Genomic DNA, 72,089 nt, shown 5'->3' with positions numbered 1-72,089 from the left:
AAAATGAATAATGTTAAAAATCTTAAAAAAAGAGAGAGAAAGAGAGAGAGAGAGAGAGAGAGGTGGTCTGTGAATGGTCTAAGACACGGGTCTGGTTTTATTCTTTTACATGTGAATATCCAATTACCCCAGCACCATTTGGTTGGCGCCCTTGTCAAATAATAGTTGACCATATATACTTGGTCTGATCTTGGGGCTTTTGAATCTGTTACATTGATCTATGTGTCTGTATTTTTTAATTTTTTTTTTTTTGGTAAAGATTTTATTGGAGAGAGAGAGAGATAAGAGAGAGATCCAAGTAGGGGAAGGAGTAGAGAGACAAGCAGACTCATTGCTGAGCCTGATGCCTGACAAAGCTCCATCCCAGGACTTGAACTGAGGGCAGATGCTTAACCCACTGAGCCACCCAGGTGTCCCTATGTGTGTTTTTATACCAGTATCACATGTTTTGACGAGTAGCTTTATCATACACCTTAAAGACAGGAAGTGTGATGCCTCTGCTTTGTTCTTTTTTCTTAGAGTTTTGTTTTATTTTTGTTTTTCTATTTGAGGTCTTTTGAAGTTCCACATAAATTTTAGGAGTGTTTTTTCTTCTGTAAAAAGTGCTCTTGGAAACTTCATAGAGTGCAGTGAATCCATAGATGGCTTTTGGTAGTATTGACATTTTAACAATATTATGGCTTCTATTCATTGTGTGTTCAATTTCTTTCATCAACGTCTTGTAATTTTCACTATAACGATCTTTCATCTCTTTACTTAAGTTTATTCCTATTCTACTGTTAATGATGCCATGATAAATGGGATTTCTTTTTCAGAAATTTCATTGTTAGTGTATAGAAACACTACTGGTTTTGTATATTAATTTTGTATTCCGCAACTTTCCTGAATTCATTGCCAGATTACTTTTTTCTTCAAATCAAATTGTTGACTTGCTTAGACAATTAACTCAGCTCCTTACTTTCCTTTGAATATAAAGTTACATTCTAACAGAATCTACATGTTGAAAATAACTACAAACTCAAATATTCTTGGTATATAAGTTGCTTCTACTAAAGCTGTTTTATTAGTTACAAACTGATATTTTTTGATATTCAAGAATAGTTAACACACAGTGTTATACAAGCCGATTTTTATTGAAAGAAGACAAGCATTAAGAAACAAATGATATGGAAACAAGTGCTCTAAAATTTTCTGATATGTATATATCCCTTCATTGCCCTTAAAAGTACACAAAGTAAGAAAGATCCTTCAAACATTCGCTTTTTTACATTAACCCTATCCTTCTTAGAACATGCTATTATTTTGATACTTTTATATATTTTCAGCTTACTCTGATCAGCTTATACATTCTAGTGGCTTCCCCAATACTGGTGAAGATTCACAACTATTTTGAGTGTTATGATGGTTAATATGGTAGTAGAGTGAGAGTCAAAAGGGTAGATAATAAGTAGTCAGGTATCATTTCCCTGATGTTGTATCATTAGCCTATGCATAATGTTCAAGTATGTCCCTATGTAGAAATGAAAATATCGTGTCTATCTAGGTTTCCTTTTTCATGGAGGAAAAACTATTTTATAACATAGTTTATTCCTTTCCTCCATTTTGTAAATTCTGAAATACAGACTACTCTTTCTCTGCTGGATAAATACAATATGCTGCTTATAAGAGCATAGACTAAAGACTAAGATCCTTAGGTGCTGTCTCTCTCATCCTTTCTATTTCTATGCCCTATATTTTCTCTTTCAATTCATACAATTAATCAAGAAAATATTGTAAAACACAATACCCAGTAAGTGTGTGCAACTAATCTTATAGCTTGGCTTCTTTAAGTTTATAATTTTAGGTCAATATCTTTATCTTTCTATATACTATATTTAGGTGCTATCAATCAAGGTGCTTTGGTGCTAAACAAGGGTTTATCTTATTTATCTCCAGATTCGATGCAAAGCCCCTTTCTCTTTTTAAAAATCTGTTTTTTTTTTTTTACATCTGGTATTTTCATTGCTTTTAAAATCCTTTATGTTTCTATTTTAAAAGTAATAAATGCATTTTGGAAATATATAACATTTTTAACTTAAAAAAATCGTTAATAATACAATCACTCTACGATGGCCACTATTATCGATGTACATGCCTTAAGCCTTCATTTTTACCCACATGTACAAACTGTGATTACAAAAGAGTTTTCGATTTTCATCTGAGCTTCAACAATCCTTAACAGTTTGCCAATTTGTTTCATCTATTATTCTACTTGGTTGGTGGGGGGGAGAAGAAACTTGCACTAGAGTATTTGAAAACAAATCCTAGGTATCTTCTCAGTTTATCCATAAATATTTACAAACACAGTTCTAAGAGTTAAGCGATTTTTAAAACCTAACTATTATCTTATTCACATTTTACCAAAGTTAATACATAATCAACACATTATAATCTCTTACTATCAACTAAAATGTAGCCCATTGATCAATGTAGCCTGTGGTCTCCAAATGTCTTTTATTCAAATAAAGATCTAAACAAGATACACAAATTTCAGTTTTTTGATGTGCGTCTCATGGTTCTTTAGTATATAACAGTGCTTCCTTCTTTGTTTTTCTCCCTGACATTTATTTGTTGGAAAAATGAGTTATTCTGTAGAATTTTTCAAATGCTATGTGTTGGTAATTGCCTCTTCAAAGTGCCATATAACTTGTTTGTCCCCTGTATTTCCTTTAAAGTGTTAATTGAATTTGGAGCAAGATTTCCCCCCAAAATTTCTACACGGATGAAAATTTTCTGTCTATGCTACCTAAAATGTTAGCCACAAGCAACATGTAGCTATTGAGGACTTCAAATGTGGCTAAGTTGATTGCATAATAAACTCTTACTTAAATTTAACTTATTACCAATTTATTAGATTTTTAACTATTAAATTTAACTTTAAATAGACATATATGTCTAGTAATTTATATATTGGGTGGTAGAGAAAGGGCTTTACTGCATTCCAATTTCAGATTATATCACACTAACACGTACACACAGGTAAAAAGAAATTTAATACTACCTCACAGATAGGATTTTGTTCTTTCAAAGGAATGGCCTCAGAACTTGTAGTTTAAGGAAGCTAGGATCAATCAGTTGATTAAGACATTGTTAACCTGATCTTCCCACTTCCAGCTTTTCAGGCACAGTTTCTGCATTCTTATATCATTGTTGCCTAGATCTATTATTTCATGAGGGATGAAAAAAATGGTGATTTTCCTCTAGCTCTATCCCACCTGAATTTATTAATTATAATTCTTCTATAAAGGAGAACGTTCTCTAATAACTCCTTAACATGAAATATAGCTTTATATGATAAACAGAATAAATCCTTGGTTATTTCCTCTTAATTACCATCTTAAAAATTATGAACTAATGGCTTATTATTTTTGTTGTGTTTTATTCTGTTCCTATGATTAATCTTTTTGATACTCAAATTGTTTCATCTTAGGAGTTTCTTGTGTTGTTTGCTATGTCCTTTTTAGAATACATTTCTTACTATAGTAAAAAATATATATATATATTTACTATATTTTACTATGTTATGATATATAACATAAAACGTACCATTTAACCACTTTTACATGTACAGTCCGGTGGCATTAAGTACATTCATAATGTAAAATCATCACTGCTATCCATTTCCAGAATATTTCCATTATTCCAAACAGAAACTTGTACTCATTAAACAATTCACCATTGCCCCCTCCCTTAACCCTTAATAAATCCTTTCGTGTCTCACTTTAGTTAATATAAAATTTTCATGGTTCATTTATGTTTCAGCATACATCTCACGGTCATTCCTTTTTGAAGCTGAATAATTTTCCACTGTATTTCTATGCACCTTTATTATTATTATTATTTTCAACTCATCTGTTGATAGACCCATAGGTTATTTCTGCACTTGAGTTATTGTGAATAGTGCTTCTATAAGAACTAGTGAATATTGATTAAATCCCCGATTCCAATCCTTTTGAGATACACCCAAGAGTGGAGTTGCTGGATCATATGGTAATTATGTTTAACTTTTGAGGAACCACCCAATTGTTTTCCACAATAGCTGTACCATTTTTACATTCCCACCAGCAATGCACTAGGGTTCCAGCTATTTCAAATCCTTGCCTACATTTTTCTATATTACAAAAGTCAACCTAATAGGTGTGAACTAGTATCCTGCTGAGGTTTTGATTTGCATTTCCCTAATGGTTATTTTGAGCATTTTATATGCATATTGGTCATTGTACATCTTCTTTGGAGAAATCTCTATTCAATCTCTTGTCTATTTTTATTTGGATTGTTTTTTGTTGTTGAGTTTGAGAAGTTCTCCATATGTTCTGGATATTAATCTCTTACCAGATTTGTAGTTTATAAATAATTTTTCCCATTCCATAGTCGTCCTTTTTCCTGTTGATACTAACTTTATGCACAAGTCTTAAACTTTTATCAAGTCCAATATGTCTAGTCTTTGTTGCTGCCTGTTACTTTGGGTGTCATACCTATGAAATTATTGCCAAATCAATGTCATGAAGGTTTGTCTTTGTTTTCTTCTAAGATGGTTTTAGCTCTTCCATTTAAGTGATCCATTTTGAGTTAGTTTTGTATATATTACTAGGTAAGGACTCAAACTCATTCTTTTACATGTAGACATCTAGTTTTCTCAGCATCATTTGTTGAAAAGACTTTCCTTTTCCCCATTAAATGTTTTTAGCATTCTCATTGAAAACCATTTGACCATCTAGGAAGGGTTTATTTCTGGGCTCTCTGATCTATTCCATTTGGTCTATATGCTAGTACCACATTATTTTGGTTATTATAGTTTTAAAATAAATTTTGGGATTGAGAGTGTAAGATAACTTTGTTCTTTTTCAAGATTGTTTTGACTATTCAAGGTCCTTTGAGATTCCATAGAAAATTTAAGATGAGTGTTTCTATTTCTGAAATTAGATTTTTTTTATATGTTTGGAATTTTTGTATTTCTGGAATCTCAACATTGTTAGGAGTCTTAATAGGGATTACACTGGATCTGTACATTACTCTAGGTAGTATGAACATCTTGACAATATTAAGCTTTCTAATTCACAAATATGGAATGTCTTTCCATTTATTTATGTTTTGATTGCTTTCAAAATTATTGTTTTCAATTTTATTTTTTTAGTTTGCAGTATACAAGCCTTTTGATTCCTTTGTTGAATGTATTTCCAAGTATTTTATTCTTTTTGATGCTATTATAAATACAATTATATTCTAAATTTCCTTTTAGGGTTATTCATTATTAGTGTATAGAAATGAATCTGGGTTTTGTGTGTTGATTTTGAATCACATGGGCTCCATGATCACTTGTATTTTTCACCCCTAGACAAGAAGTCTTTCCAGGTAGAGGATTTACCCATTAACAGGCTTAGCTAACTCTTTTGTTCCCTTTCACTATCTATAAAGATTTTTATCTGGAGAGGATTTTTTTATGATAAATTGTCATTACCAGTTTAGTAAATCAATGTTTTTAGGAGAATAGATAGAAAACTGGAGTGCATGGATATCTTTACAGTAAAACATTTAAGAAATGGAAAGGCAAAGAATACAACTGACTGAACAGTTAAATTGAACAGAGACCACAACCTACAATAAACAAACTGCTTAAACACAACCTGTTTCTCCCTTCTTCACCTAATATTTTATTTTATTTTATTTTATTTTATTTTTTTTCACCTAATATTTTAAACAATTTGATAACCTGGCTGAGGTAGTGTAAGTTTTCCCGTTTAAAAGTTACTTTCCGCTTCTCTATGCTCTGGTCTTTGGAAGGAAGGGATTATGCTGAGTCTACTTTTAAGAAGTAGAAAGTCATGCTCTTCCTCCTTGAGGACCATGTATCTACATAAATTATTTAGAATTCTTTTGCATGGGAGATTTGTCTCTCGTTAGCTTATCGATTTGCCCATTTTATTTATATCAATATGGACTTATGGGTCCTTATTTTATACTTAGGATTAATATTTAATACTTTATTTATCTCTCAAATTATTCTAGCTCTGGCAATAGGGAGGGTCTTCAGATAAGCTCATGTCCCTGTGGTATGCCTCCTTCATTGTTTTTTTTTTTTTTCTTGGTATTTCCTTACTTTCTGGTTCTGTAAAATGCACCAGACTCATCTTGTATATTCTCTGCTGTAGTCCTAGAATCAACCATTTCTCCAAGGAGCCCTACCCTCTTTTATTGGAGAATGGTATTAGAAAGTGAGATCTGGATATGAGGCATGTTCATTGTTATTGAGCTCTCAGATTATAGGACAAGAAATATATATGTGTAAATTGTAACATGTTGTATACATTTTTTCATAAATATTTCCACATGTAACAACTTGCATTTATATTAAAATAAACATGACTTAATACTGATGCCGCTAAATCTAATCAGTTAGCATATGGATCAGTCTAGCTTTCTTCCCTTGGTTACCTGTAAATTTCCACTCCTGAGGTGTCTTCTTAACCCATCATCAACTCCATGAAGGAATCATGCTTGATCTGTCCTGATAGAGTTCTCTGTCATGTGTCTAAGTGAAAGCATGATGACTTTCTACTTGATGTGGTCGCTGCTTAAATTCCAAGCCTCTGGTGCAGCTGCTTTCAGTAGAAACTGATTGACGGTGTTAACCACATATTATGTTTCCAGCCTCTTCGGGAGCCTACCCTTGTTTCCAGGCCTCCAAAGAATGCTCACAATAATATTCTGTTAGGAAGTACTGTATTGATTTCTGTGATGCTCTTCTAATTTCTCAAGAAAAAGTGTCTCTTCATGTTTTATCTGTGGTTCAACCTGTAGTTGAAGAGGCACCCCAAGGGATTATGTCATTATCATAAGTCTATATATATCACATATCATTAGGCTTAAAGCAGAATGGATTCAGGTTGTTGTTTTTTGTGTTTTTTTTTCTACAAAGGTTCAGATGCATGTGCCCTCTGGGATGGGCTACATTAAGGGATCAGAAATATAGGAAGAATCCCCTCTGCAATGAACCAGCTTGTAATTATCCTAAGTGAAAGGCAAATGCATGCTGTTGAAATATTAGTTCATTGACTTTGTAGGTGGGATAAGAAGGTTGGACACATTCCCAGATTTATTCTGGGAAGCTACATTCAAATTTCAGTTCAATTCCTAGTTAATAAAGAGAAAAATGCATGTGAGGAAACTGTCCTACATTTCAACTTATATTATTGGTTGGATTTCTAGTTCTCTTTCCTTGTGTCTTTCTCTCAGACAGTTAATCACAGCAGCTACTGGTTTCTTCCTAAATTGCTTTTCTCTTTTCTCAGTATATTATTACTTTTACCAGATTTATCTCATGCTTCTCTCATGTAGGCCTCACTCTACTTACCTATTTCTCACTTTCTGGTCTTTCTGATGAATGGGCCTTTTTTCTATTCCCTCAGAATCAATTCTTTTTAAGTAAGAATAACTCTGGTAGTCCCAAGGTGCAAGTGAGTAAGTACTCACCATTCCTACTGCCATACTTAGTTTGGGAAAAAAATATATGCTCCCTATTCCTCCGCTTTGTTGCAACACACCATGTGGCTTTTGCTAATGTTGAAGGTAACAATGTGTTTTTAATCTAATTTACTAATGTGGAACAGCTTTCTTCTGAATCACAGTGGTGTAACCATTGACAACCAGAGCTTTGGCTCATGTTGAGTGTGAGTGCGTAGGATCAGGAAATAAAATTTTCCAGTATCTCACTATCCCAATTTAATCTTTATCGATCTTAGTGAATTAATTAGCAAGTAGTAAGTGGTGCTATATAAGTAAATGTTTATGAACAATTATGTAGTTTCTTTGAACACTTGTCGTCCAAAAGCCATGCCATCGAGTTCAACCAGGCTTTTATTGTTGTTCTCACTTATTTTATTGGATTATTTTTAGACATTCTTCACCACATCCTCCATTTCAGTCTCATGCTAACAACTGACATTATCCCTTATTCACCTAACACTCTTTTTTTCCTCTCTAGATCTATGCTTTTATGCATCTTTTCAGGGGAGAGGTTTCTTATATCTTAGAGTAAATCTCCTCTATCTTCACTCATTGTCATAAGACCCTTTTGGGGGCCTTTACAGCATTTCTGTCTTCTCTCTTTTCTGCTTTGAAATAAGCTCAAGCCTCCTTTGGTTTAGGAAAAAACAAAAAAAGAAAAGCATGACTATTTTGCATTTTGAGGCTACCATCTTATTCTCTTTGGGTTTGTTGCCAGTCTCTTAAATCTTGGTTTTCCATGTACTATCACCCATTTTCTTTGGCATCCTGAAATCTGACTTCCCTCCCCATTACTGGACCAATTATGCTCCTGCAGAAGTCACCAACGGCCTTGTCATCAATTTCACAACATCCCAACTGCTCATTATCTCTGTCTTGACATTGTTGGATTGAGCTTTTGAAACTCTTCTCTTGGTTGGTTTTCATGAGACAATAGTGCAGTGTTCCCTTCATTGTTTCCCCTTTTTCAATTTCTTTCTTTTCTTTTTCTTTCTTTTCTTTTCTTTCTTTCTTTCTTTCTTTCTTTCTTTCTTTCTTTCTTTCTTTCTTTCTTTCTTTCTCTCTCTCTCTCTCTCTCTCTCTCTCTCTCTTTCTTTCTTTCTTTCTTTCTTTCTTTCTTCTTTCTTTCTTCTTCCTTTCTTCCTTTCTTTCTTATCTTTCTACTCCCTAACTACAGCTATCCTGAAAATTGGTCCTCATTAACTCTGCTCTCTTATTTACACTGTCTCCTACATGCAAACCCCATCTACACTCAGCAGTTCAACCATAGGGATGATTTAAAGTCCTTATATGTAAGCAAGACCCATCTTCTGGATTTCAGCCCTGGATTACCTACTGGCCATTTTCATTAGGTTGCACACTTTCACCCCAAACTGAGGATCTCTAAATTAGAAATAATTCTCTTTTTCTGGTCCCTAAATTGACTCATCTTACTATTTCTGTATTTCTGATAGGATTTTTATTATTATGCTTGATGCACAGGCTATCTAAAATGTCAGATTTTTGTGTGTCTCCATTTCTCTTTCTGTCCATATACTTAGATCTCTGCTTTTTCAGTCTTTTGGCCTCCACTATTGCTCATGACTTGGCTTCATGCCTGGTTTATTGCCTTCAACACTTAAGCAAGAGCCTTCATCTCCAACTTCTCTTTGTATCAAAATGCACTTAAAAACTGAGAAGATCCTAATTTTATTACAGTAACACTTTTATCCCCCAACAAAATTTCCTCAAAAAGAATGCCATAGTTCCCTTATGGCCCATACAGGAGACAGACACCTCACTATAAAAGTCTTTGAATGACAGATAAAAGCATATTTTTATTCTTTTTTAGGAGTCTTTAGTCGGGAAGCTATGTAAAAACAATGAAGAATAAAAATATTGCTTTAATTATATTTGGGGGGATGGGTTAGTTGGGTGGAGCTTAGAGGCAGGAATACCATTTGGGAGTTATTTTAATAATCCTCAAATGAAGTGATAAATCAGAACTTAAAATGATATAGTAGAAGGACCAACCTAAGAAAGGAGAAATCATCCACTGTTACAGATTGATGTACGGGTTCTGGGGATGAAGCAAAGGAAAAAACTAGAAATAACTGCCAGTTTCAAGGACAGTGATATGTAAAACTGTGGGAAAATTAAATTTATAGGAAAGTAGGAAAATAGAACTGTATAGGCATAAAGTTTGTTATTTCCATTTTAAATATATAGTGTTATTGATATTCTCAAGTAATATGTCAAACAGACAACCTGAGATATGTTAGGAACTTTTAAACATGTGATTCCTTCTCTGAGCAATTTTCATGGTTTTTCCTAAAAGAAAACATCGAAGAGCCATATATAGGTACTAGTCATTTAAGCCTGAGAGGATGATCTGCTACTTCAGAGCAAGTAGGCCCTATAGATTTCAATCATGCATCAGGTTCAGAAAGAACCATCACATACAATTATCAGAATTATCAGAATTAATAAAATATTAATTATATTTTTTAAATATAAAAAAGATTCCTTTATTCATGACAGTATTCCTATCTTGCTTCTTCTGGAGTTACTAAGGGAGGTGAGGAAAAGAGAGAGAAGCTATTAATTCATTCTCATTATCTATATTTCAAGAAGTGTTGGTTGATGTTTGTTTGCTTTTATGATGTTCACACTTAATACCCTTTCCAACTGCTAATTCATTTAATACTCCCCTGTTCACTTCTTCTCCATGAGTATTGGGGATTCAATCATGATTTTTTTTTTTTTTTTTAAGTAATGCTTTTGCTAAGAAACACACACACACTCTGGTCACCATCACCTTCATGCAAAGCTGCCACTCTGGCTTTATGCACCCTTTCAAAATTATTTACTGTTTTGTAAGTAAAATTTAAACAATTTTATACCTGCCCAACTCAAGCAGACTGGTTTCTATCTAGGTCTCAGAGAATTTCAACCCAAGTTCTAGGCAAAGAAAATTATTACAAATGTGACAAAAGCATATAATAGAAATTTAGAGTAAATGGGAAAAGAGTAAGACAACCCAGGCTCTCTTAGGCCAATATTAACCAGCCTACTATATAGAAAGCTCATAAGCAGAACCTAGGTCCTATGAGACTAATCCTCCAGCCTAGAACACACACTAGGATGGGCTAAGACACCTACCTGGTAACTTTAAAGCTCAAATATGTTCACTTTGCAGAAGTGGGACTAGGAATTTAGGAGCAAGACTTTGAAGGCTTCCAATTGCCCAAATAGTTTCAGTAAGGCCATTATGTATCTCACTGTCCAAAGGAGGGTTTCTATAAACAATATCTCTTTCAGGTCACCAACATTTGCCCAACTTCAGTGAAATGGCACAGAAAGTCACTTAGAGACTTATATGGTCATGCCTATATGTGTAGATGTAGATATATGTGTGATCCCACACCTCACACACAGTATTTTTCTCCTGCTTCAAGTAGTAGCTTTACTTTTTTATCATTTTCCAGTCTGCTTTCTGACTATAGATAGCTAGGCTCTTTTGCATCTTAATGTATATTAAGGATAAAGATGTAAGAATTAATATGTTTCAACAGAAGTCACACTTCAATCTATACATACTTATCCAAATGTCCAAAGAGGAAAAAACAATCTGGAAATGCAATCAGAGATTCAGCATAAGGTACAATTCTTCCTATGCTTTGGGCCTGTCTTCAAAAAGATTAAACATTATGTACCCTCTGAATCTCCCTAACCTTTTTGTTCACTGAAACTTCACTCTTTGTCCCACCTTTCGGGATTCAACTAATACAGTAATATTATAGCCCTAAGATATTATTAGCTAATAATCACTTTATATTTTAACATTTGAAAACTATTTTCCATTTTAAATAAGAGATCTTAATGTCTTGATTAATGAAATATATATTAATTAATGTCTTAATTAATGAAATATGTATACATATTTCACCAAACATATTTAGGTACAAAGGTCATAAACTCCTTTCAATTTACTCAAATGTTCCTGATATATCAATTTTATAAATAGTGTCAACCTTTTTAAAGAAACCTCTTCTGGCTGCATTGATTTTTTTCTATTATTTTTCTGTTTTCTATTTGATTGGTATCTGCTCTATTCTTTAACTATGGGTGGCCTCCTGCATCTACATTTAAGTGAGACTGTGCATTTGAAATTCAATAATTGCATTAAATTATCCTGCTCTGAATGTTAAGTACTTAGCTCATGCTTGCACCACCAAGTACCTCTCCACTAGGCTAGCAGATAATATAAACAAATACAAATATTAATATGAACACAACAGCATGGATAAAAGTTCATTGAAGCAAGTTAGTTATTGAACCTCTCAGTACCCTTCAATCCACTTTATTTACCTTTTCTGCTAACAGACTGGGAGCTTTCAAATATGCCCATGAAAGATAAAAGGCCATCCTACCTTTTTTCCTAGAGGTTATGCAAAAAATATTTCACTGTACTCAGATAAAAAAATGCATTTCTGCATATCCTTTCCTGGGCCTGTGTTACTGACTTGGTGAACTTTGCTGCAGAAGCAAAGGCAACACAGGACAAGCATGGTCTTACCTCAACCTTTGGACAGCCAACAGGATTTCAAGTTACAGCAAAGTCTCTCCAGGGTCACGTTCACTGTGATTTCAAATGAAGTTGCAGGTCTTTTTCTCTTCAAGTTGAAAGAACAAAAAATGTCAACTTCAGATTATTGCTCAACATCTTTCAAAGAATAAACATTAATTACATGCCTATTCTGTGTCAGGTACTGCCTAACCATATGCATTATTTCCTCCAATGTTCATTACTTTGGTGGGGGAGGTTGACTCATCGAGACCCATTTTCCATTGTCAAGGCAATTTGTGATCTTAGTAATTTAAAAGAAAAAGACCAATGTACCTAGAAATAACTCCGGAGGTTTATATTCTGTGAATAGCCAAAGAACTATATGGGAGGCTGTCAATGCAGATTTTAATAAGACTTAGATACACCACAAAAACCTCGTCCTGTAACAAAGCATTACTCAGACCTTTCCAATTTCAGCTCCTTGCTGAAACATCATAACCACCCACAGCACATGACAGGGGCTCTAGGGATTACACCAGGACAGACAGGTCAAATCACCTGTCACTGCTCCATTTGCCTGCGATGGGATAGATGCTGGATCTTCATGTTGTGATTTCTTAACATTTCTGACACTGTTTTACAACACATTGGAGCACCTGTGTCTCTCCCCAATGCCTTCCTCGACTGATACAAATATCCAGAACCAGTAGGTCCTACTTATTGAATACATGAAAGACAAAAATAATTTTAAGACCAAATAGGAGTATAGACTACCAGCAGAGGCCTTTATTGAATGGATAAAAAAAATAGAAGAATATACTATTGCTCAAACCAAAAAGGCAGGAATCCAAATGTTGCTTAAACTTAGAGCAGCAAAGATTCCAGACTCTCACTGCTTAAATGGAAAGCACAAAATATACCCTCAATTCTGATGCAGGCCCTTGAAATCTACTTCAACTACTTTTACTATGACTATAAATTCTTACTATAATGACAAAAAATTCATACAACTTATTTCTAAACTATCAAGTGGAATTTTGCCCTAAAGAATGAAAGCTCCATTTCTGGTTAAGGACTCTCTCTCAGTGAATACTTTCCTTCATACAGACTTTCACACTAAATTTCATTCTGAATTTCAGATTCATCTTGCATAAAATTTTTCTTAATGAATATCTTCCTTTTATTCCAAGTGTAAATCTAGAATTCTTGCCCAAACCTTTGTTGTATTTCTCTGGTAAGCACCATTGTATATCTGGCATAACCTGATTTTAAATACTCATTTGGCTCAAATTGAGAACTTTGCAGAGGAAAATCTCACTAATTGCAGAAAATCTTTACATTTTTCTTCCACTTTCTCTGGTATCTTTGAAAATGGTTTTCTCCTCTAGCTTAAGAAATGAATTTTAGAAGAATGAAGACAATTCCATGGATCTTTTATTTATATTACACATTTGCCATAGGTTGGTTATAAAGTGACAACCTCCAGCTCTATTTTCCCCTTTACAGAACTTTAGAATTATTTCTTTTGAAAAAAAAAAATAAGAACAGATAAAATCCAGTGGAGCTTCTATGTCTGTAGCCTATCCACTGGGGAGATAAATTTCAGGATATGAGTACGAGAAGTAAGTTGTATTACATCCAATGTTCCAATCAAGGGAAGTTTATAAATGGCAGATTTTCTGTGTTGTTGAGTTTTGTGGACAACATTATGTCTGTTCAATTACAGAAAATAATTTGTTAAAAATCAAGAGCATGTTGTCTACAGTTTGGATTGCTTAAAAAAATAGCACATGTTGGAGAGTAAAACTGTACTCATGACATAATCAGTGACCCTGATACAATTATTTCCCTAATATTCTGAAGAGAGAAATCTGGGATCTCCAGCTCAAGCATTTTTCTCAAGTTTATCATATGCTTGATGAAATTAATATATGTCTGTACATTATTAAAGAGATAATAGAAGTATAGCTTTTACCAGGCCTCTTCATTGACTGGGTATTTGCAGAAGGCTGTGGTTTCTCTTTGTTTCCAATAGCAAGACTTTATTGGACACTTGCTAGAATATTGGGTAATAACACTATGAACCTCTCAGTGGCCCATAGAGACACATTGACCCTTGGATGCCCTACACCTAGCACAGTGCCTGACACAAAAGTACTACTTAGTGATTTTCTTTTAAACTGCTTTGAGATAACTGAGAAGAAAAGAAAATTTCTCTCATTGAGTTTACAATCTTACTGACTACATTTAACTTGCACAAAACAAAGGGTTTGACAAAAATTACCCGGAAGAAAGTAATTCTAACTGAAGAAAATTGCCAACTTCAAAGTTTAAAAGAAGTTTGGTAAATCTACTATCCTTCTGTGGATTTAAAAGTGAGCCTTGGGGCGCCCAGGTGGCTCAGTCAGTTAAGTGTCTGACTCTTGACTTTGGCTCAGGTCATCATCAGGGTCATGAGATTGAGCCCCAGGATGGGCTCTGTGCTCAATGGAGAATCTGCCTGAGATTCTTTCCCTCTTCCTCTGCGCCTCTCCCACTCGCTCACTCTGTCTTTTAAATAAATACATCTTTGAAAAGCTAATAAAAACAATAAACCTGAGCCTCTAGAAATATATCTCTAAGTGGTTTGTGAGTAGAACCAGATCAGAATTTTAAGACTACAGCCAAGATTTAAAGGTCTTCTAAGAAAACAAACATGTTATTGCTTTCTGGTAAATAAATGTATTTGAACTGTCAATAGTAAACAAAATGAAGCGAGGGGGTTATCATTGACCTGGAAAGAAATCCACAAATTTGTAGCTCATTATCTCTTTAAAACTTCTATTTGTTTGTTTGTTTTGGCAAACAAGAGCATATTCATTTAATATCCAGGCTGCCAAATTCCAGCGGCACTGGGTATTTCTTGAGAAATTTCAGAATATAAAAGGGGCAAGCAGATTAGCCATTAAATATCTTGTTATACTGTGGACTTCCAAAGAAAAGAAGTCGAGTATGGTAGCATTAAACAATACACATAAAGCAATCAAATGCCCAGAAATGATCTAACACAACCCTGAGACAAATCCCTTTAAATTGCTTAAAGGCCTTGGCTTTTTTAACTGATATATTTATTTAGATACTATTTACTTAGATGAATTAATTCATACAAGTAGCACAAAATTTTTAAAAGCTCAGTCTCCCTCTCCTTCTAGTATTCCAGATGTGCCATCTGCTTCCCCAGTTTCTATGGATCCTATCAAAATATTTTATGCATACCTAAGCACATTTACATATGTATGTATACACATATAAATGCAGATATATACATATTTATTTCTAAAAGTTTTAAAATCTGAAATATTTCAAGTATATAGAAATTGTGTAATATAGTAGATAGCCTGTACTTAAAATATAGATGTTTAAAGCTTAACATTTTTGTGATTTTTGTTTCAAATATAATTTTTTAAAGAAATGGAATGCTGGAGATACAGTTGAATTCACCAATAATCCTGTTTTCTTTTTCTCCTCTGAGGCTAACATTACCTGAAATTAGTGTGCATGCATGCTATGGTGAAAGAGTTAGCTAAATAATTCTCAAGTCTGTTGTTGTATAGGCACCAGATTATTAGGATTCTCTGGCTGTTTTTTGCTGACTTTAGCAAAGTATTACCAAAAAAAAAAAAAAAAAAAAAGAGGAGTTTAGGCAAGAATGAACTTTTTTCAGAGGGCAACTAAGAATTCTTTGTTGAAAGGAAATAAAGCTGGGCAAACCTAAAATTAAGGGTGTCTTCCTACCCAAGCTTAATGTTTCAGGGTGATCTTAATCCAACACCATTACAATGAGGGAGAGGACAAGTAAATCAAGTATCTCTAGGAAGTGAGGGGCTGTGGGCGTTTTATGCCTTGGTGAAGGTGTATATTTTATTACTAACATTGTTTAGAAAAGCTGGGAAATGCAGAAATTAACAGGAGCCCGTCTTTTGGTCTACCACTGCTTTTAAATTTTTTACACACATTTCACCCCCTCATGGACTCTACCCTAGGCAGGCAGACATGCCCATTGCCTCCTTTTCTTTGGTGTGTCAGTGGACCATAGAAGTCTGGAAATAAAAGAAGTAAGGTTTAAGAACCACACCCCATAAAGAATTTTAAATGTGGCTAATGGGACAAGAAGTAGACAGGAGGTAAACAGATTTAGTTTACAAAATTCTTCAAAGAATTGTACTATCAAAAAAATCCAAAATCTAACTTCCAAATTCCATGTTTCACCTGTGAAGCCCCCCAAGAATGATTTAATCTTGAACACAAACATCCTCAGATGTGTCCCCAGGTGGATAGACAAGAAGAAACTCTTAGAAAAATAAGACAGGGACCATAAAAAACAAAAAACAAACAAACAAAAACAAGGCAGTTAACCTACAAGAGAGTAGAAGCAGATTTAGACAGATGGACAAGCAAGGAACTTACTTCTCTGCCTGGGTAAGGAGTGTCTGTGATTCCTGAGCACCAATGTTTGATTACTTCTATGGGTCACTGAATGGGGGAGTGTTACTGTAGTTCTTCATTATTGGATTCTGGGTATGTTCATGTCATAGTGTAGGAGAGCTCATGGGCAACATGTTTTCATAAATTATTAGACCATGGAAAGACATATCCAGACCTAATGGAGACAACCATGTCTAGCAAGAAATTTTGGCTAGTTGCTAGCCATAACTGCCTGGTGCTTTAAATTGTCTATCTTGTGAGGGGAGTGTTCTATGGAAGGGAAGAGATGTGTCTAGAGATATTTGGATGGCCAGTGGGAAAAAGTGAGTCACACTGCTGTTTGTCTCCCCAGATCCATTCTGGTTTTCTTCCTAAGGTTTTACCTGCCCAGTGAGAGACTACATTTCCCAGCTCTGACGTAACTAGGGTTTTAGAATGCTAGCAGCAATGAGTACAACTCCTTCTCATTTTCTTAAAAGGAATTGGCTACTCTATTCCTTTTTTCTCTTTCCCCAACATTTGGTGTATTATCTTGTTCATGATTCAGTTTTGATCATATAGATGAGGACAAAGCTGGCAAACTAAATGACAGAAGGACCCTGAATTCCTGGATGACAGATGTACCTCCACTAACTGAACTGATCACACAGACTGCTCTATGAGAAAGCAATGAATTTTCATGGTATTTAAGCCACAGACTTTTAGGTTCTCGTAATAGCAGCTTGGTATTTAGCCCAACTAATGCAATACACATTGTTTCAGTTTATTCATTTTAACTGTCCTACAGTATATCCAAATGTATTTTTGTATTTCCTTATTTATGACCAGTTACAATATTCCTAGCTTTTAGCTCCTGCAACAAATGCAGCATTGAACATCTCTCTGTGTATTATGAGATTTTTCTAAGGCTCTATTGTCCAAGACAACAGTGACTAATCACATGATTTAATTGAATTATTTAAATATTGAACATTTATTTTCTCACACTAGCCACATTTTAAATACCCATTAACCATATTAGTCATTTTCTGGGCTATGGCTTCCATATTGTGACAGTATGTATATAAGACATTTCCATCATCACAAAAAGTTCTTCTGAACAGCATCGTCCAAGAACAAACCTAGTGGAAAGATTACAAGGTTACAGAATATGCACATTTCAATGTTACTAGATAGTGTCAAATCACACATCAACATGATTGAGACAGTTTATAGTTCATAAGAATTTTTATTTGCTGACATCCTCACCTAAAATTTATATTCCCAAATTGTAACTTTTGCTATGCTAGAGGAGGTAACTAGTACAACTGAGCAAATTTCCTTGTTCTAAATTTTCCATGGCATTTACTGTATCTGTCCTATTATTCTATTAGATGTTTTGGCATTTTCTTAAATATCCCAAGAGCTTGTTATATTCTGGATACCAATCCTTGTTGGTTATATGATTTGCAAATATCTTCTCTCCATATGTGGCTTGGGTTGCTTGCCAATTGCAACAACATGGATGGATCTAGAGTATAATGCTAAGTGCGAAACGTCAGATAGACTACATGATTTCACAAACACTACATGAATTCACTCGGGTGGAATTAAGAAACAAAACACAGAAAAAAAAAAGAGACAAAAAGGTCACACTCTTGGAGAAAAAAGTGGTGTTTACCAGAGGGGAAGTGGGTCAGCGAATGAGTGAAACGAGTATTGGGGATTAAAAGTACACTGATCATGGTGAGCACTTAGAAGTGCCTGGAATTGTTGAATCACTATATTGTACACCTGAAACTAAGATAACATTACATGTTAATTGTACTGGAATTTTAAAAATTAAAATGAAAATGACCTAAAAAAAACCTTTAAAAACAAAAAATACATTGAAACTTTGTTACTGGTATTTTGGTTTTAAACCAAAGTTTATAATTTTAATATAATTCCATATCTCAGTTTTTTTTCATTTAGGTATGTTATTTCATTTCATAATTAAGTAATTCTATCTTATATCAAGTTAATAAAGATAATAAAGATATATTCATTTAAAAAAGTTTTGCTTTTAACATTGAGATCTTTATCTGAAAGTTTCTGTATCATGGTGGGAAGCAATATAGTTTTAATTTCTATCATATAGATATTTAGTTGTCAAATATCATTAATTAAATAATCCATCTTTTATACTTTGACATATAAGGCCAATTCCGGCACATGCCAAATTCCCTTATTTTCTAGGACACTTTCAGAGCTGTCTATTCTAACCCATTAGCCTATTTGTCTATCCTAATAACATGTTTCATTTTTTAAAGCTTATTGAAATGAGATTATCTTAGATCATTTGAATGAGCCCTCAGTGTAATCATGGATCCTCAGTAGAGAGGCAGAAGGAAACTCGTGAGCATGCATGTACCCACGCACTCATTCACACACCCACACCCACACACACAGAAGAATGTGACATGAAGACAGAATCAGATATTGGAGTGTGCACCCACACATCACGAAATAACATCAGGTAAGGAATGGATTCTCTCCCAGAGTGTACAGAGAAAACAGCTTTGTCAACACCTTGATTTCAGCCCAATGATACTGATTCGGGACTTCCAGATTCCAAAACTAAATTTCTTCTGTTTTAAGCCACCAATATTGCAATGATTTGTTACACCTGCAACAGAAAACGAACGCAGATTTTGATACCTAGAAGAGATCCTTCTGGAATAAATACTCCAATATGTGGAAGTGGCTTTGGAAGTGGTAATAGAAATGGATAATGGTACAGAATGTTGTAGTGAATAGAAGTGGCCTCAACTGCCTTAAACACACTGTTGGTAAAATATGGATGTTAAAGGAGTTGTTGGTGAAGACACAGAAGGAAATGAGAAACATAGTACTGAAGATCTATGTCATCTGAGAGAAAACAGAGCATCATAAACAGAATGTTTGTAGACATATGAATGCTAAAAGCACTGCTCATGAAGATTCAGAAGGAAATAAGGAAGGTGTTATTGGAAAAAGAAAGATGATCCTTGTTTCAAAGTGGCAGAAAATTTAGCCAAAATATGTTCTACCCCAAAGAAGTCCAAAAGATAACCTTTTGTTAGTACTGAAGACATTGGACACATGACTCACGGATTGCCTCAAATACCTCAACAGAAGCAAGGAATGGAGATGGACTTATCCATGAAAGATCTGTATAGGTCTTTTTTGTCTGGTAGTATGAATGCCTGTGACATACACAGAAAAAAGAAAAGAAAAGAAAGGAAAGAAAAACATATATAAGGAATTGGTTCATGTGATTATGTAACATGGCAAATCCTAAATCTGCAGGGTACGTCAGCAGGATAGAGACCCAGAATAAGCCCATGTTACATGTCAAGTCCAAAAGGCCTCTTCTTGAGGAATCCCTTTTGCTCGGGGTGTAGGTCAGCCTTTTGTTCTAGCCAAGACATCAACTGATTAGATAAGGCCCACCCAGGTCAGAGAGTAATCTGCTTTACTAAATTTTTTTTTTTTAACTAAAGTATAACTGTCCTCTATTAGTTTCAGGTTATAGAACATAGTGATTCAACAACTATATACGTTACCAAATGCTCACTGTGAGAAATATAGATACCATGTGTCACTATACAAAGTTATTACAATATTATTGACTATATTCTCAATGCTGTGCTTTTCATCTCCATCTTATTTTATAACTGGAAGTTTATACTTCTTAATCTCCTTTATCAATTTTGGCTATCCCCCTACTCCTCTACCTCTGGCAACCACTAGTTTGTTCTCTATGAATCAGTTTCTCTTTTGTTGTTGTTTGTTTTGGATTTTTTTTTTTTTTTTAGATTCTACATATAAATGAAGTCATATGGTATTTGTCTTTCTCCATCTGATTTCTTTCACTTAACATAATATACTCTTACTAGATCCATCCATGTCTGTTTCCTGATTTAAATGTTAATCTCATGCAAAAACACCCTCACAGAAAGACCCAGAATAATGTTTGACTATCTGGGCACCATGGCCCAGACAAGCTGGCATATAAAATTAACCATCACAATATTATCCCAGAGGAAATAACCTGGACTAAAAGTGACAGAGACAGAACAAAATGAAAGGAGGTTGTCAGACTGTCAATATTCAATAGGCTGGAAAAAGGTTGATAAAACTACTAAGCAGCAAAGAAACACTACCTTTCAAGAAAAAGGGAGGATAACTCAGAGGACAGCCTTGCCCTCAGAAGCTGGAGCTGCAGGTGCAGAGGTAGAGACCAGCATCTCAAGCCCCAGAGACTTGAAACCTAATGGAATTTCCCCCATTGGACTGAAAATTTGTCTATGATTAGAGACTTTCTTATTTCTTCCATTTTCTACCCTTTAGAACGTGTATGTCTATAATTAGTATATTATACTCGTCGCATCATTGTATGTTAAAAACCAGTAACTTGTTTTCTATTTTCACAAGTCCATCCATGGGGGCAAATTCTGGGCGAGGATGGATAATATCCAAGTCTCATTCATACCAGATTTAGATAATTCTAATGATGAGATTTGGATGTGATGATAATTAGATGAAATTTTGGAATTGAGTTGATGCTACAATGGACCCAGACTTTTGGGGTTGCTGGGATTGGTAAACATATTTCTCACGTGGGAAGGAGATGAACCTTTGAGAGCCAGAAGGTGGTCCCCACAAAAGACATTTATACTATAACGTCTGGGACCTGTGAATGTTATCTTATTGAAAAAAGGGTCTATGTCAATATGATCAGGGTAAAGATCTTGAGACAGGGAGGATTATCCACATGGTCCCTAATATTCAATCCCACATATTCTTATTAGAGAAGACAGAGGGAAATTTGAACACATGCACACAGGGGAGAATTCAAGTAAAAATGGAGGTGGAAAACAGAAGGATATAGTCACAAGCCAAATAAATGGTGTACCTAAAGCCCTTGAGGAGTGGAGCCTTGCTAACACCCTGATTTCAGTCCAGTGATACAGATTTTGGACTTGTAACCTCCAGATCTCTGAAAAAAATTTCTATCATTTAAGCCAAAAACTATTATAATTTGTTACTGAGTCCATATGAAACTAATAAATATATTTTTATAATTTCATTGAATTTAGAAATAAATTTGTGGAGGATCATCTTTATAGCATCTTTCCATCTGTCGTCATGCATATACCAATCATTTCCTTTGATCTTCTAAGACTTCCATGATTTTGTGGAATAATGATGGTAATAGAAAATATCCTGTCCCCCTTACCATGCTTAAAGATACCACTTCTGTTTTACCATGAAATATTATGTTTCTATACACTAATGATGATGGATACCTATTATCAATTAAGGGACTCTCTTTTATTCTTTCTTTTTTTAACTTGGAGTTTTTATCATGATTGGGTTGAGAATGATCAAATTATTTTTTTCTGCTTGGAATTTATTTTAGTTATTTATTTTAGAGAGGAAGGAGAGAGAGAAGGGGTTTGAGAGGGGCAGGAGAGGGAGAGAGGATCTTAGGCAGGCTCCAGGTCCAGTCCTGAGCCCAATGCGGGGCTCAATCTCACAACCCTGAGATCATGACCTGAGCTGAAATCAAGAGTTGAATGCAGAACCAACTGAGCCACCCAGGCGGCCCTTTATTTATTTAGACTGCTTTGGTGGCTTAGGGGGTCCCTGAAACTGCAATCTGATGTCTTCCATCAGTTTGGAAAAGTCCTCAACTACATTAGGTCTTCAACTGTTGCTTCTCTCTCTCCTATACTCCCATACTCTAAACTTTCTCTACATATTCTCTACATTTTGTACCCATTATTATATTTTCCATCAGATTTCCTATGCTTCATTTTTCATGTATTTTTGCACCCTGTCATCCAGTTCATCAACTCTAACCTATTAATATAACCACTAGCCTCCAGCCATTTAGTTAACCCATTGTTGTTTCAGTTCTAGACTTTCCATTTTTATTTTTTATTTTTTAGACTTTCCATTTTAATAGTTTCTAATCCTCTGCCCAAAATCTCAGTTTCTTATCTCTTTTAACAGCTAACTCATTTAATCTTTTTAGATGTATTAGAGAGAGAGAGAGAGAGAGAGAGCACTGCATGCAAGTGGAAGGAGGGGCAAAGGGAGAGGGAGAGAATCTCAAGCAGAGGCCCCTGGGAGCACAGAGCTCCATCTCAGGACCCTCAGATCATGATCTGAGCTGAAGTCAAGAGCTGGACACTTAAACAACTGAGCCATCCAGGTGCCCTTACTCATTTAATCCTTTAAAACATATTTTCCTGTCTCTCTTTTTTTTTTTTTTTTTTTTTAGGAATTTTAGGTTGCATTCACCCTATTTTCTCTATTATTTAATGTCCTACATGTATTGTTTCCTTCATTTACTTTCTTTGGGGTTACTGCACTATTTTATTAGTGTCTTGATTTAAACACTTAGAAAATAAGATGGAAAGTGAATGCCCTAATATAAATTTCCTAAATTTACTCTCTTAAATATTATTATACATGATTTGATAAATATATTATTTCATTCTGACAGCTTTTAATTTCTTTTTTCTCACATCTTCCAGTTACAGATTTTTAAATTTTCAAACTATGATGTTTCAGATATATTTTTATTATTAATTTCTAATTTTTTTTTACTCTGGTCAAGAATGTGTCCTATACTAAATTCTTTTCTATTGTTGAAACTTTGTTGTTGGTCAAGTAGATTATTTACCATAAATAATCTGTCATTTAGAAGAATGTTTATTTACAGTGGAGATTTTACCTGAGTCTGATTATAAGATACTAGTTCATTTAATAATTTTTGGTGTCCCTCCCCTAAATATTACTGAAACAGGTATGTTAAAATTTCCCATTTTGATTTACATTTGTTTCATATGCTTTAACGCTATGTTAGGAGAGGGATACAAGATTATTTATAATGACTCTTTTTTTTTATCTTTAAAATGTTTTTTTGTCATTCATTTAGCTTTTCTGTATTTTCTATTTTGCCTGAACTTAATAGCCCCATATACTATTATCCCATCCTGTGTGTACTAGCATCTTTTTCTATCTCTTTACTTTTTTATACCTTTACTTTAAAAAAAAAATAGGCACCTGCTGTTTAAAGAGGTACATCTAAATCTTTCTTTTGATAAGTGAACCTGTTCACATTTACTATAATTGCTGATAGAGTTCAATTTGTGTCTTCTTTTTATCTTGTCTTTCTCCCAAGTTTGCCATGATAATGATTAAGTTTTCTGTCTGCCTTTGGTGAGATGCAATGTTACTATGATGGGTCTCAATGTAGATTTTTATTTATCAGACTCTTCCATTTCAAGTCAGGGCATTCTGTAATTCTGTGAATTCCTCAGCCATTTTGTCTTTACCCCCCAAGTTCTATTCTGTGTTTGGGGAACTCCTATTAATCTTCTGTGACTCTCAACCATTTTTGAGATTGCATTGTTTAATATGCTTTTTTGCATTGTTTAATATGCTCCAACATATATCCCAATTTACCCATTTTAGTGAAATTATATCTCATTCACTTTGTGAAAACCTCTTTTACTCAATGGCTCAATTAATATCTAGCATTCTCTGTTACTTGCCAGTCTTGTTTGTTAAAGTGTTATTGTCTACCACTGAGATTTTATTTTTTCTTTTTTTAAAACTTTATTTATTCATGAGAGACACAGAGAAAGAGAGGCAGAGACATAGGCAGAGGGAGAAGCAGGCTCCCTGCTTGGAGCCTGATGCAGGATTCAATCCCAGGACCCTGAGATCATGACCTGAGCCGAAGGCAGACCCTCAACCACTGAGCCACCCAGGTGTCCCTGTCCTGAATATTTTTAGTATATGTGCCGCCAAAGCGAGCACTCTCCTGAATATTTTTAAAGCCCTTTAAGTCTCTCACACTGCTCTCTTTTCTCAAGTTCTTGGGATGTTAATCCTCTTTGTTTTCAAAGTAGCTGTGTCTCGGGGAGCCCCTGATTGTCTAGGTTTTGGAAATGTCCCAACAGAGTGGTTTTACATATGCCTCTATCAGCTGCCCCACAACATTCACTGGTCCAGCGCCCTTTATATGTTCATTTCTTGGCCTAAAATTTCTAAACTCCAAGGTCACTATAAATTCAAATTCTACACCTACATGTGTCAGCTCTTTGGGATTTCAACTATTAAGACACTTCTATATTTTTATCTATAATTTTAAATAAAGGCAGATCTATAATTTTAAATAAAGGCAAAATTTCTGATTCTCTGCATTAAAGATTTTATAATCTCCTAGCCACAAAGAGGCAGCAGTCCTAAAATTATTGAAGGGATATCATGCCCAGTTTATTGACTTAGGGGGTTAAAGCAATACTGCCTATCCTCACATTGTTGTTAAGACCGCAGACCCACATCCTTAAAACCCACTGCTCTGTCCACTACTCACATGAATCATGGCGGCTTTCTCAGTTTGTGAGACTCTTAACTTATTTCCATTCCATCTTAATTTCTAGCACCTGGGCTTTATTTTTTCCTTTTTTGAGCTTGCTATTTATAGAAAGCAATTATGGTTACTATATTTTATTCACCATTTCTATGGGTTTGGAGTGAGAAGGGAGTCAGTTTTACTTAAATACATCTTGTTTTTAGTTTCTTATTCCTTAACAAAGTCACATACTGTTTTGTACCTTATTTTTTTCAACTAATAATCTTGCAGTTATTCTATATCAATAACTATAAGTTGCTTTTGCCTCTGAATTGCTGCATAGTATCCCACTATAGTTATGCAGAATATTTATGTAACAAGACACTATTTGCTGTATTTTTAAACAAAATGTTTTCGCTGCACAAGATGTGGAGAAGATAGAACATGAGTGTATGTTTCTAGCTCTTTGCCTCTCATGTATAATTTTTATGTCTAAACATATGATTTGGTAACCTATACTATCATTTGAAAATACTGAGCATACTTTAATTTTTGATATTCCTTAAATGCTCTTCAATAACTACCATGGCTATCTAGTAATGCATTTAATTATTTAAATGTATATTTGTATTTTATATTTGTATTTTAAAGTTCTTCCAAAAAAAACATAAAGTTCTTCCAAACTATTCACTAATAATGTCATGATGCACATAATTACATGTAAATATTTTTAGACTGCTCATTATTACTGCTGATTTAGAATTACTGTAATGGATAGTCAGTTCTAAGGTATATTTTTTCTTTTGATACATTTATGAAATTGCCTTCTAAAACTGTATTCTAAAGTCCCTCCAAAAGAGTATAAATGACTATTTCCTCATACTCTTTTCCATGTTTTCACATTTTTAAATTTTTGCTAAAATGGTGGGCAAGAAGTTGGCATTTCTTTGTTTTAATTTACATTTCTTTAGTGGAGCTAGGGATCTTTTCATATGTTTACTTTTGTTTCCTCCTTGAATTGCCTATTTATCCTTTTACCCATATTTTCTATCGGAATATTTTGTTCTTTTTCATGTTCATCATTTGGTTGTCTATACCAACATCTATTTTCTGGAAGAGCACACATAGGTGTTTCCTTATGAATCCTTGTATTCCTTAAAATATCTTTCTATTTTTATTGTGTATGATTGACAATTTGCTCAGTATGTAATTCTTAGGTCCCATAGTGAAGCAAGAAAAGTTCTTCCAGACTTCTCTGCTTTTCCATTTGTCAGGTAAATTTGTGTGTCCTGAATTCCCTCACATAGTACACCCATTTGCACTTATAAACTGTCTTTGAGTCTTAAAATGCCAAGTTGATTAATGTAATTTTCAGTTCAGTCTTCACTTGGCTTGTATAACTAAGGATAAAGCCTGCAATGTGAGTGCCCCCAAGCAAAGCAATCCTATTTTGGAGCAATTTTTCCTTCGTGATTGCTATCAAGCAAATCTGTTGGGCTGGTGCTCAAAACTTTGCCTGGGCCTCCACCTATCTTCATTGGAAGGGTGCTTTGTCTACCCATCATGATGCCCTCTTGCACAACTAACCTTCCATGAGCCATTACCAAGAAAATCCAGGATTCTCCACATGCGTGTGGTAGAATGTAATTGATCCAAAGTGGTAGATCAGATGTCACATCTTATACTCTGGTATCAACTTGCCCTCTGCCCTCCATGTCAGTGGGTATTAGTGGAGCTTTGTTATGACTTTTTCCTCCTTACTCAATCTAAAACTGTACTGCTTCATCTAGATGCTGAGAAGTCTAACATCTTGCTCCACTGAGTTTCATTGCACAATATCTCACAATAAATCCTAGAAATTTCTGGCACAGGACTGACACGTTTCTCATTTTCCTATCTTGGGTGCAGGTTTTTTTTTTTTTTTTTGGGTGCAGGTTTTTAATTCTTTACTCCTTTGATCGTTTACTTAGAGATTTGAAAGGATGAAATAGAATTCAGAGAACTGAATTTTATCATCTCACCAAGAAGTCCCTAGAGTTTGACCTTGTGAAGTAAAACAATGTGATCGGGTACTGTGACTGATATGTATTTAAATTACCCAAGGTAACTGTGTACAAGGGAGATCTCCAGAGATTCAGACTGAGTATCTCTAGGATGAACCCAATACATTTTATTTCTAGTAAGTGACTTCCCTCACAGGTGATTCCAATATAGGTCCCACCACTGTTTGAAAAACCCCAATATATACAAAAATATTTAAATCAGTGGGTTTCCAAGCATGGACCATAAATTGGTAAGTAATGCCTATAGATTAGCTTCTCCTGAGAACTTGTTTGGAAAGTAAAATTCTAGGCCCCAGCCCATGAGAAACTCTGGAGGTGGTGCCCAATGATCCGTGCTTTAACAAGTCCTCCAGGAGTTTCTAATGCATGCTCAATTCTGAGAACTGCTAAACTAGTAGGTGAGTCAGAAATCCCACCCACGTTCTAATCTGAGCTCTGTCTTTAGATAGCTCAGTGACCAGAGGAAAGGAATTCACTCTCTTTGGACCTCAACTTCTCTACTTAAAATATAAAGATGAGAGGCCAAGTATCTCCAAAAGTTTTTAAGGCTTAATCACAAACTATTTGGCAGTACTTTCTATGTTATATTGTTCATGAAATTGTATGTGATTGAGCCTTAAGGACTATCATTTATATTACATAGGGATGGCCCAGGATTCAACAACAAATATTTCAATAGAGCTAATCAATCAAGTCTAGAACAATTCAAAAAACATATAAACATTAACAATAATTCTGAATGTGGATTTCCTACAAATACTCAGAGTAGTCTATTAAGAAATAGTTGTTTATCTTTCCCCTCTCCTTTTTTTTTAATATAAAAAAGGCTGGGCTTCATTGGCATGTGGTTCACCAGCTCATTTTCTTCATCTGGCTCATTTGATCTTAATTACTAGGGCTAGTTCTTGAATTGCAGCAGCTTGTTTTAAGGAGCATATGGCAGAAGGTGCTAAGCACAGGCAGCAGACAATGTGTTACTAAAAGGAGAAGAAATTTTCCTTTACATAAGAAGCCATATGCAGTCCAAATTTATCCATACTGTATCACTGAAATGTGTATTTTAAAACTTCATGTATGATTTTTCACAGGTATTGGTTTCATCCTTTGCATATTCAACATAGACCCTGTAAAGAACAGGCAAAGATTTTGAAAGAGTCCATTTCAAAACACTCCCAGACTGTTCTTATGAATATATTAGGGACCACCATCCATTGTCTCCTCTTGAAAGGTTTTGTTGAAAGCCTAACACAGTCCTAAGGCAGGCATCCTTACGCCCCCACAGCATCCTTACTCTTCAGGTCTCCAAAAAGTTCTTGATGTCAAGGTCCTCCATCCTTGAAAGCAGCCGTACTGTGAAAATTTGCCACACTCCTACTTTACAAGAAAGGAAAGCAATGAGTTGGCTCTTTTTATCTGTCCTGACTCCTTTGTCTCTCTCACTGAGAGACAGTAGGTCTCTGGAGCTTCTCCCTTTTACACCTCAGAGAACCCCTGTGAAGCATCAAAGCCATGGAACATGGCAGAGTGCCAGCCTTCTGAATGTGGCCTTCTGCAAATTTTCTTTATCAACATAGTTCTCTATTGAAATATTGTCTTGAACACTGCATCTCTTTCTCCCTCATCTGGCTTCATTTTCTGTCACCCTTACGCAGCAACAGACCTCTGAGGGCACACATTAGACACTCAGTCTTTACTGAGATTTCTTTTTACAACAAATGCTCTGTCTCATAATCATCCTCAGAGCTTTAGATTCCCAACTGTGGCACCTCCAAAATCTAATTGCTTGGCACCACATTTCTGACATCACAGTCTGTTGCCATGGAAAGTGCCACCAATTCAGCATGATGACTTCCCTGCCAGAAGGAGAGGATGCACTGGGAGGGAGACAACATTTGTTTAAGCATAAATATCTTTGATATTTAGCAAAGAGGCAAGAGACTATATGGAAGACAACAGAGAAGGCAAAAATTCCAATTTATATGAGGCTGTGCATTCAGGGATCTTCTCTGGTATAAGTCAGGGCTCAACTTTCTTGAGGTCTTCCTTCACATTGTTTAAGAACTTCAAGGTGATTATTTCTTTGACTTTTGAGTTGAGAGCAATATTGGAATGCGAAAGCATTTAGAGTTTGAAAAGCTGAATGTCCCTTCAAATGCTGCATCTGCTTTTTTGTGTTGCAATCAGAGGATTTTCTTGTAGAAAGATGAGCAGCAGCCATTCTAAATAGAATTGCTCATCTCAGCACAGCCCTTCCAATGAAGCCAGTTTACAGACAATTGAAGCTAGCTTCTCCCTCTCGCATTTCTGCTAAGATACAGGCTCCCATCTCTCCCAGGAATAAACTCTCCTAATAATGTCTACTGTTGATTTTACAAAGCTTCCATGAACAGTCTTTCCAAGGGCCTTGCCAAAACTCAAAATCTGCTCTTATGGCATAGATAGAACTTAAGAACACTGTGTCTGGAAAACTTACGAAATTTATAGTCTGGTTTTTACCATGATCTAATGGTACACCTCATAATTGGCTACTTAGGATTCTGAGTTAAAAAGCAAATTTGCATGCATGTGGCTACCTCTCTCCTTGTCTTTTTCCTAGATTCTTATTAAAATGGAATTTTTAAAAGGAAGAAAGAACTGTATTATTTTCTTGACCTTAGATACTCCAGATCTACACCAAGAACACAGAAATTTCTGCAAATGGAACTGGATGGAAGATTAGGACTATCATGATCCTGCCTGCATGAGAAGTAACAGCATGCCTTAGAGGCCCTATTGTGGAATTTCACTAACATCTCTGAAGTTCAGGCAAAAGTTGTGCGTATGTGTGCTATGGGTCAATCAGGCAGTTCCTCTGGGTCTCAGGAGGCCTGGGAATGAACAGGCACCACAGGACACTAACAGGAAGCCCAAAGTGATGCTTACTCAATTTTCATTTGTAGTTGATATTCCTACTAACAAGTTATAGAGGTCCTGAAAGGCAAGTGGGTTGGGTTAAGACTATCAGCTGCTACATAAAATATGGCGGGGGGGGGGGGGGGGACTTGAGTAGAGAAGGGATACCCTTGCTTGCAAATCTCTTCTCACTTTTCTCACAAGTTATTTGGATATCTGAAGAATAACACAACACAATAAACCCACGATTCCTCTCTCTCTTGGTCTCCCTTAGGTCTCCTAGGTCTAGAGTCTTCAAACAGGAATCACATATTCTGGGAGAAACCATGGTGGGTGGCAACACTAACCATGAATATATCTTGCCTGATGAGGATTAAAGATAATAGTTTATGTGAAGCTGTACTCAAGTTCAAAGGCAAGGAACATGCTGAAGAACTGGCACAAAATTCTTCTGGGAAATGGCTTATGCAGGAAATAAGAATGATTCAGAGGTATTCTAATTCACATTCTCAGGAAAACCCAAGAGAACATTTCATGTAATGTCAGGCAACTTAGAAGAGTGGTTAAGAACCACTGGTGAAGGGTGCTCTGGGACACCTCTAGCCCATATCTATTCCACCCATTGCTATGCCTCTAAGGTGGCCTAGGTGAAGCACCTCCAGTACAACATCCCCCAGTCCCCACCATAATGGCCTTCAGTAGAACATTCTCCAAGACCCCAATGGTATTTCCCTGATTTTAGCTGCCCCACCAAGACATCCGGGTGTTATACACCCTGGGACTCCCAAGACTGTACTTGTTCTACTTCTACCATCCCACCAGGGTAGCCTTGAGCTGTGCTAACACCAGTTCCAGCTAACCTCAGTGCTAGTACCTACTCCAGTTCTAGCCATTCCATCAAGGGAGCCCTGAGGGAATGTACCCTGGGACTACCTGTCTCATGCCCACTTCAGCTCCAGCCAGCCTACCAATGCCACTAGTCATATGCAGTCTACAGAGGGGATACTCTTACACAAGGCCATTCCTTCAACACTAGGATAGGTAGCTGTTGTGTTTAATTCATCGAAATAAACACAGAAAGTAAAACAAAGTGAGGAATATGTTCCAAACAAAGGAACAAGATGAAACTATAGGGGCAGAGGACAATAAAATAGAGGAAAGTAGTTTATCTGACAAGTGGTTGAAAGTAATAGTCATAAAAGGGGCACCTTAAGGGCTCAGTTGGTTAAATGTCTGCCTTTGGCTCAGGCCACCATCCAAGATCCTGTGATCAGCCCTAAGATAGGCTCTCTGTTCAGTGGGTAGCCTGCTTCTCCCTCTTCCTCTGCCCTTTCCCCCCTGCTCAAGCTCATGCTCTCTCTTTTGCATACTTTCTCTCTCAAGTAGGTAAATAAAATCTTTAAAAAAGAGAGAGAGAGAGAGAAAGTAATAGTCATAAAGATGCTCACCAAACCAGGGAGAAGAATGTAGGAACTCAGAACTTAAACAAAAAATATAAGGAAGAAACATCAGAGCTAAAGAATACAAAAACTGAAATGAAAAATACTTGAGGAGAAATCAACAGTATGTTAAAAAATACAGAAGAATGCATCAGAAATCAGGAAGTTAGAATAGAAATCATCAAGTAAAACGAGCAAAAAGAAAAAAGAAATTTTAAAGTAAGATAGCTTAAGAAATCTCTAGAACAATCTCAGGTGGAATAACATTTGCATTATAGGGGTCTAGCCAGGAAAGGAGACAAAGAAGCAGAAACCTTATTTAGAGAAATAATGGCTGAAAACATCCATAACCTGGGGAGGGAAACTGACATCCATGTTCAGAAGGCATAGAGAGTCCCAAGTAGATGAATCCAAAGAAATCTACACCAAGACATATAATTAAAATGACAAAAATTGAAGATAAAGAATCTTAAAGGCAGCCAGAGAAATGCAAATAGTCACATACAAGGGAAACTCCATAATATTTGAAGGCTTCAAGTGATTGGCAGGATAAATTTAAAATGTCAAAAGGAAAAACTTAAAACCAAAATTACTATACCCTGGAAGATTATTATCAGAATTAAAGGAGAGTTATAGGGATGCTTGAGTGGCTCAGTCGATTAAACATCTACCTTCAGCTCAGGCAGGTCATGATCCCAGGGTCCTGGGATTGAGCCCCACATTAGCATCAAGTTCCTTGCTCAATGGAGAGTCTGTTTCTCCCTCTGCCTCTGCCCCTTCCTCTGCTTGTGCTCTTAGTCTCTTGCCTCTTTGCTAAGTATCAAAGATATTTATGCTTAAACAAATGTCTCCCTCCCAGTGCATCTTTTTTTTAACGAAAATAATAAAAGAGCATTAAAGAGTTTCCCAGACAAGAAAAAAACAAAAGACGTTCATCACCACTAATCTGGCCTTGCAAAAAAATGTTAGAGTGTTCTTAAAGCAGAAAAAAGGGTATAACTAGAAATAAATATGTATATGAAAGAAAAAATATATAGCTGATAAAAGTAAGTATAAAGGCAGAGTATTGGCCAATGAAAAGGCCAGTATGTAGGCTAAAAGACAAAAGAGTGAAATAAACTAAAAAAGTGTATGAAGGACAAAATTAAAAGATATAAAATATAACATTAAAGCATAAAACATGGTGGGGAGGGAGAGCTTTTAGAATGCATTCAACCTTAAACAACTATCAGCTTAAAATAGGTACTAAATATATACACGTGTGTGTGTGTGTGTGTGTGTGTGTGCATGTGCGCACATACATACTGGCTTAAGTACAGGAGATATGAATATCTCCCACATATATATGCACTTCATGGTAATTAGAAAAAATCTGTGATAAATACATAAGAAAATGAAAAGAAAAATAAAACAGCACTAAAGGAAAACATCAAACCACAAGGAAAGACAAAAGGAGTAGACTACAAAAACAGAGAACAATGAACAAAGTGGCAATTAGTGAATATCAATAATTACTTTAAATGTAAATGGACTACATACTCCAATCAAAAGACCTAGAGTGGCTGAAGGGAGAAAAGAAAAAATACCTATCTATATGTTGCCTACAAAAGAGTCACTTCAGATCTGAAGACACATACAGAATAAAATCGAAGGGATGGAAAAAGATGTTCCATACAAATGGAAAAGAAAAGAAAGCTGGACTATCGCACAAAATAGATTATTTTTTAAAAGACTGCAACAAAAAACAAAGGCCACCATTTCACAATAATAAAAGGATCTATCTAACAAGAGGATATAATAACTGTAAATAACTCTGTACCCAGCACTGGGGCATGTAAATATATAAATATTAACAGAGATAAGCAGTAATAAAATAAGAGTAGGGGATTTTAACACCTCACTTGTATCAATGGATAGATAATCCAGACAGAAAATCAATAAAACTTTTTGGCATTGAATGACACTTTAGACCAGGTGGACTTAATAGATATATACAAAGCATTCCATTAAAAAAAAATCAGAATACATGTTCTTTGGAAGTGTAGATGGAACATTCCCCGGGATAGATCACGTTAGGTGACAAAATATGTCTCAATAAATTAAAGAATATGAAAGTCATATTAAACATCTTTTATGACAACCATGGTATGAAACTAGAAATCAATTACAAAAAGAAAAATGGAAAAATACTAACATGTTGAGGCTAAATGACAAGAGTCAATGAAGAAATCAAAAAGGAAATAAAAAAATACATGGAGACAATTAAAATGAAACACAACATTCCCAAATCTATAAAACACACAATAAAAGCAATCCTAAGAGGGAAATTCACTGTGAGACAGGCCTGCCTCAAGATACACACAAAATCTCTAATAAATAACCTAACTGAAAAACTAAAAGAAAGAGAACAAAGCCCTTAGTGGAGGTAAAAGAAACAGAAGCTTAAAAACAAACATCAATGAAATTAAATGCTGTTTCTTTGAAAAGATCAACAAAATCTATAAACCTATAGCCAAACTCATCAAGAAAAAAAGGGTACAAATGAAATCAGGGGAAAAAATAAGTTACAACTGACAACATCACAAAAACACAAAGTGTTAAAAGAGTAATATGTCCACAAATTGGAAAGACTAGGAAAAAATGGACAAACTCCTAGAAACATACAACCTTCCAAGACTGAATCAAGATGAGAAAGTCTGAATAGACTATTACAAGTAATGATATTCAATCTGCAATTTAGAAACTCCCAAGAAACCTAAGTCCTAAACCAAATGCCTTGACTGGTAAATTTTACCAAACATTTAAGAATAGTTAGTACCTATCTTTCTCAAATTACTCAAAGAAAAAAAATGAAGTGGAAGAAATAGTTCCAAACTCATTTTATGAGGATAGAATTACCCTGATACCTACACCAAAGATACATACACCAAAATAAAAACAATAAAACACAACCCAATATCTGTGAACACAGATGCAAATATTTTCAACAAAATAGCAGAAACTGAACTCAACAATAAATTAAAGGGAGCATACACTCTAAATGGGATTCTTGAGATGCAAGGATGCCTCAACATTCACACAACAATCAACATGATATACCACATTAATAAAACATAAGATAAAAATCATATAATCATCTTAGCAGTTGCAGGAAAAACATTTGACAAACTTCAATAGACATTTATAGAAAAAACTCTCAACAAAGTGAGTACAGAAGGGACATACTTCAAAATAATAAAGATTACATATAACAAACACACAGCTAACATCATATGTAATGTGAAAAAACTATAAATGCTTTTCCTTAAAGCTCAAGAACAAGATGAGGATGCTCAAAATTACAATTTTGGGTCAGCATAATATTGAAGGTTCTAAGTAATAACAATTAGGCAAGAAAAAGAAATAAGAGGCCTACAAATTGGAAAAGAAGAAGTAAAACTATCACTTCTTACAGATGACATACTTTTTAAAAATATTTTTTTTTACTTATTCATGAGAGACACACAGAGAAGAGAGAGAGAGAGGCAGAGTCATAGGCAGAGGGAGAAGCAGGTTCCTTGCAGGGATGTAGGTCAATCCCAGGACCCAGGGATCATGATCTGAGACAAAGGCAGACACTTAACATTGAGTTACCCAGGTGCCCCATCAGTTGTGTTTCTACACACTAATAATGAGCTACAATGAAGAGAAAATAAGAAAATAATCCCATCTACAATTGTATCAGAATTAATAAAATACTTAGGAATAAATTTAACCAAGAAGTTGAAATCCTTTGCATTGAAAACTATAAGACACTGAGGTAGCAAAAAATTAATAGAGAAATATTTCACACTCAGAGACTGGAAGAATATTAAAATGTCTAAAGCCTGAAATAAACCCTTGCTTACATTGTCGATTAATCTATGATGAAGGAGACAAGAAAGTTAAATGTGGAAAAGACAGGCTCATCAACAAATAGTGTTGAGAAAACTGGACAGGTACATGCAAAATAACAAAACTGGACCACTTTTTTTTTTTTTTACATCATACACAAATATTAACTCAAAATAGATTAAAGACCTAAATGTAGGATGTGAAACCATAAAACTTAGAGAATAGTGAACTTTTGGAGATCCATCTTACCAATATTTTTTTGAACCAGTTTCCTCAAGCAAGAAGAACAAAAGTAAAAATAAACAACTGGGACTACATTAAATTGAAATGTTTTGCAAAGCTAAGGAAACCATCAACAAAACTAAAAGGCAACCTACTAAAAGGAAGATGATATTGGGGCAAATTATTTATCTTGATAAGGCTTTAATATCTAAAATATATAAAGATTTCAATTAGCAATAATCGCACCTCGGATAAACCTCATTGGCTACGATACTTAGACTCCTAACTCTGGGAGGCGAACTAGGGGTGGTGGAAGGGGAGGGGGCGGGGGGTAGGGGTAAATGGGTGACAGGCACTAGGGGGGGCACTTGACGGGATGAGCACTGGGTGTTATTCTGTATGTTGGTAAATTGAACACCAATAAAAAATAAATTTATTAAAAATAAATAAATAAATAAAATATATAAAGAACTCATAAAACTGAATCCAAAAAAATACAACTTGGTTTAAAAATGTGCAGAGAATCTGAATACACATTTTCCCAAAGACACAAACACACCACAGGTGCATAGGGAGTCTCAACATTACTAATCATCAGGGTAATGCAAATAAAAACTGCAATAAAATATCACTTCACATCTTCAGACTGACCAGTATCGAAAAGGCTAAAAATAAGGAAGTGTTGTGCATTGTTGGTGGGAATGCAAATTGGTGCAGCCATTGTGTAAAACAGTACAGAGGTTTCTCAAAAAATTAAATACAGATATGCCTTATGATCCAGTTATTCCACTAAATTTTTATACAAAGAAAATGAGGACACTAATTTGAAAAGATATATGCACTCCTGTTTATTGCAGCATTACTTACAATAGCCAAGATATGGAAGCAAACCAAGTGTCCATCAATAGATGAACAGATAAAGAAGATGTGATATATGTGTGTATGCAATAATATTCTGCCATAAAAAAATGAAATTTTCCATTTGCAACATGGATGCCTCTAGACAGTATAATGTTAAGAAAATAATCCCAATAAATATAAATATCATATGATTTCACTATATGCATAATTAAAGAAATAAACCAAATGAACAAACAAAAAAAGAGACAAAAACCAGACTCTTAAATACAGAGAAAAACTGGTGGTTGCCTGAGGGGCAGTGGGTGGGAGGAATGTGTGAAATAGGTAAAGGGGATTGAGACCATATTTATCTTGATGAGGACTGAGAAATATATAAAATTGTAGACTTACACAGGAAACAAACTGTTGGTTATCAGATAGGGAAGCAGTTAAGAGTGAGAAAAATTGGTGGAGGGGATTAAGATTTACCAAGTTCCAGTTATAAAGTAAATCATGGAGATGCAATGTACAGCACAAGGAATACAGTCGATAATATTGTAGTAACTTTATATGGTGACATAGTAACTAGACTTACTGTAGAGATCATAATATACAAAAATATTGAATCACTATGTTATATATCTGAAACTAACAAGGTATTGTAGGTCAATTATAGTTCAATAAAAAAAGATTTAGCCAATAGGGTTATTGTGCATTTTACATAATTTATACACTGGAAAAAATGTGTGACACAAATTAATTATGCAACATGAATTAATCATTATTAGGAAAATAGAGCAATCATAAATAAGCCATTTAAAATCAGTAAAGACAGCAAGAGATAAAAAACACAATTGCTCTATTAAAAAATAAGAAAAAGGCAGTAAACAGAAGAGTGAATACTATGTAAAACAGAGTTGTAAATTAGATACCAAGTGGTAGAGTTCTTTCCAAAATTTAGAGAAGTAAAAGCAACAGAATTATGGATTTATTTAAATAATCATGAAAAAAGTGATGCAATTATCACTAAAAAGGTGATCCAAATATATCATACAAGAACCATTCTGAGGAACAGAGCAAATAGAGAAAACACTTATCAAAGAAATTACTAAAAATTTAACTTCTAATCAAGATGGTGCACACTCATCAGGGAAATACACATCAAAACTACGATGAGATATCACTTTACACCTGTCAAAATGTCTAAAATTAACAACACAGGAAACAAAAGGTGTTGGCAAGGATGCAGCAAAAGGGGAACCCTCTTGCACTTTTGGTGGGAAAACAAACTGGTGCAGCCACTCTGGAAGACAGGATGGAGGTTCCTCAAAAAATTAAAAATAGAACTACCCTACAAGCCAGCAATTGTATTACTGGGTACTTACCCAAAGAATACAAATATACTGACTGAAGGGATGCATGCACCTCCATGTTTATGGCAACGTTATCAACAATAGCAAAATTATGGAAAGAACCCAAATGTCCATTGGCTGATGAATGGATAAAGAAGATGTGGTATATATACAATGGAATATTACTCAGTCACAAAAAATAATAAAACCTTGCCATTTGCAATGATGTGGGTGGAGCTAGAGTGTTATGCTAAGCAAAATAAGTCAAAGACAGATACCATTTGCCACTCACATGGAACTTAAGAAACAAAACAACTGAACAAAACAAACTTTTTAAGTTTCCTTAAAAAGTTTAAAAAAAAACAAACAAACACCATACAGTCCAGTAATTCCACTACTGGTATTTAGCCCCCAAAAGCTAAAACATTAATTTAAAAAGATATATGTATTCCTATGTTCATTGCAGCTTTATTTACAATAGCTAACATATGGAAGCAACCCAAGTGTTGATAGATGAATGGATAAAGAAAATGTGTGTGTGTGTGTTCACATATGCACAATGGATTATTACTCAGCCATAAAAGAAGAATGAGGTCTTGCCATTTGTAGCAGCATGAGTGGACCTAGAAAATATTATGCTCAAGGAAATATGTCAGACAAAGGAAAATCCTGTGTCATTTCACTTTTAACTGGAATCTAAAAAACAAATAAACAAAACAGACTCACAAATACAGAGAACAAACTGATGATTGTCAGAGGGGAGTGGGCAGATAGGCCAAATCAGTGAAGAGAATTAAGAGATATAAATTTCCAGTGACACAACTACATTTCAATAATAAATTATTTTTTAAAAGCTAATTGGTTGGCTCAGTATGTGGATGCAAGCCACAAATACACAGTACCTGCTGTAAAGCTGTTGTCTTAGCAGAGGGTTGGAATGGTCTGTTAAGAACACAGTGAGATGTCATTTCAGAAACAACACCCTAAGAAGAGCATCAGGATGCTCTTATATATGCTTATATGCTCTTTCAGTATTTATATACTGGAAATCAATGATTATTGCATGATTCTATGTCCCAATAGGTAGTAAATAAGGGTTGAGGAACAAAGGAATGTAAGGTATAGTCTGGCTTATCAGTTCCAGTGATCCCTTGATATTCTGGACTTTGTGTCCACACAATTCTGGCCTCTACAGACACAAAGGGAAGCCTAGCTTCTCATACAAATGACAGCAAGAGTATCACTCAGCTTTAAGCTTTAGCAGCTAGACACTTTGGGCTTCTCATGCCAAGGAATGATCTGGCAAGAAGAGAAGTCAAAATCTTGGCAGCAGTAACTGACGGGGATCATCAAAAGAATCTTGGTAAAATAAAACAAATGAAAGGGTCTACATATATCAGTAACAACAATACAAATATTTGCTGAATGGATAAAGGATATTTCAGCAAAATTATCTGCTGAAAGACAGAGGAGTCTCAGGATAGATTTAAGAACAGAGATACACCTAAATCAAAACTATAGCCAAAGTTTAATAAAAATTGCGAAGACAGGGAAATTGCTTCAATGGTTCAAATTTTGTGAAAATATACCCAACTGAAAAATACCAAAATGCCAAATGAAGTCTCACAAAGATATTTAAATTTGTGTTGCAGCATTCTCAAAAATCTAAGAAAAAAAATCCCAAGGATTAAAAAAACAAAAACAAAAACAAAACCTCCAGGGCACATAGATGAATTAAGTGTCTGCCTTTGGCTTAGGTCATGATCCCAGGGTCCTGGGACTGAGCCCTACATTATTGGGCCTCCTTCCCCCTCCCCCCCCGCCCCCCGCCTCTGCCTACCACTCCCTCTGCCTGTGTACTCACTCACTCCATCACTGTCACATGAACAAATAAAATCTTTAAAAAAAACCCAAAACTCCAAGATCATTAAACAAGATTGACAAAGAACCTTGGGAAACAATAATACTAAGAGCATATGCCAAAATAAAATTTTAAAAATTCAGAGATTAGTGTGCAATAGGACAGAAAATGTAGCATTGAATCCTTGTAAGGAACGTATGTGAACCTGATATACCCCTGCATAAAGCTGGGTACTTTGTTTTTTTGTTTTTTTGTTTTTTTTTAAGCTGGGTACTTTGAATGAAAGGGATTCACCTCCTATACACAAGCCTAGTGGAGGAACTAGTGGAGGGACTAATTGGGGGGGCGAGGGGAAGGTTTTCATCAAGAAAATAAGAACCTCTGTCTCTGACATAGTTCCAAAAGAAAGGGAAGTTTCTTCTGAGAAGCTATAACCACTGACTCTTCTCATATGCATCTCGTTTCATGTTTATACTTCTGTGAGGTCCAGGACACCTCAAACAGAGTAACTAAAGTAGTCCTCGATATTTGAAAATCAATGTGATTCACTATATTAATATACTAAAGAAAAAACAGAGAATGGTCTTAATTCAGGAAAAACATCTGACAAAATTTGCATCATTTCAAGAAAAACACACCCAGAAACCTAGGAATAGAAATTACTAACCTAATAAGAAACATTATTTTAAAAAATGACAGCTAGGGATGCCTGGGTGGCAGTTAAGTGCCTGCCTTTGGCTCAGGGCCTGATCCTGGAGTCCCGGGATCGAGTCCCACATCGGCTCCCAGCATGGAGCCTGCTTCTCCCTCTGCCTATGTCTCTGACTCTGTCTCTGTGTGTCTCTCATGAATAAACAAATACAATCTTTAAAAAAAAAATGACAGCTATTATCAACCTTAATGGTTAAAGACTGAAGGCTTTCCCATAATACAACAAGCCAAGGAAGTTCTTATTAACTTCTTCAAGACTGTAGTGGAATTATAGATAGTGCAATAGAACATGACAAAATTTCCTTTATTCAAAAGGAGAAAATAAAAAGTCTTTATTCATAGATGATATGACTTTCTATATCAAACACCCAAAATAATATACAAAAAGCTTCCAAAACTAATAAGTGATTCATCAAATTCTCATGTCAAAAGGTCAACATTGGAAAGAGTTTATTGTAATTCTCTACTGGCAATGCAAAATTATTGGCATTTGAAAATTTTTTTAAAGTAAACATTTTTTAAATGTTACTATCCCAGAAAAAGCTCATCTTAAGTATAAATATAACAAAATATGAAGTATATATATTAACATTTTTAAAAATCCATGAAATCAATCAAAGAGCCAGATAAATTAAATGATTTAGCTTGTTCATGGAGTGGACAACTCAATATTATTAAGAAATTAAGTGTTCCCAAATTTATCTATATAGTCAGTGCAACCTCAACAAAAAGACCAACAGACATTTTTGGAAATAAGATTTCAAAAGTTCTACGAAGTGGAAAAGTAACTAAACTAGCCAAAATGATTTGGAAATTTAAGGATAAAGTTGGAGGACTCATGACACCTGACTTCAATACTTACTATAAAATTATAGTATACAAGACATTGTGAAATTGGCAAATGGACACCTAGATCAGAACAAAATAGAGAGTCCAGAAATAGACCCACACAAATATAGTCAACTGATTTTTGACATGGTTACCAAAAACAATTAAATTAAGAAAGGATAGTCTTCTCAATAAGTGATACTAAAAACAATGGATTTCCATATGTAAAAGAAAAAAAATCAACCTCCAACACATCTTCTACAATATTTAACTCGAAGCTGACCAAATGTAAAACATAGAAGTATAGTAATTCCAGAAGAAAAATTCAGAGAAAATCTTGTCAACTTGGGTTTGGCAAAGGATTTTTAGATTTAACACCGGAATTAACCATCTGTAAATGAAAAAATGTAGTAATTTGGACTTTATGAAAATTTAGGAATTTTCTTAGTGTTGAGACTGAATAATCAAGCTACAGAGGGGAAGAATATATTTGCAAATTACATTTATGATGAGGGACTTGTAGCCAGAATACATAAAGAACTGTCAGAATTCAACAATAAGAAACCAAACAATCTACCAAACAATCTATCTTTCCTTTTTTTTTTTTTTTTAAGGGTAACTTCTGCCAAGATGATGTAACAGGAACCAGATGTATCTTCCCACAAGAAATGACAAAGAAAGAAAGAAATCAATCACTCACTCAATCTGAATTAATGGTTTTCAAAACATTGGATCTCAGTCAACAAAATACAGAAATTCCTGAGCAATGAAAACAAAGTGAGCCCTAGGATTGTCCAGCTTACTACTCTAGGAGTTTTCTGGCAGTTGAGCAGGAGGGAGAACACAGGTGGAGCTCATCAGACTCTTGATTTGACACATGCCAGAAATTCTAGAGAGACAGAAGCACTTATAGTTTGTAGGAAAGAGTAGTAGAGAATAAAGAGCTATACAGAGAAGAAAAAGAGGTCTGCCTAGGGTCACCCTTGAGTATTCTTCAGAGGTAACATCAGAGTTCACAGAAAACCTGGCTGGAAGAGTGCCCATTCCCACAACCCAGACTGGAAAGCCTAACAATCCATGGGGCACTGAGCATGGTACTCAGACAGGTAATGCCTCCATAGTAAAGAATTAGCGGTAGAGTAAATCAACTGCTATGGTCTCATCTAAGGAATCTTCAAACCAAGACCCAGAAGGATGCAGCTGTTTCCAAGTAACTCAAATACATGCCAGATCAATGTTCAAATATGTTTATAAGAACAAAAATATCAGCCCCCCCAAAATAAAATTCTCAATGTTTTCATCCAACTAAAGATTATCAAACATTTAAGAGTCAGAAAAATATGACCTGTAATGAGGCGAAAAATTAGTAAATAGGAACCAACCCATCTATGATATAGATGTTAGACTTATCATATAAGGACATTAAAATATAACTATTCCATATGTCCAAAGAAGAGAGAAAGAATAAATAATATTCAAAATATAAAAATAGACAAACATATATACAGCAAAGATGACAAAAGTAGGGAGAACATGTATTGAAAAACATGTAAAAAAATCTGAATTTAACACAAATTTCTAGAAAAAATAAGGCTTCTAAAATGGAAAAAAGCAGAAGTAGAATACTTTTTTTTTGCCCACTATGTCATAATGACTAATATGCAGACTCTGAACAGGATTGCCTCAATTCAAATCCTGGTTCTAAAAGCTTATCTGTGTGATCTTGGACAACTTAAAATTTCTGGGCCTTGGTCTCTTCATTCTAAAATGTGGATCATAAATAGTACTTACCTCACAGAGTTATTCTGAGAGGTTAAAATGAGTCTAGAGGTTCAGTATTTAGAATGGGGTCTAGTACACAGTAAGAGCTATGTAAGGACTACCTCTTTAATAATATTACTACCAAAGGTCATCATGCCTATTACAAGGAACTCCACCTCTTGGTGTAAAACCTAGAAAAATTCACCTGTGCATCAGAAGACATTCACTGCAGTGTTAGTGTATATTTATAAACATTTCACAAGTACCTAAATCTCCATCAACATAAAAATGGATAAATTAATACTGATTATATTTGCATAATAATATGAGGCAGTACATTAAAATGAATAAAAGAGTGGCAGCTACCATCATAGACAAGTCTCAAAAACAACATAGGGTCAATGAAAAACATAAGGTTCAGAAATATGTGTGTAATATGATGCCATAATATCAAAAGTTAGACGATGCAACATAACATACATGTGAACTCATGTATACACAGCATAGAGAAATGTGTAAGAAAGGTGGACCACAAAAATTAAAATAGTGGAGTGGGAAGTGGAAGAACACACAGGAAAGTTCAACCATAGCTGTAAATTTAATTGTGGCATCTGCAGCAAACTATTAGGATATACTGAAACTTACTGTATCGAGGCATACATATGAGTATTTTATTCTCATTTTCCTGTTTTAAATGTTTCCTAATAAAAACAATTTTCTGACTAGAATGAACACTTGAGTATTAAAATTGAAAGAGATCAAGAATGACAAACTAAAAGAGAGGAGACAAACATTTAGACATAGCTTGATGAAATTTTTGAAAATCAAGGATAAAAGATATTGGAACTATCCAGTCATAAGAAGTCCACTTAACAAGGGGGAAAAATTGTAGGGAACTATAAACAGTTCTCTAACACTAAATGGCAAAAGTCACAGGGCAAAGTCTACAGTTTTGAAGAGAGACTGGGTATGAGAAGTTCATGTTCCCATCAGCTGATGATTGGGTGTAAGGGAACAAGGATATTCTTAGTCATTGAAGGATTCAGAAATTACACCTGAACTCTCTCTGAAATATCTACTGAAATACATTTCAGCTGACCAAGAGATCAATCCAAAGAAGAAAACCGTAAGTCATGGTATAAAAGAATTGAAGATGAACAATGTAGTCTGTAAATGTAGTTAAACCCAAGTAATTATGAACCAGACTTAATACATTATCAGTAGTAACATTTGACAAATAGATTTATACACCAAAAATTAATAATCTTATAGATCTAAACTGACAGTTTGAATCAACAAAAAGTATAAACATGGAAAGAGATAATGCAATTTGGAGTTCCTTATATAGCAGGAAGAAAAGAGAAATTTCCATTTGTGTTAGTTGTAGTTTACTTAATTTTTAATTCTCAGTAAGTAGAATGACTTAAAATATAACCGAGACTTCTGGTTTCAACTCTAGCATGTAAAGATTTTGGAAATCAATCCCATTCTGAGAAGAAAAAGTTGGACAAACTGAAAGTTAATGTCTTTTCCTGTGCTTATCAGAGAACTGAGTTTATAAGTCAAACTGAGGCCATAAAATCTGGAAAGACAGGTGAATCCAGGGTTATGGCCCATATTTGCCTAACTGGGGAAGAAGCCAATGGAGTTAAAACTGGTAGAAATACTCAACTGGTCATTTGGATGAATTGCTAAAGGCTGCAGGTTGACTGGTCCAAGTGTGAGAAACTCCTGGGAGCTGCAGTCTTAGAAAAACCCCCACATTTCCTGGTCTTTTCCTTCAGGAAACCCACCTGGTTGGAAAGATCAGAAAAAGAGTCTCTGGCAGGTGGAAGGGAAGAGTAAAGCTTATGAAATATGTCTTGAGTTTTCTCAAAAAGGAGAAATATTTTCCAGGATGAAAGATTTTACCACAGCATTGCTCAAGAGCCATGGGAGAGGGCATTGCTCTCATTCCAGCTCCCTCTCACCCTCTTGTCTCACATAAGGGAAATAGCAGTCATCTATATGTTATGGGCTGAGATGTGTCCTCCTCAAAATGTCTATGAAGTCCTAACCTCCAGTACCTCCAAATATGACTGATTTTGGACGTAGGGTCTTTGAAGAAGTAATTAAGTTAAAAAGAGCTCATTAGGGTGGAACCTAATTAAACATGACTGGAATTCTTATAGAAAGAGATTAAGACAACACACACAGAGGAAAAATAAAGGTAGAAGACAGCCAAATGGGACACGTGGGTGGCTCAGTGGTTGAGCATCTGCCTTCGGCTCAGGGGGTGATCCCTGCATCCTGGGATTGAGTCCCACATCAGGCTTCCCATGGAAGCCTACTTCTCCCTCTACCTGTGTCTCTGCCTCTGTGTGTGTGTGTTTCTCGTGAATAAATAAATAAAATCTTTATTTAAAAAAAGAGTTTTAAGAGTCTCTCTGCAGAAGAATACTTAGGGATCCCCAAAGTTAAAAGGAAGAAAAAAAGGATGCTAGAGGAATTTGAAACAACTAGTACATATACCTAAAGAGAACATGAGATAAAACCTACATCCTAACTAGAGGGACATAAATCTCACACTAGAAATCTATTTACTTCAATTCCTATTACACAATACAGGTTCAACTTTCCACCAAAAATTAAAAATATGCCAAAAAGCAAGAAAAAAAGAGTCTGAAGAGAAAAGGTAAACATCAGAGTCAGACTCAGCTATGAAATAAATTGTGGTATTATGAAGCAGGAAATTTAAAATGACTATAATTAATATGGTAAGAGTTCTAATAGAAAAAGTAGACAATAGGCAAAAACAGATAATATAAGCCAAGACATGGAAGTTCTGAGAAAAGAATCAAAAGGAAATACTAGAAATTAAATACACTGTAGCTGAAATGAAGAATGCCTTTTATAGGGTTTTTGGCAGACTCAGTAGGCTAAGGAAAGAATTCGTGAGCTTGAAGATAGGTCAATAGAAACTGTGAGAACTGAAATGCAAAGGAAATAAGAATGAGAGAATAGAATACTATATCCAAGAACAATGGGACAATTTCAAAAGATGCAACATGCATAATTAGAATAGTAGAAGAGAATGGAGCAAAATTAATATTTGAAGTAATAATAGCTGAGAATTTTCAAAAAGTAATGATAGATATCAAACCATAGATCCAAATATAGTTTAAAAAAAACTCTACTTAGACATATTATATTGTAACTGCGGGAAACCAAAGACAAAAATAATATCTTGAAAGAAGCCTTTCCCTGTAGAGAATAATACACTTTGCCTGGAGAGGAACAGGGTAAGATTTACAGGTCTCTTAACAGAAACCATGCAAGCAAAAAGAAAGTGGGAGGAAAAAAAATTAAAAAAAAAAAAAAAAAAAAAAAAAAAAAGAAAGTGGGAGGAAATATTAAATGTACTGAAAGAAAAAAAAAGAAATGTTCAACCAGAATTTTATCAAAATTCTATTTCAAAAGTGAAGGAAAAGTTAAGTCTTTCTCAGATAATCAGAAACTGAATTCACCACCAGCAGGCCTACCCTGCAAGAAATTGGAGGAAATTTTCTTCATGTAGGAGGATAAAATAAAAAAAAAAAAAAAAAGGAAGAGCATCAGCGAAGGAATAAAGGTAACATAAAAACTTTTTTTCTCATTACTAACTGATATAAAATGTAACTCTGTTTAAAGTACTAATAGTAATTACAGATTGGATTGTTATAGTATTTTCGTAAGTGAAATGAATGACAGCATTGTCACAAAGAATTAGTAATGCTCTATTAAAAGGCACCTGCACTACACTTGAAACAAGTGTCAACTGAAAGTGATCTTACATTAATTAAAATTAAATGTTTTAAACTCTAGAGAAACTATTAAAAGTATATATTCTTAAAAGTGTGATAGATATGTTTAAAAAGGGTAAAATGAGATCATATAGAATGCCCATATAAAACCAGAGAAGGCAGAAAAGAAGCTTCTGGCAATAAACACAAAACAAGTACAAACATAATCACTATTAATTCAATTATACCAGTAATCACTTAAATATGAATGATGTGTATAGGCTAAATAAAAGAAGGATGCAGAAAAAGGGGAACCCTCTTATACTGTTGGTGGGAATGCAAACTGGTACAGCCACCCTGGAAAACAGTATGGAGATTCCTCAAAAAACTAAAAATAGAACTACCCTACTATCCAGCAATAGCACTCCTAAGTATTTACCCAGAGGATACAAAAATACCAATTTGAAGGGAAACATGCACCCCAATGTTTATAGCAGCATGATCTACAATAGTGAAATTATGCAAAGAGCCCAAACATCCAACAACTGATGAATGGATAAAGAAGTTGTGCTGGGGGCACCTGGGTGGCTCAGTGGTTGAGCATCTGCCTCTGGTTGAGCATGGCCCAGGTCATGATCCCGGAATCCTGGGATCGAGTCCCACATCAGGCTCCCCACAGGGAGCCTACTTTTCCCTCTACCTGTGTCTCTGCCTCTCTCTCTCTCATGAATAAATAAAGAAAATCTTTTTTAAAAAGTGTGTAGTGTATATAATGGAATATTGTGTATTATAAAAATATATAAATACACACACATATAATGGAATATTACTCAGCCATCAAAAAGAATGAAATCTTGCCATGTGCAATGACATGGATGGAACTAGAGAGTATTATGCTAAATGAAACATCAGTCAGAGAATGACGACACATGATTTCACTTATATGTAGAATTTAAGAAATAAAACAAATGAACATGGTGGGGGGGGAGGAGAGGAAGAGAGAGTCAAACCAAGAAACAGACTCTTAATTATAGAAAACAAACTGATGGTTACCAGAGGGAAGGTGGAGGTGGAGGGGAAATAGGTAATAGGGATATAGGAAGGCATTTGTCATGGTGAGCACTGGATATTTTATCTAGGTGTTAAACCACTGAATTCCACACCTGAAACTAACATTACACTGGATTTGGCAACTGGAATTTAAATAAAATCTTAAAGAGAAAAAAAGTAAAAAAAAAAAAAAATCAAAGATGGAGATTGTGGGAGTGGTTTTATTAAAGAAAAGCCAGGGCACCTGGATGGCTCAATGTTTGAGCGTCTGTCATCGGCTCAAATCAAATCCCAGAGTCCTGGGATCAACTCCTGCATCAGGCTCCCCACAGGGAGCCTGCTACTCCCTCTGCCTACATCTCTGCCTCTCTGTGTCTCTCATGAATAAATAAATAAAACCTTAAAAAAAAAGAAGGTCATGAATAAATAAATAAAACCTTAAAAAAAAAAGGGGCAAAGCTCTGTTACTGGTAAAAAAACAAAACACTTTAAGGATGGATAGGTTAAGAGCAAAAGGAGAGCTACATCATGCTATCAGTAAATAAAAGAAAGTTGAAGTTAGCTATATTAATTTCACAAAAAGTAAATGTAGCAATCCTAACCATGTATGCACATAATAGAGGAACAAAAACAGTGAAACAAAACTGACAGAACTGACAGAAGAAATGGACATATTCACTGTTATGGAGACTTCAACACCTCTTGCCAGTACTTGAGAGGTCAAACAGGAAGAAAACCAACAAGGATATAGTTAAGCTGAACACTACCAATCAACTTGAATTAACTGATAATTTCAGAACATGTCTTTTAAGAAAAATGATCACTTCGTAACATATATAAATATCAAATCATTATGTTGTACTCCTGAAACTAATATAATGTTAGGTCAATTATATCTCAATAAAAAAGAAAAGTAGAAACACACACACACACACACACACAAAGGCAGAATGAACACTCTTCTCAAGTTCTCATGGAGCTATCACCAAGACAGACCACATTCTGGGTTATAGGACACACCTTAACAAATTTAAAAGAAAAAAAATTATACAAAATATGTTCTCAGATCACAATGGAATAAAACTTGAAATCTATAACAGAGAGATAGCTGGGAAATCTCCAAACATTTGAAAATAAAGAATACACTTCAAAGACATGGAAAATTTTTTTTTTAAAATAAGACATAGATCAAAGAAGTCTCCAAAATAAAAACTTTATCAACTGAGTGCAAATTACTAAATTTCTGAGATGTAGCAAAAGCAGTGGTTAGAAGGACATATATCACATTAAATGCATAAATTAGAAAAAGAGTAACAACGTAAAATCAATAACCAAAACTTCCACCTAGGGAAACTACAGAAAGAAGAGCAATTTAAACATAAAACAAACACAAGAAAAGAAATAACCAAAATTAGAGAATAAACCAAAGAAATTGAGAATAGGAAAACAATAAATTCAATAAAATTCAAATCTTATTTGAATGATCAACAAAATTGATAAATGTTTAGCTAACAAAGACACCATATGTAAATCAACGCTGAAAGAAGGGCCAACATCTATTGATCCTCTGGACATTAAAAGATAATAAACTCTACACCCACAAATTTGATAATTTACATGAATGGACCAATTCCTTGAGAGATGGTAATTAGCAAAATGAATAGGAGAGATACCCTAAATACTCTTACATTTAATAAAGACGCTGAAGCAGTAATTCATAACCTTTAAAAAAGAAAAAAAAAAGAGGCCAGGCCCAGCTGGATTCATCGAAGAATTCTACCAAATATTTATGGAAGCAGTTATACCAATTCTTCACCATATTTTCCAGAAAACAGAGGCAAAGAGAATACTTCTTAACTTACTCTATGAGGCCAGTATTTTCCCTAACACCAAAACCAGTGGGAAAAAAATTATAAGAAGGGAAAACTACTATTATCTCTTATGAATGTATGCACAAAGTTCCCACAAATTATTAGCAAATAAAATCCAACAATGTATAAAAAAGAATTACATACTATGACCAAGTGTGATTTATTCTATGCATACAAATATTGTTTAGCAAAATCAATGCAACCCATTACCATCAACAGAACAAGAAAAATCATATATTTCTATAAATCAACACAGAAAAAAAAATTGACAAAAGTCAAGCACCCTTTCAGGATAATAATAATAATAATAATAATAATAATAATAATAATAATAAAAACATCTTCTTAGTAAACTAGGAATAGAAACTTCCTCAGTTTGATAGAGAATATCTAAAAAGAAAATCTACTGGGGGGGCCTGGGAGGGTTCAGTCAGTTAAGCGTCTGCCTTCCGGTAAGGTCATGATTTCTGGATCCTGGGATCCAGCCCTAAGTTGGGTTCCCTGCGCAGTGAGGAGTCTGCTTCTCTCTCTGCCCCTCCTCCCAGATCCCAGCTCTCTCTCTCTCTCATATGCACTCTCTCCCCCAAATAATAAAATCTTTAAAAATAATAATAAAAAAATAAAAGAAAGTCTACTGCTGACATCAAACAATGATAGGAAGTTGGATGCCTTCCCCTAGATGAGGAATAACACAAGGAAGTCTCTTCTCATCACTCTTATTCAACATCATACTTGAAGTCCTGCCAGTGCAATAAAAAATAAAAGATACACTAACTGGGAAGGAAGGAATAGAAGTATCTTTCTTCACAGATGACATGATTGTCTATGTAGAAAATCCAAAGAACTACCCCCCAAAATCTCCTGGGACTAATAAATGATTACAAACATGGCTTCAGGATACAAGGTTAATACACAAAATTCATTGACTTTCCTAGAAACTTACAACAGATCATTGGAATTTGAAATTAAAAAACGCAATACTATTTTAGTAGCTCCCAAAATAATTTATTTATGTATGGATCTAACAAAAGATGTATAAGATCAATAAGCAGAAAACCATAAACTTATTAAAGACTTATGAAGATCTATATAAATAGATACTTTTTATTCTTGGATTGAAATACTTAGTATTGTAAACAATGTTTATTTATCCCATCTTGACCTATAATTTCAACTTCAGCCCCAGCAAAATCCTAGCAGGCTCATTGTTGGATCTCAACAAATTGATGCTGACACTTATTTCAAATATCAAGGTCTTAGAATAGCCAACACAGTTCTTAAGAAGGATGAATTTTGAAGATTCACAATGCTTGATTCAAGATAGATATAAGCCTATAGTAATCAAGACAGTGTTATATTAGTGAAAGAATGGGCATATGGATACATGCAACAGAATAGACTCACATGAACACCATCAACTGATTTTTGAGAAAAGGAGCAAAGGCAATTTGATGGAGAGCTAAGTCTTTGTGACAAAGGTACTAGAACAATTGGATGTCCGTATGCAAAAAAATAAGTAAAAGAATTTAGTTGCAAACCTCATACCTTGTACATAATTAACTCCAAATGGATTACAGACCAAAAATGTAAAATGCCAATCCATAAAACTTCTGCAAAAAAAAAAAAAAAAAAAAACATGAGAGAAAATCTACATTGACCTTAGATTTGGTGATGCATCTAAAAATGTAACACCAATAGCATTTGAAGAAAAAAAAATAATGGCTAGCAGAGAAAGGGATGCAGGCTTCTCGCTGTCACTGTGGGAAGTCACAGATGAAGGGAAGGAGTAGGCTAGAGTGATCCATGTGGTGATAGATCAGAGACATCAGTATTAACCCATATTTAGGTTTATACAGACACAGATGGTCACATACAGAAGTATTTGCATGAATACATACAAACATAGGGTAGCATACACACATAATTCCTTCCTCTGCCTGCTGAGAGTGCCTTAGAAGAACATCCTAGAAATAGTGAGAACACCTGGCAGGCAGATCTTCATTTCTAAAGACTGTACTCCAGTCAAAGGCACCAGGGCTCCTTAAATGGCTGGCTCTCAGGCTGAGGCAGGAAATGACAAGATAACTCTGAAGCATTTCATAATGCTGCAAAACAGGAAAACACTATGAAAGAAAAGACTCATATAATGATGGAAGTGTTACCACAGGAGCCAAATAAAAGAGTTCCCAATGGCCGAAGCTGAAACGATTTAGCATCCAAAAAACCCAGAAAGTAAAAAAAAAAAAAAAAAAAAAAGTACCGGATTACAGCCCAAAGTATCAAATGAATATCTATGCATTCATACTGATATAAGTGATTAAATAAGAAAATAAGATAGTAGACAAATCACCTATGCAGAATTCAAAATAATTTCTGTAACTACTCTACACTGAAGGAGGTCCAGCAGAATTTCTTACTCTTTATGTGTAGTCTGTGCATAATGACTTCCACTTTGAGTATAATATGGAAAGGAAAAAAGAGAAGTGAAGCTTTATAATAGAAAAAAATAGACAAACACTACCTCACCCAAGTGATCAAGCTTAACCTCAACAGTAATAAATCCTCCTGATAGTACATATTCTTCATATGATGTGATGAAAATTACATTTTACTTCTGTGATCTTCCTCCCCAAACACATTTTCCAGCCTGATTTTGAAAACAAAACAAAACAAAATAAGACAAAAACAAAAAAAAACAGCAGACAGATCTCAAGTAAGGGACATTCGATATAATACCAGTGCTTCTGAAACCTTTCAAGGTCATCAAAAACAAGGAAAGTCAGAGACATTGCCACAGCCGAAAGGAGCCTAAACAAATACAGTTAATGAATGTAATGTGGTACCTTGGATGAGATCCTAGAACAGAAAATGGACATTAGGAGAAAACTGAGGAAATCTGAATAAAATATGAGCTTTAGTTTATTTATTAGTAACGTGTCCATATTGATTCATTAGTTGTGGCAATATACCATGCTAATGCAAGATGGTAATAATAGGGAAAACTGAGTATGGGATATATTGCAAGTCTCTACCATCTGAAATAATTCTGCAAATCTAAAACTATTCAAAAATTGAAAGTTTATTTAAAAACACATAAATATATTTTAATAAATATAAAAATATGAAAGCATATCTTTTGTATTGTTTTTAAAAAGACAGGTAACACCCAGTCTTGGCAAGGAACATTCTTATTTTGCCGGTAGGACTATAAAATGGGACAGCATACTTTCTATAGTCTTTTCACTCTTATGAAAGTTTCCAGGAGTGAAGAAAACATAAAACTACCATAGGCTGGTAAAAGGAATGTTCACAGCAACTTCATTCATAATAGCCAGAAGTTGAAAACAGTCCAACATCCCTCAACAGGAGAATAAATAATTTATGGTATCTTCATACAACAGGAGATACTTAGCATTAAAAGATATTTATCATCCATCTCAATAACATGGATGAATCTCAATACTTCTCTTAAGCAGAAGAAGCCAGACAGAAAAAAAATATACACTGTAGGATTCCATTTACATATTTTTCTAAAGCAGGCAAAAGGACTCTACAGTGAAAGGATTCAGAAAAGCTTTGTCTGAGGAGGTGTTGACTTAAGGAGGCCCAAGGGAAATTTCGTGGGTAAAAGAAATGTTCTACATCTTAAAGGGGTATAGCCTACATGAGTCGAAGTTCAGAGTTGTACACAAGATTTGCACATTTCACTCTACTTAGATTTTAACTTCAGAAAGAACTGTAAATACACAGGAAAAGTAATATCAATGTATCTAACCCTTGAAATAATGGCACCCCCAGCTATATTTATGATGATTGCATTAATGTCATATTTGCTTCCTAATATGATTTATCATTGAGATTAAGTGCAGGTTGAAAGAATGATTTAAAATTCAATAATTAACATTTTTGGCTTTTGAGGCTTTTAGAAAAATAAGTGCAGCTAATACACGTTACATTAGTTTCAGGTGTACAACATAGTGATCCCACTTCTCTATACGTTATGCTGTGCTCATGGCAAGTGTAGCTACCATCTGTCACCATACAACCCTATAATTAGCATGTTTAAATGTTTACTATGAATCATCGCTAGAGCAAAACATCTATAAAAAAACAATTATTGCCCACTTCACAGGTGAGTAAATTAGGGCTCAGAGAGAAAGGAGACTTGTTCAAGATTACTCAGAAAGGATAGGGGCAAATTCCACAGACTACCAGTATCTTTGGGGCTGGCTCTTCACCAGGTGGGGGTAGGAAGCAGCAAAAGCCAAGGTTAATAATGTAATGAATGGTGAAGTCAGCTGAGTTTTCAGGATTTCTGGGCGAAAGCGACATGGAAATCAGATGTGGAGTTTTATTGCCTGATATGAGGAATTAAAGTAGCTCACCAGGAGAAGCAAGTGTTTTCCTGACACTAAACTCCAAGAGGAATGTAGAACTCCGGCCAGGAGTCCTTGTATAAGAGCCGGAGAGCACCCTCAGGCCCAGTGCATCAAGTAGCAGTTTCACAAAACATGCAGACTCATTCTCAAGCTGACCCTTTCTCACCCTGATGTTCCATCAAAACCAGAAACTGGTTGCAGGTGCCTTGCTCTGCTACCAACTTCACCCACCAAGGAGCTCCATTCCAACACAACCAATTTCATTCGCTGTAGCCTGCATTAATCAGCCTATTAGTAATCATGCTAATTGAACTATTTGTTGTGAGTTCAATCTGATCTGCTACTGAGGAAAATAAACATCTTGGTTTATCCATGGCATGTGTTCTCAAGAAATGCTTCACTTAGCACCCAGCTGTAAATCTGAATAAAATGGAGAAGAGAAATTTCCACAGACAAATGTTTTGGCTAACTGTCTCCTATGGCATTTCAACTGAAATCTTCTCTTCAAAAATATAGCTGCCATTTGAACCAATATTTCTTCAGTTTATTCCATTTCCAATTAGTGGCTCAGCTTTGCGTTGGCATTTCTGTTTTAGCAGCTGCAGTGAAATCAATGGGCCAAATGTTGCCTCCCCCCTTTGCTTACACTCCACTTTTACTGATACACACAGGCAGAGCGCAAGTACCACAGAGCAAAAAGCTGGCCCAGAATAGCTACTGTCCTATTCATTAATGCCTCGATGAGTCGATGACAGCAGAAATCAGTGAGAGGTTTTCTGAAAAACATAAACAACCTTGAGTATGGCTCAAACGAAGGGTCTTACTTATAAGCAAAAGGGTTATTAAAAGCAACCACACAACTGCAGCTGGAGGGGTTAATGCTTTCTTGCCTCCCAGTATCAAGAAATCATGTCTCATAATAAAGATAGTCCTATTACAAAAGTTTGAGGACTCCCTTTTTAGAACAGACATCGAATTAGTAAGCATCTCTCAAGTAGAGACTTAGCGCTGTGCTAGCCCTACAGGACTTGATCAAAAGCAAAAGTTGTTATTCTCCTTCTGCAGTGATGTTAGAAATATTTGCAATGACTAGATTTTCCAAAGAAATGGAGTGAAGTTGTAAAGAGCAAGGGGCATGGCTTTTGCCCAAGGGCTTGAGGCATTGCTCTGTTCCTCAGATGCCTTTCTTTCCCACTTGAGAGTGTGAGGTTTGTCTCAGAGCTAATGGCTGCAGGATAATTCTAGTCTTGGGAGGGAGGAAGATGATTCTGTTTTATCTTCGGATGTGAGGGTATATGAATCCTTATGAGTAGTGCTGGCCCTCCCAGTGCGCTGTCCAATATGGTAGCCAGCAGACAAATGTAGCTACATCAATTGAAATTTTAAATTAAAAAATTCAATTCTTTACTTGCACTAGTCCATTTCAAGTGCTTTGACTGCCAGAAATACACCGTCTCCATCATTGTTGAAAGTCTTACTGGACAGCCTCACTCCACGTAAGTGAAAAGACTCCTGAAGTCACTGCCTTAGATGATTCTGGTTGAATTCAAGATTCTCTCGTTTTAGAAGACCTTGCTTGATACATGACAGAGACTTTCAATCTGACTGCAAAACCACTGACTCAAGGGGGGTGAGTTCCTGTTACTCCCAGTCATAGCATGACCGCAAGATCATGTTCAAAAGCAGCAGTGTACTGGAAACCAGAGTCTTGACCTCAGGAAGCTTACAATCAAGACATTTCTCTCCCTCTTGCCTTTCTTGTCCTCTCGCTTTGTCCATGTATGTCTCCCTTGGTGTCACATAGTCTCCCTCTTTCTCTGATTATTTTTTGCCTTGCCTACTCATCAGTGAAAGAACTCTAGGCTCATTTATGCCCTGGAAAATTAATGATTTAATAGGAGAAGACTGGTTGCTAGGTTTGAAGACAGAAGTTTCAACACCATAAGTTTGCTTCTGAATTCTTTGCATATTGTTGTAAAAATATTTCCCTTTCCCTTTGAGAACCAATGGCATCCACCAGGATACAGTGAAACCTTTGGGTATGCAGCAATGTCTTGCCAGACGGATGAACTGGTAACTGTCCGAGCTTATCAAAACACTATTGTGATGTCAAGACAGCTGCAAGACTGTTTCAGGAAAGCCTAATTACAGTGGCTGGGAGACAAGCTTGAAAGGAGAAAATGCTGTCCCTAAGTAAGATAAGCAAGTGGAACTTTACAAATGTATATTCTCGTCCTCCTTGTCTCCTCTGTTGCCAACAGGCAGCCAAAAAGCCAGCAGGGTTCTTTCAAAGGCTGTCTTTCCATTAGGACTTCAATGGCATTGGCAATAAAAGGTGAGACAGAAGGGCATGCAAAATGGAGCTGAATGCCACCCTGGAACCAAGTTTATTATGCTGAGAACATACTTGTTGCTATGCTAATGGGATAGGATTATAGTTCTCTGACTATTTAAAATTTTCCAGCACAAATGAGGCAGTGTAGTGGGGCTGTTACATCATGTAGTTTCTCAAAGGGCTGATGGCTCCTCTCCATTTACACCTCCTCCTCTTGCACATGGCCCCTTTTCCTGGTGAGAAGACGCTTTTGCTTTTCACAAAGTGGTCTCATTTGCTTGGAAAACATCATGAGACTCACTTAGGATTCATAACAGCCAGATTTCATCAGGACTCCACAAAGGTAAAGATGTCTTGGCCATGTTCCAAATGTGTTCAAGTCCTCGTCCTTCTACCTCTCTCTGCTCCATAGCTACTCCACCAAAAACAGCAAGAGAAAAGAAATGGGCCATTCAGCTGAAAAGAAGCATTGGAGTTGAAAGGTTTGGTTTAGGTGTTTTATTTTTTTTTAATCCTCCAAGTTAAATTGGGTTCCACTATCTGGATAAGACAACAGCAAAGGAAGGTAAATGCAGGGGAAAAAGAAGGTGAAGAAAAGATAAACTTGTGTTGGAGAAGTCTGTCCTTTATTGGGGATGAAGCTTAAAAATCAATGGTAAACACAAAGTACCTGAAACAAAGAGTGACCCAAAACCAAAATGTTTACCTTTACACTCCCCAAGTCTATCCACTTGTCTTAATTACTATGACCAGCCTAACCTAAGCTAGCGTCTTCCTACAACTGGAGTCTATGGTCTCCCGATGGTCCATTGGTCCAGCTGCTATTGCTTTGCTCCAAGGAATTCATTCTCCTCGCTGAGGGCAGAGTCATGTTTGAACTTCTGCTTAAGTATCTCTAAGATTCTGTGGTGCTTTTTACATAAAAGCAACCTTTCTTAATATGATTAACAGGTTCTATAAATCACAGCCCCTCCTCCACTCCTCCAAGAAGCCCCAGCCTACACCGCTATCATAGGCTTTCTCAGTCAAAGCCTTCTCTCAAGTATCATACTTTAGCCAGTTTCCAGATATTCATATATCCCTGTCTCCTCTCTTTGGAACCCTCTTTCTTCATCTCTTCACCCATGTAACTAATTTTTCACCTTTATATCTCAGCCAGATAGATCCTTCTCTGACTTTCACCCGGAAGCCTTCCTCAACCTAACTAGGCAAGAAGCCTTGAATGTAGTCTCTGTTGTCTCTGTATTCTGACTTTACCTTTGTAATTGTTACTGAGGTTTCATTTTCACATTCATTGTATGCATATTTGATTGATGCTTTTTCTTCCCCCACTAGCTTTGTAAGGTCAGGGAACAGGTCTTTCTTGCTTATAATTATATTCTTGGGACCATGCTGGCACCTGGCACTAAATAGCAACTCAAAATTATCTGAGACATTAAGACAGACTAGGAAGGAGGCAGGGACTTATCCGGACATAATACAATGCATTCTCTGAAGAGTGGGACTGAGTCTATGACTCTTTGTGGTAACTTCCTGATAAATGATTGTTGCTTTATCTAAAGCAGTTGGAAATGATGGACTGAAAGAGCAAGCAGGTCTAGCAGGAAAGTGTCCTATGTATAGCAAAGAGCACATCTAGGAGAAGAGAAGTATACATGTGATGAGCAGCAGCAGAGGTCTAGCCTGGGTGTGTCTTTCCTTGATTTGGTGGCTTTATTCGAGCCAGACTCAATGTGTTCTAAGACATACGGCCAAACTCAATTGTAAGCCCTTTCCTTTAAGGAAGGGGACCTTAGCTGAATTTGCTTTCATCAGATATTGGAGGCAAAAGGATGGAATACATGGCATCCGCCAAGCCCTCAGATCCCAAATCAAATTATACAAGTGTTACCAGTGAGCTTACTAAAGGGCCAGTTGGACAGCATTAAAAGGTACCCCTTGTAAAAATTAGCCACAATAGCTTATTGACTCTAGGGTTATTTCCCCAAATGTAGAAATTTCAGTTCACCAAATAGGGTGGTAGTCTATAAAATATCCTAACATACTGCCTAGCATGCTATTATTTCACAATAATTAATTTTTGTTCAATCTGGTACAGACTATATAATAGTATTCTGTTTGATATTTGCTAAACCTAAACAATAGCAGCTCCCCAGACATTCCTGTTAGGTCAGCCGAGAGCTCCATCCAAATCCTAGTGCTCCCTTTGCAACATTAAACTTGCATTTGGAGATGCATGTTTTTGTGTATTGTTGGAAGCTTTGATGACCCTGAGCTCCTCGTAAGATGGATGTTAACTTGCTCCACCTAGATACTGTGCAGAATGACACATTTCTGTATTGTCAAGTTGTCATTTCTCAATTGTATGAGCCCAACAAAGAGCAACAAGATTTTAACTGATAACATTAAATCCATTACTACTCTTCCTTATTACAAACCAGGGCTAAAGCAAAAAAAAAAAAAAAAAAAAAAAGAATATAGAAAATTTAACAAAATTCATGTCTGTATGTTCCATTTAAATTCTGGCATTTAGCCATGAATATTGAATATTCATGAATACTGTTAAATAAAATTTTCTACATCAGCTACATGCAAAAGAATGAAACTGGACTATTTTCTTATATCTTATAAAAAATAAATGCAAAATGGATTAAAGACCTAAATGTAAAAACAAACAAACAAACAAACAAACGACCTAAATGTAAGACCTGAAACCATAAAAATCCAAAAAGGAAATGAGAAATTCTTGGACATCAGTTTTAGCAATATTTTTTGGACCTGTCTCAGACAAAGGCAACAAAAGCAAAACTAAGCAATCGTGGCTACATCAAACTAAAAAGCTTTTGCACAGTAAAGGAGAGTACCAGCAACTTACTGAATGGGGAAGATGCTTGAAATGATCTGATAAGGGGTTAATAAACCGAAATATTTAAAGATCTCATACCACTCAATACCAAAAAAAAAACAAAACAAAATAAAAAAACAAAAAAAAAAAACCAAAAAACCCCAAACAATTTGATTACAAATGGGCAGAGAACCTGAATAGACGTTTTTCCAAAGAAGACATACAGATGGCTGCCAGACACATGAAAAGATGCTTAGTATCACTCATCATCAGGGAAATGCAAACCCAAGCCACAATGAGATGTTACCTCACACCTGTCAGAATGGCTAGGATCTAAAAGGCAAGAAATAATAAGTGTTGGTAAGGATGTGGAGAAAAGGGAACCATTGAGTACTAATGGTGGGAATGTAAATTGGTGCAGTCTCTATGGACAACAGTATGGAGGTTTCTCAGAAAACTAAAAATGGAACTACCATATGATACAGCAATTATACTTCTGAGTATTTGTCCAAAGAAAACAAAAACACTAATTCAAAAATATCCATGCAACCCATGTTCATTGCAGCATCATTTAGTATAGCCAAAATATGGAAGCAACCTAAATGTCCATCAACAGATAAATGGATAAAGACGATGTGGCATATATATGCTATGGAATATTACTCTACCATAATTAAAAATGAAACCTTGCCATTTACAATATGGACAGACCTAGAGAGCATTGTGGTAAGTAAAACAAGTCAAAGAAAGACAAATATCATACGATTTCACTTATATGTGAAATCTAAAACCACCACCACAAATGAACAAACAAAAGGGAAACACTTATAAAGAAAACTGGTAGTGGCCAGGGGGATGTGGGATGGGATGAGGAGGAGTGAAATAGGTAAAGGGGATTAAGAAGTATAAAGTTGCAGTTATAAAAATAAATCACAGGGATGTAAAGTACAGCACAGGGAATATAGTCAATAATATTGTAATAACTTTGTACAGTGACAGATGAGAACTACAATTATTGTGGAGGACATTTCATAATGTATATTAATGTCAAATTGCTATGGTGTACACCTGAAGGCAAAATAATATTGTATGCCAGCTATACTCCAATAAAAACAATTCTGGCATTCAGATATTGGACTTAATGAATGATTTTGTAAATAAAGTTGTCGGAGTTAAGAAGGACTCTAATTTATTAAATTCTTGGTTTTTATCTAGCAATTTTATAAAAACATGAAAAAATAAGGAGATGTTCAGATTTGTTTACATCATCCTTAGGTGCTTAGTTATAGTATGAACACCATGGTTTTCTATACTGAAATAGAAAAAAAAATCCTTAGAGACATGTGTAATCATTTGGATCTAGTAGTGCAGTGTTTATTCATTCATTTTGAGTCCATTAGAGTGTAAATTAGATTTGATTTGCTTGCTCTGATTGGCTTAATTGCCCCAGTTACAGCTGAAGTACAAATAAAATTGTAATAAATTGAACAGATGTTTAACCTACTCTACTAAGATCTTTAATAGTCAATTCCAATTGCAATTTACATTCAGCAATTTAACAAGACCCTTAGGAAACGTATTTGATTATTAAAACAAGCTGTTTCTGTGTGTGATGGAAACAAGACCATTGTGTCACATGTTTTGGTCTGATTCAATTCTTTTATATTTAATTTTATCTCATTAAGGGGAAACACACATACACATAAAATGAATGCATGGCTTCAGAAGTTAGTTTGCCAGATTAAAAAAAATGGACACCACATTCAAATTGATGCTAGGAGGGAAATTTTTCAGCATTGTAAAATATCTTACAAAGAAACAAATCCTATTACATTTTCCAGGAACATCTTCACTAATAGTCTTTTTATAGCCAATAGGAGAAACTCACCTTAAGTAAAGCATCAATTAGAAAACAACCAATTCCATTATTTAGATTCTGCATGTCAATCATCCTCAACTCATGTAGAATTAAGAAATATCCTTACAATGGAACTGGAGGGTATTATGCTGAGTGAAGTAAGCCAGTCGGAGAAGGACAAACATTATATGTTCTCATTCATTTGGGGAAGATAAATAATAGTGAAAGGGAATATAAGGGAAGGGGGAAGAAATGTGTGGGAAATATCAGAAAGGGAGACAGAACGTAAAGACTGCTAACTCTGGGAAACGAACTAGGGGTGGTGGAAGGGGAGGAGGGCGGGGGGTGGGAGTGAATGGGTGACGGGCACTGGGGGTTATTCTGTATGTTAGTAAATTGAACACCAATAAAAAATAAATTAAAAAAAAATATCCTTACAAAACACACATGGCTTTGCATTGTCTTCCCCAATACTTGCACTTTAATTTAATGTGACTGTTAAAGATACTGTATAACTTCTGTGTGATCTGTTGTTAAGAATGCTTGGCAGAAACTGGCATATTGCAGCTCTTGTAGTTCCTCGGAATTTAGGATGGATTTTGTGTCTAGTTCTATAAATTTATAATGTGAACTTCCAAAAAGATTTCCAGTTATTATACACTGAGGCCATGTTTCAGTAAGAGGAAAGTTAGTTTACCAGGATGATAAGCTTGTCGTATGGAAAAGAATCAGTCGAAAACCAAATAAACATTAAGAATCAGCTAATCTTGGAACCAAAACTCAAACGCCTACAGGAACCAGGGAAACAGCCTGAATGAGTGAAGCTCCCAGAAGGGACATTGGTGAATTGAATCCCTTCTTTAAAGGGATGGGCACATTCAGCTCTAGCCAATCACTGCAGTGACAGAATGCAAGACCGGGATGACAGAGATTTGGAATTTTCATGAAACACTCAGAATCCAGATTTTTGTAAAAAAAACTCTCTTGATTTAAAAATTTGCAACTACTTCAAAAAGTTTCTTAGTATTTTCCATGTTCAACAGCAACCAAAAATTTGTGAACCAAGCAATTCCCAGTTTAGGTAATGCTGTTTACTCATTGATCTACTTAATCCCAACATGTAGAGTTGATGGAATAAGACCCTGATAATTCAAGTGATCATTATACCTTAATGGTAAAACTATAAACTAAAACCGTTTCTTCAGTAAGTTACAGGTTCTGATCCCAGTTGCAGCCCAATGTAGCTACCCAACCTTGGGCAAATAAATTACTTAATCTCTCAAATCCTCAGTTTTCTAATTAATAAAATAGATGTAATAATAGTATCTATAGCACAAGCTTGAGAATAAAGTGAAATAATATGTAAAGAGCACTTAGCTATTACCTGGTAAATATTCAATTCAATGAGTGCCTATTACCTGGTAAATATTCAATAAATGGAAATGATTACTGTCATCAGTATTATCATTCCAGATCATTCTGAAAAAGGAAATAATGATAAATCCCAATCTTATGGATAAGGCATTTTATTAAAAACACATTTCAGATAGGAAACCATACAGTTCTTATAAGAAAACACGAGATAAGAGTTCCTTGGGATACCTGGGTGGCTCAGCGGTTGAGCATCTGCCTTCAGCTCAGGGCATGATCCCAGTCCAGTGATTGAGTCCCCATTGGGCTCCCCGAGAGGAGGCGGTTTCTCCCTCTGTGTCTCTGTGTCTCTCTGTGTCTGTCACGAATGAATAAATAAAGTCTTTTTTAAAAAAACTCCCTTGACATGGGTTTTGCCAATGATTTTTTGGATGTTTTACTTAAAGCACAAGCAACAAAATAAAAAATAAACAAGTAGGACTGTATCAAGCCAAAAAGCCTCTGCATGACAAAGGAAATCATTGACAGAAAGAAAAGGCAACTTACTGAATTGGAGAAAATGTTTGCAAATCAGATTTTCTGATAAGAATTACATATCCAAAATATATAAAGATCTCTTACAACTCAGTAGGAAAAAAAAAAAACAATTAAAAAACGTGTAAAAGACCTGAAAAGACATTTTTTTTTCAAAGAGGATATATATGAATGCCCAACAGGTACATGAAAATGTGCTCAACATCACTAAGCTGAAGAGAAATGCAAATCAAAACTGCAATGAGATACCACCTTCATGCCTATTAGAATAGGTATTATCAAAAAGGTAAGTGATAACAAATGTTGGTGAAGATGTAGGGAAAGGAAACCCCTGTGTATTGTTGATGGGAATATAAATTGGTACAATCAACAAAGAAAACAGTACAGAGGTTACTAAAAAAATTAAAACCAGAACTAACATATGATCAAGCAATTCCATTCTGGAGAATATATTAAAAGGGAATGAAACATTATGTCAAAGAGTTATCATCTCCCATTTTCACAGCAGCATTATTCACATCAGCCAAGGTGTGGAAACAACCTAAGCATCCATCAACAGATGAATGGATAAAAAAGTTGTATGTATATACAATGGAATATTATTCAACCATAAAAAAGGAAAGAAATTCTGCCATTTGTGACAACATGGATGGACCCGGAGGGCATTATGTTAAAGACAAATATTGTATGATCTCACTTATAGGTGGAATCAATGTACATATATAAAATAAAAATAAATATATATATCTATAGAAATAAATATATAAACAAACATATATAAATTATATATTATATAATACATATATGTATAGTTTTAAAAATAAACCAAAACACATAGAAAAAGAGACCAGATTTGTGGTTACCAGAGGGGCAGAATTTGAAGGAGGTGGTCAAAGGTACAAGTTTCCAGTTGTTGTTTTTTTTTTTAAGATTTTATTTATTTATTAGTGAGAGACACAAAAAGAGAGAGAGAGAGGCAGAGACATAGGCAGAGGGAGAAGCAGGCTCTATGCAGGGAACCTGATGTGGGACTCTATCCCGTGACTCAGGATCACGCCCTGGGCCAAAGGCAGATGCTCAACCACTGAGCCACCCAGGCGTCCCGTCAAGTTTCCAGTTTTAAGTACCAGGAATGGAATGTACACCATGATGACTACAGTAACACCGCTGTATAGTATATGTGGAAGTTGTTAAGAAAGTCGATCCTAGAGTTCTCATCACAAGGAAACAAACATTTTTTTTTCTTTTTTCTGGCATCTATATGAGATGGAGGATATTCATAAACTTACTGTGGGAATTGTTTCATAACATATATAAGTCAGATCATGAGGCTGTATACCTTAAACTTAGTGCTTTATGTCAATTATGTCTTAATAAATCTGGGAAAAATCTATTTCAAAATCCTAGGAGACAGGATACTAAGGTAATGACTCCATAGTCTCCATTTCTCTGACAAGTTAAAGAAGTGGTTTAAAAGAACATCAATGGAAAAGGAGAACCCAAAGAGATGTCTCTAAGAAGCATTGTATTCACGGACTACCTCAAGAACCTCACTTCCAGTAGATTCAGGGGCATTGACCAAGCAATACCTCCCCCCATCCACCAACCCTCAACACTTTTGAAAAAGATCGTAACAAAGCCAGGAGGGGAAATGGTTTTCTTACTAAATGTTTATGTTCACCATTTTGAGGCAAAGTAAAACAACACAAAATAGAAAATCTTAAGCTGTTTATTTGTTTAAACTAATCCTGTCCTTTTATTCCATCTAAATCCACAGTGACCTAACGCTTACAGAACCTGCCTTCATTATAGACTCTTTTTTATGACAATTTTTTGCCACATTTAAGCTACATGAAGCTCAGGAGTGATTTCCCAATTATACCATTCCAGTCAAAGGAAAGGAAAAACGACATACTTCTAACTAGAATATCAAATAGGATCTTTTGGCTATTTTCCACATGTTCAAAAAGGAGAAGTTTTGAGTAAATGTGTACAAAATTTGCAAAGAGAAAAATACAGAGGATATCGGGATACTATGCAGTCTGAAAATCCTGTTAAATTTTCAAAAGAGCTGGGTGCCTAGGTGGTTCAGCTGGTTAAATGTCTGCCTTCGGTTCAGGTCATGATCCCAGAGTCATGGGATTGAGTTCTCCACTAGGTTCCCTGTTCAGTGGGGAGTCTGCTTCTCCCTCTGCCCCAACTCCTGCTTGTGCTCACTCTCTCGCTCTCCCTTTCTCTCAAATAAATAAATAAATTCAGCTGGGCATTAATCATGGTACACCATAGTTAAAATGGATGAAAATTCTATACAAAGTTTAAATCTGTGTGTTTTAAAAATAATTTTATGTTTTCTCATTAGAAGTAAAGTATTTCTAAAAATTACAGCACTTTAGCAAATAACATCCTACACGTTAAAAAAGTACTTTCTATGGCTTTGCAAATAATTCCCTTTGTTTATTTTCACTATATAGTGAAAAGAACGAATAACATCATGCAATGACACTTAATTTGATTTTTTGGCATGATCCTTGGCAGAAGGCGGCTCTGTTGACTTGTATTAATAAGGAAGCACACATTCTCCTGGTAGCCCACAAGGAATGGTCAAAAAATAAAGCAACTGTGAAAGAGTTAAATCACACCTTAAGCAAGTAAACTAAATATTTTTGAGAGTTTTCCTAGCTCCCACATAAAAATTACTTTAAATAAAACTTGAATTATAAATGATACAGCTCTACTATAATACCAAGGGATGAAATTTGGGTGAAATGATTGGTCTCCTTTTTTTCAGAAAAAAAAAATGTGTTGGGAGCCCTCTATACCTAAAATTCCGTAGAGTGAAAAGATTGCCAAGAGCCATCTAATTGTGCTCAGTATTCTTGGCACTTTTCACCTCTAGAATACCCTACACAGGACAGATCCAGGGAATGTGACAGTCTTTCTGTTAATAAGAGGATTCTGCAAAGCCTTCTCTGTGGCTTCAGGGCAAAACAGTCTGGCACCTCCAGATCTTCCCAAACAGATCATCTGTTCTTTTCTGGTTAGCCATGTGTATCTAGAAACCATTAAGAAGTCCTTTTAAAAAGGCTTCTCTACCCTTTTGTTCTAAATGAGCTCTTATTCTCCTTCTATTCTTCTTCTAACACTCTCTCTTCTACTTCAACTAATGGAACTGTGAGAACTCAAGGTGGACAGAAGACATTTTGCCTCTGTGGCAAAGGAGCCCATTTGAAGGTTTCCAAATATCCTTCACCCGGACAGTGAGATGTAGTGCACCTCTGGAGACCCATCCAGATAGCTACACAAAGTTGGATCCTGTGTGGTATACTTAGACAAATCTTTTATTTTTTATTTTTTTTTAATAATAAATTTATTTTTATTGGTGTTCAATTTGCCAACATACAGAATAACACCTGGTGCTCATCCCGTCAAGTGCCCCCCTCAGTGCAAGTCACCCATTCACCCCCACCCCCCGCCCTCCTCCCCTTCCACCATCCCTAGTTCGCTTCCCAGAGTTAGGAGTCTTTATGTTTTGTCTCCCTTTCTGATATTTCCTACCCATTTCTTCTCCCTTCCCTTCTATTCTCTTTCACTATTATTTATATTCCCCAAATAAATGAGAACATATAATGTTTGTCCTTCTCCGATTGACTTATTTCACTCAGCATAATACCCTCCAGTTCCATACATGTTGAAGCAAATGATGGGTATTGGTCATTTCTAATGGCTGAGTAATATTCCATTGTATACACAGACCACGTCTTCTTTATCCATTCATCTTTCGATGGGCACCGAGGCTCCTTCCACAGTTTGGCTATTGTGGACATTGCTGCTATAAACATCAGGGTGCAGGTGTCCCGGTGTTTCACTGCATCTGTATCTTTGGGGTAAATCCCCAACAGTGCAATTGCTGGGTCGTAGGGCAGGTCTATTTTTAACTCTTTGAGGAACCTCCACACAGTTTTCCAGAGTGGCTGTCCCAGTTCACATTCCCACCAACAGTGCAGGAGGGTTCCCTTTTCTCTGCATCCTCTCCAACATTTGTGGTTTCCTGCCTTGTTAATTTTCCCCATTCTCACTGGTGTGAGGTGGGATCTCATTGTGGTTTTGATTTGTATTTCCCTGATGGCAAGTGATGCAGAGCATTTTCTCATGTGCATGTTGGCCATGTCTATGTCTTCCTCTGTGAGATTTCTCTTCATGTCTTTTGCCCATTTCATGATTGGATTGTTTGTTTCTTTGCTGTTGAGTTTAAGAAGTTCTTTTTTTTTTTTTTGTTTAAGAAGTTCTTTATAGATCTTGGAAACTAGCCCTTTATCTGACATGTCATTTGCAAATATCTTCTCCCATTCTGTAGGTTGTCTTTGAGTTTTGTTGACTGTATCCTTTGCTGTGCAAAAGCTTCTTATCTTGATGAAGTCCCAATAGTTCATTTTTGCTTTTGTTTCTTTTGCCTTCGTGGATGTATCTTGCAAGAAGTTACTGTGGCCGAGTTCAAAAAGGGTGTTGCCTATGTTCTTCTCTAGGATTTTGATGGAATCTTGTCTCACATTTAGATCTTTCATCCATTTTGAGTTTATCTTTGTGTATGGTGAAAGAGAGTGGTCTAGTTTCATTCTTCTGCATGTGGATGTCCAATTTTCCCAGCACCATTTATTGAAGAGACTGTCTTTCTTCCAGTGGATAGTCTTTCCTCCTTTATCAAGTATTAGTTGACCATAGGGTTGAGGGTCCACTTCTGGATTCTCTATTCTGTTCCATTGATCTATGTGAACTTAGACAAATCTTTTAAATGCCAAGTTAAACAGAAAAGACAACAAGGGTCAATTATGAAGGTCTCTGCCCGAATTACTTGAAGGAGTGAATCATTACCCATTTATCAGAAAAGCATCCTAAAATGATCAGCTCCTTACTAATTAAGGAACTACTTATACATTCCTCCCAACTTAGGTCAATTTACAAAAAATCTAAAGTAGTTGTTGGCCAGCAAGAATTCCCAAAACTTCCTGGAAATCTGTAGAGTCCAGTAGGTGTACAAGTCTATAAGCATTTACACGATAGCATAGGCAGGGTGGTTGGACTGAAGCATTTATTCTTTAATGCAGCCACATATTATGTCCGCCAATCAATAATGATGAATCTGCCATGTGGAGAATAGGCTTTAAAACTAATGAGAATGTCGTATTAGTTTCCTGCTGCAGTTGTAACAAATTACCCCAAATTCAGTGGCTTAAAACAACACAAATTTATTATCCTAAAATTCTGCAGTCAAAAGTCTCATGAGGCTTAAAGTCTCAACAGGCCTGAATTTCTTCTGACTATAAGCCTATAAGGTGTTATTAGCTGAATTGTGGCCTGCTAAATTTCCTATGTTGAAGCCCTAACTCCTTCCCATGTGACTATACTTGGAGATACTATCTTTAAGGAGATAAGGAAGGTCAAATGAAGTCACAGAGGTGTGGCTGTGATCTGATGGAACTGTAACTTTATAAGAAGAGGAAGAGATGCCAGAGATCTCTTTCCATGGAGATGAGAGCACTGACGAGAAAGCTGCTGTCTATAAGCCAGGAAGAGAGACTTCAACAGAATCCAGCCTTGCCAGTACCTTGATCTTGGATCTCTAACCTCCAGAACTAGAAGAAAATAAATTTCTATTGTTTAAGCCACCAGCCTGTGGTAATTTGTTACCATAGCTTGGGTGGACTGATACAAGGGGAGAATCTATTTCCTTCTATTTTCCAGCTTCTGGAGGCTGCCCGTGTTTCTTATTTTATGGTCGCTTCAAAGTCAATAGCACAGCATCTTCAAATAGCTCTCACACTGACACTCCTGCCTCTAAGAACTCCTGTGATTCCATTGGGTCCACCCAGATAATCTAGGACCTTATATTCATTCAAGATCCCTCACTTAATCATAACTGCAAAGTCTTTTTCCAGGTAAAGTAAAATATTCATAGGTGTAGGAGATGAACATAAAGACATCTTGGGGGATTCATGATTCTGCTAACCATTAGTTTGAAATACACAAAACAACAAACTCTGCAAACCAGAAGTCTTCTCTCTGGTGCAGATCTCTGACTAGTAGAAGAAAGCAAGACTCTGAAGCCCTTTACAGAAAATGGAAGGACTCTAAATCCAAGGCCAGTTCACTTCGGGCCCTATTTGGGGATGGGATCAAGAGAAAATTCTTCAGGATATAAACTGACAAAGCCCCAAGTTTTGCCCAGCCCTGAAAAAACTAGGCTGTGCCCACAGTGGGTCTAACCATCCATTTGCTTGAAGTCAAAGAATAGCCTCTCAAGAAAATATTCTCTATGTACATAGGACCTTCGATATTAAGAATAAGCTACATTAGTATGCACAAATCCATAGTCCTCAGACGAGAATTTAGCACATGGCTAAAGATTATTTGCTTTCAAAAGCATATTAGTGGTGGTATTGATGTTTCTCAATTATTTTGGAGTCACGTGAACCAGGATTTTCACTAGTTTGGGGGTTAAATCCAGTTCTATAGTTTAGATAATTGTATTTTCTTTACTGTTTGTTCTTAGATCCTATCTTCCAACTCCAGTTTTTATTTTCCCCTTTGAGCCACTATTTCTCTCCATCTCTTTTCATTATAAATTATGCAAAATAGACACCATAGTATGCTGTCATTCTTCTCCTGAAATTATTTCAGTGCATACTTTTTAAATCGGTGGGATGGATTTGCAATAATTCACCATTCTGGGCCCCTTTTTTTCTTCAAAAGCCCGTGTATTTACTTCCCAGAGATAGAGATGAATTTGATAGCCATGGGATAAAGACATCTTAAGACTAAACTGTTACTTTGACTCTCCAGCAAAATGTACCACCTTCCTGCATTACAGTTACATATGGTTAGCTCCCAACTAGCCAAAATCTACAGTTTTTAATGAATCCTATCATTACCACAGTCCATATAGGTAGATGAAGAGTTGAGGCTTTTTGAAAAGGAATTAGTCTTGGCACATAGGACTTTAAAGATCATGTGAACAACTTTTAAAAAGATATTTCTGAGGATCCTATTCTATGGAAAGGCTTTCCAGCACATATTTTGAGCAAAACACATGCCATAGGCATATGCCCAAAGTAAAAAGCCCTGCAACAGTTAATAAAAACTCAAAACAGATTTCTTCTTTGATCTGTTTCAATTATCTAGTTCCTTCCATTCCTATGTGCTGTGAGAGAAATTATGTTTCTAGTTTTCTTAAAATACCTCAAATGTGAATTTTAAAAGTATTTCAGATGCATTTCCTTGCATTTTCCTCAGTTTGTGTTTTGTGTAACATCTTCATTGAGATATAATGGACATACCATAAAATTCATTCATTTAAAAGTACAACTCAATGGTTTAAATATATTCACAAAATTGGGCTGCCATCACCATAATTTTAGATTTTACCATCCCATCTTTATTAGCAGTGACTCTCCATTTCTCCTTATCCCTCAAGCTCTGGGCAATCATTATTTTCTATCTGTAGATTTCACTATTATAAACATTCTATATAAGTGCAATTATAAATATGTGATTGTTTTTTTTATTTGTTTCCTTCATTCAGCATAATGCTTTCAAGGTTCATCAATGTTGTATTATGCATTAGTACTTTATCCCTTTTTGTTGCCAAATAATATTCCATTGTATAGATATGCCACTTTTATCAGTAGATGACACCTTAGAACATTTCTACTTTTGAGCTATTATGAACAAATGCGTCTATGAATATTCATATTCAAGTTTTTAATGTGTACCTATGTTTTCATTTCTAATGGCTACATAACCATTTAGAGTGAAATTGCTGAGTCATATATTATGTTTCACCTTTTGATGAACTTTCAGATTCTCTCTTCCAAATCATCTACATCATTTTATATTCCCATCAATGGTATATAGAGGTTCTACTTTCTCCCTAACTCTACTGTCTTTTTTATTGTAGCTATCCTAGTGGATGTCACATAGGATCTCATTGTGGTTCACAGGCCAATGTGCCTACTGACTATATCTATTTAGATTTAGATCCTTTTCCCCTTTTTAAATTAGGTTGTCTTGCTATTGTCCTAAGAATTTTTATATATTCTAGATACAAGACCCTTATTAGGTTTATAATTTGTAAGTATTTTCTACTTTCTGTGGGTTGTTCTTTCACTTTTGTGACAGTGTTCTTTGAAGCACAAAACTTTTTCATTTAGATGAAGTCAAATTTATCAATTTTAATTTTGTTCTTGCACTTTTAGTGTCACACCTAAGAAGCCACTGCCTAATCCAAGGTCATGAAAATATAGGTCTATCGTTTCTTGTAAGATTTTTATAGTTTTAACTATTATCTATGGATTCTGACCAATTTTAGTTAATTTTTATGTTTAGTATGAGGTAGGGGTCCAACTCTATTCTTTTACATGTGAATATCCAGTTATACCAGCACCACTTGTTGAAAAAAATTATTCTTCCTCCCATTAAATTTATCTTGCCACCCTCCTTAAAAATCAATAGGTGGTAAACCTAAATTTCTTCACTCAATTCTGTTCTATCAATATATCAATTTATCCTTATGCCATAGTTAGTGTATGGATCTCTTTCACAGAAATCATAGTTCAGGAAAATAGTTGAGTATTTTAAACTAACACGACCACTAATAAACAAACAAAAAATCCAGACAGAGGGGATCCCGGGTAGCTCAGCAGTTTAGCACCTGCCTTTGGCCCAGGGCATGATCCTGGAGTCCTGGGATCGAGTCCCACATTGGGCTCCCTGCATGGAGCCTATTTCTCCCTCTGCCTGTGTCTCTGCCTCTCTCTCTCTCCCTTTCTCTCTCTCTGTGTGTGTCTCTCATGAATAAATAAAGTCTTTAAAAAAAATCAAGACAGAATATTTGCCATGATCCTTACTTTACACAACACTAAATGAAAATAAATTGGAAATATTAAGTGACTGCCTATACACTGAAAACAGTGAAACTAAAGCAAGAAACAGACTCAGTAATTACTACATCCTGGCTGCATGGTCTACAGATAATGAAGTATTGCCTGCATGTGAGTTATTTTTACCTAATCATCATAGCAAATTGCTCTTAGTCATTAAAATCAGTGCTTATAGTAAGTTAGATAGAAATATTAAAATTAATTCAAAATCTAAATTCAAATATACAGGGAATAGTAAAAATTCAAGAGCATATCATACACAAGGAATCAAAATAACAAGCATTTATTATTGGAATGCCTGGGTGGCTCAGTGGTTAAGTGTCTGCCTTTGGCTCAGGGCGTGATCCCAGGGTCCTGGCATCGAGTCCCACATCAGGC

General features: G+C 35.4%; 1 long non-coding RNA gene and 1 other non-coding gene across 6 annotated transcripts; one reads left to right on the top strand and one right to left on the bottom strand.

Annotated features, from left to right (window-relative positions):
- The first annotated feature begins 16,340 nt into the window (after positions 1–16,340).
- LOC140633325 (uncharacterized) lies at positions 16,341–64,489 on the top strand. 5 transcript variants are annotated; one of them, XR_012030949.1, is made up of 5 exons: positions 16,341–16,549; positions 22,599–22,778; positions 29,653–29,809; positions 30,162–30,378; positions 64,186–64,489. It is a non-coding gene; the product is annotated as an uncharacterized lncRNA (long non-coding RNA). The 5 variants fall into 5 exon arrangements; XR_012030950.1 differs by lacking the exon at positions 64,186–64,489 and adding an exon at positions 35,468–35,614; XR_012030947.1 differs by lacking the exon at positions 64,186–64,489 and having other exon boundaries at positions 30,162–35,461.
- LOC140634573 (U4 spliceosomal RNA) lies at positions 35,572–35,716 on the bottom strand. Its single transcript, XR_012031999.1, has one exon. It is a non-coding gene; the product is annotated as a U4 spliceosomal RNA (small nuclear RNA).
- Positions 64,490–72,089: the final 7,600 nt, after the last annotated feature.

The sequence above is a fragment of the Canis lupus genome, chromosome 5 (genome assembly GCF_048164855.1).
Source record: "Canis lupus baileyi chromosome 5, mCanLup2.hap1, whole genome shotgun sequence".
Classification (NCBI taxonomy): Eukaryota; Metazoa; Chordata; class Mammalia; order Carnivora; family Canidae; genus Canis; species Canis lupus.
The sequence above is the reverse complement of the archived record's forward strand: the minus strand, read 5'-3'. Positions and strand labels throughout refer to the sequence as shown.